Raw genomic sequence first — 60948 nt, forward strand, 5'->3', positions numbered from 1 at the left:
CGAAGGGGAGTTCCATCTCCTCACTTTGCCAGTCTGTCCTTCCTAATGACCCTGTTTCCATCCACCACAGCACTCCAGCCATGTGAGCTACTCCAGTTCATCACTGTGAGTACAGTGAGACTGTAACCCTGCAAATGCATAGGGATCTCTAATTCCTCCTGTTTGTGCTCCATTCTGCAAGAGATAATTAAATGATAATTGGTGCTTGCAACTTAAATTATGAATTCCAAAAGAGAGGGTGAAAAAAATAATCTCATTTTAACCTCTATTTCATCCTCTTGTTTACAGTTCCTTAGGAATAAAAATACCATAACAAAGAAACAAGGAGTTGTGATTTTTCTTCCAGCTTAATCCAAAAGCCTGTGGAAGCACAAGGCATTAGACGGAAACAACAAAGAATACAAGGGAATAATTGAGCACTACAGTCAATTATTTCCTTAATTTTGCCTAATAATTCCTTTTGTGGAAATCATTTCATTTCAGTTTTAAGTTACCTTAAAAGAATACATTATGTCTGACTTCTATTTTGGTGCCAGTCAGAAAAAGCAAGTAGAAAGGAAACTCCACGCTTGTTTATGAGACTGCTGTAAGCCCAGGGAGAACTGCAGGACCTGAAGAACTTATCCAAATACAGCAAGCTGAGGTGCCCCAAAGGGATGGTGAGATACAGACACTGACACTGGGTTGTGTCACAGACCCTTTCCCATGTGGAGTAGAGAGTTAGTCACTTAGGGTAAAGGGATATGGTGTGTTGCTCTTGGGAGGTCAAGGAAACTGCAAACATTTGTGTCCATCAGGCATTTTTATGAGGCGTTTTGAACACCTGTGTGGTTTAACCATATATGTTATGGTCAATGATGTCATAAGATTGCAAGGAACAGCCAGAGTGAAGGAAAACTTTTACAAAAATGGAGGAATATAAAGTAGGAGGATGGGCACAGAGGTCTAACCTGCCCAGGACAGCAAAGGGGCCAGAAGAAGAAGGTGAGAATGGTTGCAAGAGCAAAGAAATCTGAGCATGCACTGCGTTTAATTTTCATTAGGTAGAATCACAGGTAGCAGCCTCATTTTCCCTTTTTATACCAATGGGCTCATTGTGATGTTTGCAAGAAGAGACTGGCTTTTGAACAAATATGAAAATCAAGATATTTCTGCTGTGATGGAAAATTTGCAGCTTGCAAGAGAAATTTGTGCCACAACAGTAGGAACTGTGAATAAAAGCAGATGGATAATAATCCTGGATAGCATTTTCCCTTCATACAACCAACAAAAGTTAAACTTTCTTAAATGACGAGAGAGGCCATTTAACAGTGCCAAGTTTTAAAAATAACAGACCCTGGTTATTTTTGTAGTTCAATAACTTGATGTTTACAACTGCTTAATCCATGCAAGATTTGCAATCAACTCACCTGAAAATTCTTTTTATTTGCTACTGTGTTGCACTGTTTCCTTTTCTGCTACGCTGTTAATTTTAAATTTTGTACCTCTATGCTTTTCCCTTGAAAACATGTCTTATATATTTCATAATACCACATCAAATTTTTAAATGACAGTTAAAGATACATATGTAACATAAAATTCAATCTATAAAACAAAATGTGAGTGATTTGAGCTCTGTTTACTTGAAGACCCTCATCAGCCTAAATCATGGGTCATTTACCACCACCACCTGCGTCTCCTAGAACGCTTCCATCAACGCTGCCTCCGAACAATCCTAAACATCCACTGGTCAGATTATGTGACCAATACATCTGTTCTAGAGCAAGCAGCTATCACAAGTATAGAGGCCATGTTGCTGAGAACACAGCTGTGCTGGGCAGGGCACGTCTCCAGGATGAAGGACCACCGCCTCCCTAAGATCCTGCTTTATGGTGAACTTGCCACCGGCTGCTGCAAGAGAGGAGCCCCAAAGAGAAGATAAAAGGACTCCCTGAAACAACTCTGGTTCTCCTCCCTGGGGTACCAGTTCTGGTTCCATTTCCATCTGAGGGGCCATTTCCTATGGTTGAGGGTGGAGAGGGAGAGGGAAACTCCAGCACCAGGGGTTTCTTCAGGTCCTCAGCCTGGAGGGGAGAGGTGCTCTCCCCTCCCCCCACCCACGAGGTCTCATGGCAGCCACAGACACAGCACACAGGACGTGGAGAGGAGGCAAGAGAGAGAGTTTATTGATGGGTTGGTTACATATATAGGTTTAGGAGGATTCACAGGGTAACCAATTACAAGTCTCAAGGGGCTTACAGGAACACCAATTGCAGGAAGGGGTTAACAACCAATAGGAAGGGGTTAACAAGGTCCAATGAGAAGACTTCTTGATATCTTCTCAGGACACTTTTGCATGGGAGATAAGAATCCTTCACAGAGGGTGTCGGGAAGAAGGAGCAGTGACTTTGCAGAAATACAAAAAGCCATTTTGAAACATGTTTAAACCACGGTTTCTCATATAATGCAGATTTACTGCCACAAACAACATCTCAGCCTTGGCCATATTGATCATCATAACTGGTCTACTCTGGCCTCCAATAGGGAGGTCTGGATACACACCATCTATAAAGCTGCTGATGCCTTTGAGAACGCACACAGGATCACTCTTGAGGAGAAAAGACAACACAGAAAGAATTGTACCTTGCAGAATATACCACCTAAGGAGTCTTTCTGCTGTGCCTTTTGCAACCGGACATGCCTATCTCGTATTGGCCTCATTAGCCACCAAGGCGCTTGTAACAAATGTGGGCAGAGCCCTCCCCAAATCTTCGTTCACGAAGCCCAGCCATGAGATTACTTGAAGACCCTAGGAAAGAGGTATACACAGAATGAGAGTCATAGGACCAGTCATGGAGTCATGGAGCCAGTTACTCAGGACTTTTTAATATCTTCAGGGTTGGAGATTCCAGAGCCTCTCTGGGCAATCTGTGCTAATGCTCATTCACCTTCATAGTGAAAAAGTGTCTCCTGATGTTTCTAGGGAATTGCCTGTGTTTCAGTTTGTGCCCATCGCCTCTGGCCTTGTCACCGGGCACATCTGTAAAGAGTCTGGCTCCATCTGCTGTGTGCCTTCCCTTCGGGTATTTGTACACATTAATAAGCCTTTGCTTCTCCAGGGTGAACAGTCACAGCTCTCTCAGACTCTCCTCAGAGGAGAAATGCACTGGTTCCTTCATCACCTCTGCATCCCTTTCGTAGGCTCTCTCTGGTATGTCCACGTTTCCTGTGTACTGGGGAGCCCAGAACTGGACGCAGCACTCCAGTGTGGCCTCAGCAGTGCAGAGCAGGAGCAGGATCACATCACATGCTGGCAGTGCTCCTCCTAATGCAGCCCAGGATGCTGTTGGTGCTTTTTTTTTGCCACAAAGGCACACTGCTGGCTCATGGTGAACTTGGTGTCTACTGTGATCCTCAAGCCTTTTCTGTGAAGCTGCTTTCCAGCTGTGCAGCCTCCAGATTGTACAGGTGGTGTCTGGGTCTGTTCCTCCCCTGATGATGTTGAACTTCTGCTTGTTGAACTTCATGAGGCTAAACACCACAAAATACACCACGAGACAAAATATATTTTGTTAATTCCTGTTCAGAAGACCTCCCAAGGCAGTCAGAGTACTTTCACATACTGTTATCTCCCTGCTAAAGGTTACCCATTCAACCAGATGGGAATCATACAGTACACTCCTGCTGTGAATACAGGAATAGAAAATTTGACACATGGCCTGTTTTTGTATCAAGTTCTGAAGACACTGCATTTTCCTTTCCAAAAACGAGACATGTTCCATTCATGGCCTGACCGTGCATTCTGATTTCCTATTATGCTAATACAAGTAAGTCTACTAAAGGAGAGACAGTGGTGATTATTCACCACAGCAGTAGGCATTGTAAAAAGTTTTGGTCATAATATATGCAGAATCTGTAGAAATTGAGATAAAATCTCAGTATCCCAAAGTATGGAGCAAGTTAAAATAAAAAGGAACCATGGTTAAAGGTATAATGCCATGCAAAGATGCTGACAAGTCTGAGCTCAGCTGAAAAGATCACAGCCAACTTAGTACCTGGCATGGATGTGGCAGTAATAAAGTAAAATCATTATTAAAAGCTACAGTGCATATGCACAGTGAGTGTATTTCTACTGACACAATCTGTCTCATTTTGAAGAAGCCAGAAGTTTGATGGAAAAGACATGTGAATATCTATGCCAGAAAGGTACGCCATGATCAACAAAGTCTTCCTACTTGGAATCCCCTGATTCTGTCCTGCCAGGAGGTTTTCATAATTGCTGCAGGCAGCTTCACAGAAAACATGAGTGTGAAAGCAGAAGCTATTCCTTTCTGCAGACATGTAGGGAAACATGGTACCCATCAGAAAATAATAACGTTTTTGTATGAAAGACGTAATTCAGACAACATTGCAAAATTCTTCATTGAAATCATTTGTGCTTAAGAACTACCTGTGCTGGTTTTCCTTAAAAAGAGAAATTCCCAAATACCACAGAAGCAGATAATTCTGTAAGCAGAAGTACTGAAAGCATCTGGTTTTAAAGATTTACTCATACAGTAAATGAGTTTTCAAGTGTTTTTATAAATGTAAATCACATATAGATCCTAATTCTGATCTCCACTATATTCACGAAAACCAGGAGAAAGCCTTCCCAAGCCAGTGGAGCTACTTTCATGAGGAGGTCCAATTTAAGATGAAAATACAAGTTTGATGCTGTTAAACAGCTGGTGACCATCAGGCCTGTTGAAATCAGACCACAAACTCATTAAGGCAGGAATAGCTTCTTTGTTTGTGGCTAGTGTCTTATTTCTTAATTGCAAGTGTTATTACAAAATGAGAGCAGAAAGGAAAGCTCTGATTTTTGCTAATTCAAAGCAGAACTAGAACAACATCAGTTTGTTAGGGCTGGAAGCTGAATTTTGACATGTGTAAATAACAGAAACCCTATTACACTGTCAAGCACTAGAAAGTTAAATCACATTTGACTTTGCTACGGTCACACACTCTGTTCAGTACTAACATTTTACGCAACCTCTTGCTTTCAGACACAGAATTAGTAATTCATGTTCAACGAAGATTCAAAATGTCTTGATGAAAATAGAAAAGAAAAACATCAATGCTGGAAAAAAAAAGTACTTCTGAAAATGTTGGCACAGGCAAAGTTAAATATTCTGCTTACTTCAGCCTGCCTCATAGTGATGTGTTTCCCTGGTTTTTTTGTCATAGTCTCTAAATATTATCAACTAATTCTTCCCACTGATAGTTCCTGTGTGCCAAAAAACAAATTGAATTTCGAAAAGAGTGTAGTAAAAGGCTAGAGAATAATACAATATTAATACTCAATTAATTTCTATAATAGACATGGGGAGGAAAAAGTAAAAAGAGAAAAAAACTAGGATCAGACACTGCTTTCAAGAAATTGCATTTAATGACTCACCTTTAAAGACCCTTCTCACTAAAGGAAGAAAAAGGCTTTCTCTTTATATTAATAGCAATAAGTGAGGGTCTTCAGTCACCTACAGATGGTGCAACCTGAAAAGATATGTATCCTTGAAGACTATTTTGAATATAATGAGAACATTTATTTTATTTTATTTTCTCCACTGTTATTTGGTGCTAGAAATAGAAAGGTAGTCTCAATAGCAGCAAAGAGCTTTAGTCAGCCACTAGAACACCCAAACATGTAATAAAGATAACAATTTTTTTCTCTGGCATCCAGTGGAGGTAATATTAAGAACTTGGGTCATGACCCCATGCAGTGCTACAGGATGGGGAAAGAGTGGCTGGAAAGCTGCCCAGCACAAAAAGACCTGGGGGTGCCAGCTGAGAGCCAGATGGATATTGGCAGTGTGCCCAGGTGACTAAGAAGGCCAAGGGTATCCTGTCTCATACAGCAATAGTGTGGCCAACAGAACCAGGGCAGTGACCATCCTCCCGTACTTGGTACTGGTGAGGCCATATCTTGAGTCCTGTGTCCAGTTCTGGGCCCCTAACCACAAGAAAGACATTGAGTCACTGCGGTGTGTCCAGAGAAGGGCAACAGAGCTGCTAAAAGGTCTGGAGCATAAGTCTTATGAGGAGAGGCTGAGGGAGCTGGGGTTGTTTAGCCTGGAGAAAAGGAGGCTCAGGGAAACCTTATTACTCTCCAGAACTACCTCAAAAGTGCTGGAAGTAAAGTGGGTGTCAGTCTCTTCTCTGAGGTAATAAGCAATAGGAAGAGAGGAAATGGCCTCAAGTTGTACCAGGGAAGGTTTGGATTGGATATTACAAAAAAAATTCTTCAGCAATAGGGTCGCCAAGCACTGGAACAGGCTGCCCAGGGAAGTAGTGGAATCACCGTCCTTGGAGGTATTTAAAAGATGTGCAGACATAGCGGTTGGGGACACAGTTTAGTGGTAGAGTTGGCAGTGCTAGGTTTACAGTTGGACTTAAGGCCCAATCTAAAAGGTGTTTTCCAACCTAAATGATTTTATGATTTTATGATTTATGAGTCATATGATTCTAAAGAACAACATAGGTCCTAATATAGGAACATGTCATTTTAAGAATCCTCTGAGCAATATGGTTAGGAATTGTCTCCAAGAAAGATCCAAAGGACAATTAGGGAATAAATCCATGATGGTCATGAAAGGCATCTTGCCTCAGCTCATCTGGCACATCACAGCAGAGGATCAAGATTTCTGCTTTCAGAACAGAAACAAACCAGTACTTTTTAAACTTAATTACTGAATGAATATGTTATTTTCTTTGCCTTACTGTGCTTTTCTTCCTAAATATGAGATTCAAATTTTCAAATATATTTTAAAACCCTCCATAACACTAGATCAGAAATTCCCCTTTCTCTTGGAACAGAATGTAGATTCATGCTCAGAATATCACCTCATTTGTAGGGAAGACAGCTACTAGTTCCCTGGGATGCAAACTTAAACCCACTTCTTGTCCCTATACACACCATTTAAGTTTTCTCTGTGACTTAAAGGTGCACACAACAGGCAATGGGTCAATTCCTAGTCTCATCCAATCAGATATAAAAGTCAGCAAACTCACATGAAATCAAGGCAGGCAGAATAACACACAAGAGAAGCCTGGTCTTTTAGGCAGGAGCACTAATCTGCCTGCAAAACAGCCTTGCACACTTTTTCTTTTGCCTTTCAACTGGTTTGTATACAGCTGTGACATCTATTTACCATTTCTGCCACTGCTTATCTTCAGGGCAAAGTTTTGTTGGTACAAAGAATCTCTGCCCTCTTCCACCTTCACCATTTCCAACTGTGGACTTCCAGCCACTCCACCGTATTCAGCTGGTTCCTTGGCAAACTTCCCTTCCCCTTAGAAGTGATGTCCCAGAGACTAAGTTCTGATTTGCATTTGACAAGCATTCCTGTGTTAAAAGAAGTTGCAGGGTGTTCACAACTGTGGGCAATTTGCATTTGGAACCAATGACTACACAGCTTCAGACACAGATTTAACTTTTCGTGTGTTAAAAGCCCTTGAAGCTAACCCCAGAACAATTATCAGCATTTGTAATGGTGATTTCTGACATGCCATTGGGGATTGCTTCATAATCAGAAAGAACAGAACCACAAAAGTAAAAGTTCTGCCAGAAAAGGAGTAGACTAAACTAGACAGATGGTTAATACTAACTGAAAAGACACCCAGATTTGTGATTTTCTTTTTTCTTAACAGCAGTATCAACAAACAAATCGAGAAAGTTCATAATATTTCTTCAATTAACTGTTCAAACAGTCTCTTTGTATTCCTTAGGTGATCTGTCAGCACCACCAGGTTCATCTCCCAGACAGACGGGGCACGTGGAGATCTCATCCTGTTCCAGGGACTTTTTAGTGGAAAATTGTGCACAAAACCCAAAGGCGTAGTGTGCACCCTGGCATGCAGTATCACTGTAACATTGTGCTACTGATGCATTTTGCCTATCCTAGCACAGGGCATGAGGGCATGCACCAACCTCCTGGCACTGTGCATGGTGAGAGAAATCACACATGGTGCAACGTGTGTTTGTGCTGCCTCTTTGTTAACATTCATGTATTGAAACACTCAGCCAGATCTGCCCAAGTTTCCCTTTCCCCATCTCAGAGTACACCATGTATGAAGTACATACATGTGCGTCCTGAGTGATGAACCATAGGAAAAGGTCCTTCAGCAAGGCAGGCATTACAATAAACTGTCTACTTACTCCCACATACTCTCCAATGGTAAAGGAAATTATGTCAAACAAGTTCATCTATGTGTTTTTGTTTCTCCCATACTAGCCCACTCTGTAACTAGGTCCCCAAGTGGCTTTTTTTTTCTCGATGCTCAAGTTTCCATGCAAAACGTAAAATTTGTGGCCACTAGGCTGTCATCTTCAAGGCTGGGAGCCATGTGTCTTTCTTCTTGGGTGGCTTCCACAGTAGGATACTATAATCAGGATCAATTATGGATTTATTTCTTAAAAAGAACAGCCACTTCTTATGGTTTACTCTGCCTTTTTGGATAGTAATTGAGACAATTCAGATTCCCGTGTCCCAAACAGAAGAGAAATTCTCTTAATAAACAGGAGAAGATTTAGCAGACAGGATTTATTGGAAATAATTCTTCCTGCATATAGTAGGTCACAACATAGGCCAAATATATCATTATAAAGTTACTACTAGGCCACGAGAAACTAGGGCAATTTCTGCAAAAATATTCTGTAACATTTGAAGCTAACACTTAACATTAGGCAAAAGAAGTACATAGATGAACCAAAGAAGGAAAACAGAGCAAACCCTAGCTTTTTCATACACGAAGTTTTATCTGTGCAACAAATGGAAATGCAGGCTCCTACAGCCCATACCAGAAGATGCAGCTTCATCAAACACTGCTTTGCTGGAGCCACACAGCCTTCCCTGTGAAACAGCCCCATGTGACCATCAAGTGCTGAGAGAGTGGAGCTGGCAGTGGCCAGCATCAGCTGGGAAGGGGGGCATTCTGTGGGCCCATGGCCCAGGAGACAGAGGAGTTCCTCCTGCTGAGTTTCCTAAACAAAACCTGAATTATCAACATGCACAAAAAACCAGGTCCACGCTGAAGAGCCTTTGGCTGTAAGAACACCTCAACCGTGTAAAAGGCAGCCAGGCTACACTACTTCTTTTTTTTTCTACTTAGGTGCAGATCTCATTGGCTCTGCTCTGTTTTACATGCCACTAAGGGTACAATGCCAGTGTAACTGCAGTATGCCTTACTGCAGCCCATGCTGCTGCACTGCAGCCCAGCCTGTGCCCACACAAAAGCCTGCAAAGCTCTCCGTGCATGGAGCAGCAGAAAATGGTGTTGCCTAAGCCAGCATCTCGAGAGACCCATCAGGGTCCAGCTGAGCCAGCAGTCTTGGTACTCACTAGGAGAGAGATTCCAGCCCTACTACACTAATTGACACAGCTGTTTAGCATATCAGATATCCATATTTTGAAAGTTTTATTTGTCATTATTGCCAGATGTCAAAGGAATTATTAACCTAGATGCGAGCAGTATCTGAGATGCCTGCAGCAAGGTTATGGTGACCCATGTAAAAAGTTCTAAGTTCACATTCCTGTGCTCTAGGACTTCAGATTAGTCCTATTAGCAGATAATTCGTACATTTAGGAAGTGTTTATATGTTTCTAATTACTTGAAGCTCTATCTACAAGACCTTGAAAAGGTCACGCATGACCCAGTAAACCATCAAAACAATGAAAAGGCCTTTATAGACATATCACACTTCAGGCTGAAGAAATATGTTTAAGCCTTCCTGCTTTGTTCCAGTTTCCCCAGCAAGCTAAAAACTATTCTTCAGTTGTTTTAGAAAGAGGTCATTGAAGTAACAACCACTTTCCTCCAACTCCTCTTGAACTAGGGGGAATAGAAATGAGGAAACAAAAGATCTTTCACTACTGATATGATTTGGTCTGCACTTTTAGTACCGTGTAACAGAAATGTGACTTGATAACTCCAGTATATCCCTTTGAGAGAATGGGCTTCCTATTTTAAAGCACAATTCTTTCTCGAGTAAAAACTAAGAGGATAGGGATTTGCTATACCCAAGATTCCCATTGCAAAAACTCTCTTCACAAAGAAAACATGTTTTGCTATCTACTTAGCTCATACACCTTCATGGGTGCTCTGTTTTGTGTGCCATTGCCACAAGTATTGTATTTGCACTTATTGCTGAAACGTGAAACAGAAACAGTCCAGTGGAACAGAACAGAGTGGGGAGAATGGTCACAGAGATGGCTTTGAGGCCTTCTCTCTGTCTACATATTTTCTGGAAGAGCTGTTCCTGCATGGGCTGTCAGCGTAACCAGGGCTCAGGAATGTACAGGGATAAAAGTCCCTCTCTGCTGGTTGCAAAGAGTAAGGAACAGAGTACAAGACACAATAACAGTCTGAAACATGTTTCATGTTATCTTAGCTATATTTAGATTGGTTAAAATGCTATTACTATCTCCTAGTTTAATAGCAATTGTTCCATCTGCTCATGTTCATTAGCATAAGAGAGCAAAATAAATATCAAGACAGATTAGGAGTACTTGTTCCTACAGTTTAAATAAGTAACCTGTCATATTTTCGGGGGGGGGGGGGGGGTGTGTAGTGAGAACTACAGCTAGGATGTTGTGGAAAAGGCTCTCAGTCACATGGTGTGATTCTTGGGGCTGTCCTGTGCAGGGCCATGAGTTGGACTTCAATGATCCTAGTGGGTTCCTTCTAACTCAAGAATCTTCTATGATTAATTCTATGAGTATTTACTTGTAACATTTTTTTCCACTCTTCTAACTTGAAAAAAAAATAGTAAAATACGTAACATATAGGCCTAAAATGAGAATTTGACCCTGCTTCTTAAATCAAACTTTTCCTTCACATGAGAATAAATTGGATAAAATAGTCATTTCTCAACAGTTTTCATCACTTGTGTATAGGAAGAGAGAGTTAAATTTTAGTTAACGCTTCCAGTTTTAGCAATCCACTTCCTTTTTGCATTTACTTGGTCCCTTTTAAAAGTTCTCCTCCTCTGTTAAACACCTCCAACTTCAATAACTATGCTCTTTGGACTTTTTCTGAGCTGAAGCACAAAAATTCTTTGATTTCATTCTGGAGTCACTGAAAATTTACAGACAATGGTAAGCTCTCTCTCATGTTTTTGCTTTTAAATCTCTGCAAGTTTGGTGCAGGGGAAGAAGGAGGAAAGCAAAAACAGTGAGCAAGGTCAGCAGAAGTACTGAAAATTTGAAATAGTGACAGTAGTAAATTTTACGGTTTTGGTTTTGTTTTTTTTTCGAGTGTCCAAATGATAGTTGAAATTAATTTTCCTTTTGCAATTTCTCCATCATCAAAATAAAAAATCAAGTCACAATCATTATTTTTCTCACAGCAGTAGCCAAAATCAACACCATCACTCTATTCTGAGGTGCATGGGAAAGCAATATCTTGGAGAAAGAAACAAACATCATGAGAACAATGTGTACTGTAGTGGGTTGACCCTGGCCAGATGCCAGGTACCCACTAAAGTCACTCTCTCACTCTCCCTCTGCAACTGGACAGAGGAGAGAAAAAAAACACCTAAGGATTCATGAGTTGAGATAACAGCTGGGAGAGATCAGTTACTGATTACCTTCACAGGCAAAACAGGCTCAAAGTGGGGATAGTACTTAAATTTATTACTAACAGGATAAGAGTCAAAGAGTGAGAAATAAAACAATCTTAAAAACACCTTCCCCCCTCCCTCCTTCCACATTCTCCCTCCTCCCCCCAAGTAGTGCAAGGGGACGGGGAATGGGGGTTATGGTCAGTTGTTGTTTCTGCCACTGCTCAGAGAGAGGAGTCCTGCCCCTGCTCCCGTGGGGTCCCTCCCATGGGAGACAGTCCTTGATGGACCTCTCCAGTGTGAGTCCATCCCTCGGGCACCAGTTCTTCCCAAACTGCTGTTCCCTGGGTCAATCCTCCATGGGGTGCAGTCCTTCATGAATGAGCTGTACCAGCGTGGGTCCCCCACAGGGGCCACAAGTCCTACCCGGGAAAAACCTGCTCCAGCGTGGGCTTCCCTCTCCATGGGCTGCAGGTCCCGGGCAGGACCCTGCTCCATCCTGGGCCTCCCACGGGGTCACAGCCTCCTTCATGCATCCACCTGCTCCAGCATGGGCTCCTCCATGGGCTGCAGGGGCACAGCTGCTCCACCATGGTCTGCACCACGGGCTGCAGGGGCCTCAGCTCTGGCACCTGGAGCACCTCCTGCCCCTCCTTCTGCACTGACCTTGGTGTCTGCATTGTTGTTCCTGTGTTCTCTCACCACTCTTCCCTGGCTGGAATTCTTTCTGTGCCACAACCTTCTGTTCTTAAATATGTTATCACAGAGGTGTTACTGTTACCCCTAATTGACTTGGCCTTGGCCTTGGCCAGCGGCAGGAAGTCTGTCCTGGAGCTGGCTGGAATTGGCTCCACAGGACAGGGGAAGCTTCTAGCGGCTTCTAAAAGAAGCCATTCCTGTAGACCCCCACCACTACCAAAACCCAGCCACAGAAACCCACTACATGTACTTAGCATGAAATACCTCAATGTGTGTGAGGAGCACACTAGTGTAGATGTATATAGGAGACAACCCCTGCAAGCACTGATTTATTTGGTACAGCACACCTCCCCTATAAATATCACAATATGAAAGGGTTTTCAGGGTTTTTTTGGTTGGTTGGTTGGTTTTTTGGGTTTGTTTTTTTTTTTTTGGTTGGTTGGTTTGGTTTGGTTTTGGAGGTGTTTTTTATATTGTGGGACACTTAACATGGTTTTCAGCAGATGCTTGTGTTTTTTGTGTCCAAGGTAGAATAGAACAGCATGTATTGCAACACACTAAAAAAAAAAAAAAAATTTGAGTTGTACTGGCATGAACAACTGCAAAAAATTACACTGTCTGTTCCTATATGTTCTTAGGCTCCTCCAGTGAAGCAGGAGGCCTAATGTAAGAATGTCCTGCTGTGTCCTTGGTTTTAGCCATCAAATTCACGTGGCATCTGCTGCCCGACACAGAAGTCTAGTAATTCTGATTCTTCTAATTTTGCTCCATAGACTTTGACTTCTAGACAGGCAGAGTAGAATAGAAGACATGGATCTGAACATGCATATGTGGGTCTCTCTCACACTCATAACTATCCTGTTACCAGCTTTGCATTCTCCATTCATCACCAACAGTCTTCTTTGCCACCCTATTCTGTCCCCCCTCAACTAAAAAATAAGGTTTTCTCACACAAGAGTAGGGACAAAGATAGGTATAGGATCAGGCAGGGCCTAATGCAGACACTCCTTGGTGCAGGATTTGGCATTTTAATTCGTTAAATTTCATCCTGTTAATCACAGCTCAATGCTCCAATCTATCCAGATGCCTCTTGGCCTTCAAAAGAGTCAACAGCACTTCCCAGTTTGGTATCATCAGCAAATTTGCTAATGCCTTCCACTCCTACATTCAGATTGTTGATAAATACATTGAACAGAACTGGCCCTAGAGCTGAACCCTGAGGAACAGCACTGGTGACCTGGCACCACCCACATGTAGCCCTGTTCACTCAACCCTTTGACCTCTGCTCTTCAGCCCCTCTTCAGCTCTACCCCTTTTAGGCTAGGATGCTGTAGGTAGACAGCAAACACTAAAGAAACTGTAAGACATGGGTTTTCTAGGTTCTTTGGTATCACAATAATGTACTGTTTCCACCAGATTAAACTATGAAATATTTCAGGAAATTCAATGACAATCAACCTCTTTAACTAATAGTTACTATAATTAATCAGCTTTAACATAGCTTAATTTTCATACCTATTATATGCTAAGTTATTATACTAGTTTTTACCATAAGTTATTTATTGCCGTTAATAAAACTGAAAGATCAATAAACTAATATTCTGGTAAGAATACACAGAAGTGATTTAGCTCTAAACACATGAAACAGCAATTAAACCTACGATGTAACAATGGCAGGAAATCTGCAACTACAGTACCTTTAGCAACTGGCTCTTTACTGACAATCTAGAGGAAGACTAAAATAATTATATCCTAATCCTATGCAATATTCCCTCAAAAGTTGCACTCTATTTTTACCTCTCCATCTGATTTTCAATGAAGACATACAAAAAAGATGAGCCTGTTAAACAAAATTCACACTTCTGCTGAAACTAAACATACCAAATCAATGAAGACACATTTACTTTATGATCTTTTACAGTCTTTCCCAAACTTCTGCTGATTTTCCTGTTTCACAGATGCTGAGTTTCTTTTGCTCCTAGAGGAATAACAGTCTTCGGTTTTCTCCCTTATGACACTCCATGTTTCAGAAATTTTCTTTGTGTTTAATCTTTTTCACTGAAATCTGTCTAGCTGATGAATACAATTAGCAACCTAGTTTCACCATCTAAACCTACAGTCACATAAAGAAGGAATGCCTATCCCAGAAGTAGCACAATCATCAACAGGCCTAAACAGATGCTGAAAGCACATCCCAAGTACCATTTTAAATTATTTTAGTCAGGAATTTGTTACTTCTTTATTAGATTTCATGTGTCTGAAAACTTTTTTTTGACACCCTAATATATTAAGTAATCCTCTACAAGTTAACTTCTACTCTTCTAAATCTCCTATCAGTAAAATTATCTCAAGAAAGTACTCACATGTTGAAAAGTTTGTGTATTTTTTCTGCTAAATTACCTGGTCTAACTAGTATACCTTTTCTCCTATCTGTCCCTACATCACCACAGCTAAAAACAATATTATCATTAAAAGAGCAATCCGTCTCTTAAATATACTATTTTTGCAGTTATGACACTCTTCAGCTACGAGTTCCTGAAATTAATATAAAAGTTTTTTAAAAGCACTTTTCATGACTTAAAACTGATCCTGTTGAAGACTTAGGGTTTAGTCTGGGACAGGGCAACTCTGGTTCTGTGTTTACACTGGGAAATGAGAGGCTGGAGAGAAGTGCTGTGGAAAGGGACTTGGGATTCCCAGTCAATGGCAAATTCTGTATGAGTCAGCAGTGCCCTGGCAGCCAGGAAGGCCAATCATGACCTGGGGGGGCATCAGGCAAAGCATTATCAGCCAGTCAAGGGAGGGAATTGTCCCGCTCTGCTCTGCACTGGGGCAGTCTCACCTTGAATATTGTGTGCAATTTTGGGCCCTGGAATATACGAGAGATATAAAGCTATCATAGAGTGTCCAAAGGAGGGCAATGAAGATGGTGAAGGGCCTTGAGAAGAAGCCGTATGAGGAACAGCTGAAGTCACTTGGTGTGTTCAGCCTGGAGAAGAGGAGACTGAGGGGAGACCTCATTGCAGTCTACAACTTCCTCATGAGGGGAAGAGGAGGGGCAGGAACTGATCTTTCTCTTTGGTGACCAGTGACAGGACCTGAGGGAATGGCCTGAAGTTGTGTCAGGGGAGGTTTAAGTTGGATATCAGGAAAGGGTTTTTCATCCAGAGAGTGGTTGAGCACTGGAACAGGTTCCCCAGAGAAGTGGTCACAGCATGAAGCCTGACAGAGTTCAAGAAGCATTTGGACAATGATCTCAGGCACATGGTGTGATTCTTGGGGTGTCCTATGCAGGGCTGGGAGTTGGATGCTATGATCCTGAGGGGTTCCTTCCAACTCAGCATCTTCTATAATTCTATGATTTATTGGAAAGCTGTTGATTTTAAGGGAAGAAATACAACGCCAGAACTAAAACCCTCCAGATACCTTGGTCTTTTGACCTAACTCCTATTGAAATTGAATGCCTAGGCAAGAGTTAGGCAGGTAGTAACTTTCAGGTCTACCTGGTTAGTTACATTCTTTTTCTCCTGCTGCTCTACATTGCTGCTGAGCAAAAAATATGTAAGATCTGTCTCTCATTAATCTTTCTATAAGAGAATATTTTGCAAGAACAGAACCATCAGTTGTCTCTCCTGGTGCGTTTGTTTTGTCACAATGAATGGTAGTTCTGGTACTAGGATGCTCCAATAGGATTAGGAGTATCTTAAGTGCCTGTCATGAACTTGACATACACAATAGGCATGATGTAGACTCACTTCTACACCTAAAACACTTTATCTTTTTTTATACTGTTTGCAAAGCAGACTGAGACCAGCTTAAAACCTGACAAAATTATTGGAGAAACAGGATAAAGCCCTGAAAATACAGTCTTTACCAAGTGAGTCCAATGCAAATGCAACACAAGAAGAGCCATTTATGAAAATAAGAAAGGCTTATTACATCAGCCTCCAAAACAGCCTCTGCAAAATCTAAAATCTGAGTCCAGATGTAGCTTTGCTTCCATGCCCAACACAACTCTTGTTTTCTGTTTTCTCCAATTTCTGGATCCACCTTCAAATAAAAAGGAAAAAAGGAACATATAATTCTTACCTGTAGGCAAGAGTTTATTTTCCAGGTATGCCCATAGCAAATACACGACAGTTAACACTCTGGTTTCCTGAGATGGTGATTTCTTCTTAAGAAGCACCTAGAGGTATACGACAGTTCAATATCTCTCCATGTTAACTTACCAAGACTTAGTTTCTTCTACAACTAGAGGGAACTATTATTCTGCAACTACTATAGAGCAATAGTTGCAAACTTGTTGTAAATGCTTTATTTAGACTCCAGGTATTTGTCAACAGAAGCTATTTACACACCTCTTGTTGATATATGAAAATTACTGGATAGTTCAAACACTATCAGTTTTGCTCATTTACAGAAACAGCAAAAGAAGTATGCAAGTAAGTAAGGATGCAGTGAAGGGTGTTCCATCTATTATTATGTGGGTTGTTGGTTCTTTTTCCTCAGTAACAAACTGTTTTAGTAACAGAGCTAGCTCTAAGACACAGTAAATACCATGTGAAAGATATATGCCATGCACAGATTTACTAAATATGACTACTGCTGTGACTAATTCAACTATAAGAAATACCAAACAAATTAATACAAATAAGGTGTTTAAAATTAAATGTTACTCTGGGTTTTTCTAGGTTCATAAGCAATGGAAGAAAATAAGTAATACATGGAGTATTACATGGATGTAGTACATGGATGGTAACTGTAGAGACAAAATACAGGAGGAGGAAAGACTAAAAGTCTTTCACTTGAAGTGTTATGCTGATTTTGTGGAAACTTAATCCAATTAAGGTTTCATGTTTGGAACAGCTCCAGTGGTTTGGCACAATCATATTTAAAGTTCTCACTTAAGTGCATTGTTGCATGGTGGCTTCATATACAAAGTACTGCAAAGTACTGAAAGAAAAAGAAGAAAAGAACACTCAGATTGCTTTTACATCTTCAGATATAAAAATAATAAGGTTAGGTTCTACCTTATTCAATGGCAGAATCATTTACCTTCCTTCAGGTTTCAAATACAGGGAAAGAAATCAAATAAGGTTTATATGAAAAAAACATATATAAAAATATTTATACGAAAATCCCCCAATAAAACCTACAATTTGTAACTCAAGAGTGGTCACTTTTAGGAATGGGGGCTTTAGTTACTTTAGTTCCATAGAATTGAGCTTAAGCCATCTGCATATTAAAAACTAAAAGCACTGAGAAAATACCCTCCTAAAATGTCCTGAAAAGATTCTATTTGCTGGTTGCAAGACAAAAAAGATTTTACTGTTTATCGCCTTGACTCAACACTTAGGAATCTCCATTTAGTTCTGAGATGAGACAATGGAAAAAAAAAAAAAAAAGGCAAAATTATCTGGCTTTGGTAACACAGCTGGTTCCACAATGTTATACTGACTACAGCTCTAAAGCAAAAAAAAAAAAAAAAAAAAAAAGAAAGAAAGAAGTAAAAAACCAAAGCAAAAGCAAACACTGAGAGATTAAAAGAAGCAAGAAGACTACGTAATTTCCAAAAAAATGCATTTTGAAAATTCTTTCCTAATAAGCCAAGAATTGTGGCTGTCTGGAGCTGGAAAAACATAACAAGACATGTTCTTGCCAGCTTTTACAGCTGGATGGGGTAATGTATACTCCAGACTCAGGGGTATGCATTTAGGTAATGGTCCATTTAGGTAACAGTGACAAGTTTTGTATTTTTTACAGTTTTCTGAAGTTTTTTAATGATCATGACAAGTTTGACCACCTTCTCATCAAAAAGAACCTGAAACTTTGACAGCAGTCAAATAAGAACAAATTTTATGTTTGCAGATCATTATATAAATATAAATCATTATATCTCTGTTGGCCTCAATGAAATTACTTGCAAGGCATTTGAAGACACTCTACCATATCAATAAGTCCTAATAGTTTTAAGACATAGTTGTCAATACTGTCATCAGATATATATTCCTCAGATTTAACTTGATGGTCTAAATATCATAGAATCATAGAATCATAGAATCGATTGGGTTGGAAAAGACCTCCGAGATCATCGAGTCCAACTCTTGGTCCAAATCCAGTCCATTTACTAGATCATGGCACTCAGTGCCACGTCCAATCTGCGTTTAAAAATCTCCAGGGATGGTGAATCCACCACCTCTCTCGGCAGCCCATTCCAATGCCTGATTACTCTCTCTGTAAAGAATTTTCTCCTGATATCCAACTTAAATTTCCCCTGGCGGAGCTTAAGCCCGTGCCCCCTTGTCCTATTGCTGAGTGCCCGAGAGAAGAGACCAACCCCCACCTGGCTAGAACTTCCCTTCAGGTAGTTCTAGACGGTGATGAGGTCACCTCTGAGCCTCCTCTTCTCCAGGCTAAACAACCCCAGCTCCCTCAGCCTCTCCCCATAGGACTTATGCTCCAGTCCCTTCACCAGCCTTGTTGCTCTTCTCTGGACCCGCTCCAGCACCTCAATAGCCTTTCTGAACTGAGGGGCCCAGAACTGAACACAATACTCAAGGTGTGGCCTCACCAACGCAGAGTACAGGGGAAGGATCACTTCCCTGCTCCTGCTGGCCACGTTATTTTTGATACAGGACAAGATCCCATTGGCCTTCTTGGCCACCTGGGCACACTGTTGGCTCATGTTGAGCTTCCTGTCAATTAGTACCCCCAGGTCCCTTTCTGCCTGGCTGCTTTCCAGCCACTCTGTGCCCAGCCTGTAGCGCTGCAGGGGGTTGTTGTGGCCAAAGTGCAGGACCCGGCACTTGGCTTTATTGAACTTCATCCCATTGGAATCAGCCCATCTCTCAAGTCTATCCAGATCCCTCTGCAGAGCCCTCCTGCCTTCCAGCAGGTCGACACTCCCTCCCAGGTTGGTGTCATCAGCAAATTTGCTGATGATGGACTCAATCCCCTCATCTAAATCATCAATAAAGATGTTAAACAGGACTGGACCCAACACAGACCCCTGGGGAACACCACTGGTGACCGGCTGCCAGCTGGATGCAGCTCCATTCACCAGCACTCTCTGGGCCCGACCCTCCAGCCAGCTCCTAATCCAGGAGAGGGTACACTTGTCCAAGCCATGGGCTACCAGCTTTTCCAGGAGTATATTATGGGAGACAGTGTCAAAGGCCTTGCTGAAGTCTAGATAGACCACATCCACAGCCTTCCCCTCATCCACCAGGTTGTCAAAGGAATCTTAAACATGCCTTTGTTAATCTCTTTACTTCTAACACATATTTACCACTCTCCATTTAATCAGAACAAACTGCTTTATCCAATAGTACGCAACAGCCTGCATGTTTTCAGCCCTATTAGCCCTTTTTTAAGTCCTGTATTTTAAGTGTATTTCCAAAAGGTGCCCGAAAACTGTTCTCCAACGTTCGTCTTCTGAAAAATGCTCAAACCAGAGGACAAACGGGACACAGTTCTTAATTCACTCAAGGTTTCAGCTGCCCAGGGATCCACTGGTCACTCATGTCTTCATTCGCACAGGAACAATGTAATCACACTCATTACAGCATGTGCTTCCCTATATAAAGTATCTCTGAACAATACTTGTACATACTAGGCCTGATTTTAACTTCTGTTTCCCAGTCAAAAAGACAACGTAGTTGATGAGCTGTGTGGAAACAGGCTGTCCATGCAAAATTTACCACAAACACTCAGTTAAAGTCCTAAGGGACTGTGGGTCCTATGCTGCTCTTTTTCTATAGCTCAATGTCAGATTTATTATCCACTTCTACTTACTTGGAAATCAATCACTCATGGCTAGGCTTCGCGAACGAAGATTTGGGAAGGCTCTATCCACATTTGCTGCAGGCACGCTGGTGGCTTATGAGGCCAATACGTGACAGACAAATCCGATTGCAAAAGGCACAGCAGAAAGACTCCTTAGATGGTGTATTCTGCAATACACGGTTCTTTCTGCGTTGCCTTTTTTCCTCGAGGGTGATCCTGTGTGCGTTCTCAAAGGAGACAGCTGCGTTATAGATGGTGTGTCTCCAGGCCTCCCGATTGGAGGCCAGAGTAGACCAGTTATGGTGATCAATATGGCCAAGGCTGAGATGTTGTTACTTACTTGGAAATCAATCACTACACATAATTGATTCAACAGAATTAAGCTAAGATTTCTATGCTTGTGGGAAAGAAGGTGGTGATGAGTCTGTTTCACTGCCTATAGACTTTTGGGATGTACACTTTGTACTACAACAAAATCTCCCCTCTAACTCATATTAGGATGGTGATAAACTATGAATTTATTTTTTAGAGTAGTCTATCCTAATTTATTAGAGGCAAATTAGCAGGACAATCTCTTGGAAGGTGGTGTGCATTTTTAGAAACCAAATACAGTGTTCTTTGGAAGAGAAATCATATTTGGATGCAATGTCAAGATAAATTCAAGCAATTATACTAACTAGATATTTTTGTCTAGATTTCTTTAAGTATGTATTACTCAGGGGTGACACAGGGGTGGGAAGGACAGAAAAGTAAGAACAAAGTAAAATGTGACAGGTAAGACACCAATATGGCATCAGGCATAACTGTTCAGTGTAGGTACCTGATCTATGCAAAAACGGAGTTCAACACAAAATCCTACCAAAATTGAGTAAGTTGACATATGTGTTTTAGAGTGAGAACCATCTAAATGACTCATTTGGCAAGAGATGTATACATATTAAATAAAAGGCCAGTACCTTACAGTGGTACCTTAAACCATACATTACCTACATCAGTGATACCACAAAGCTACAGATCTGCATAAAATCAGCCTTGTGGGTGAATAGCACTGATACAAACAGTGCCTCTGCACTGCAGAGCAGGCTATACCCCATTATGGTACAATGCTTAAAATGGTATTTCTGGATTTGGGGAGTAGAACAAAACACCAAAAATAATCCTAAAGTATAACTAATTACTTCTCAGGAGTTTAGATACATGCATATTTTCCATCAAAAGTTAAAAGGATCCAGCATGTAAAATGTCCCAAAATAGGTCAGAAATCCTGGGTTTCCTACCAGGAGTTAAACAGTCTTCATCATTTAGTGTTCTTTATTTCAAAGTCATTATAGTGCTAGCAGGCTTACAGACAGTAACATTTATTTTTCTTATGGCTATATTTTATTTTTATTATAGATATATTTTTATACTGTCACAGTAGTATATATTACATGTTCTTTTACATCTAGACTAGCAGAAGATTTTGCCACTATGTGTATATAGTCATACTTAAGTATTATACTGTGCAATCAATATATTTGTAAATAGCATGCTGACAGGTCTTCATTTAAATGACAATGGTTTCAAGGCAAAGAAAAAAAATAAATCACACCTCTATTTCTAAAATGCAATAGAGAGTACTACTAAGCCGTCTCTGCCCAGAGTTGCACCAGAACATCTGATTGCTGACATCCAGTTGTGAAGTTTGGGTAAGGTCAGCTATATCTGCACCAAAAGATCAAAGAAGGACAGAAAAAAGGAGTAAAATACATACAAAGGCTCTCCCTCTGCAAGCTACATTACGTCCTCTAGCATATGACTTTTCATTTAAACAGCCTTTCTTCATTTTATCTGTGCTTTTTGAGCATAAGTATCTAAGTTTGGAAGTCAACATCTTTTTACTGCTTTTTTCCCAGTCCTGGAAGGGAAACTTAACCTACTAACAACCAAGCACAGAATAAAAAGCAGTTCTGACCTACACTGGCTGAAGTTTGTTACAATCTTCCCAAACTTTTTCTTCTGCTATGGGTATCTTACACCATACAGATGTGTAGTGTTCTTTAACTGACATAATAAAAATTAAAATAATGAATATTTTAAAGTGATCTGGATGACAGCCTGAGAAAATGGCTCGGAGTCTAAAACACATTCTGTCAGTTTACTGAAAATCAATCACTATTGTCTGAGATTCTAGATTTACTGCATTCCATCTGGTATGAACAAATGTTTAAATAGTACACAGTTAGTGACAGAAAACTGATATGAATTAAACCGTTTTACAGGAATTTGTTAGAGGTTGACATTATTTCCTACATTCAGGGAAGGTTGTTGCTGAAGTCTTAATAATATGTATCTGTCACAAAATATTGCTTCTCCTGCCTTCCACAGCCAAAAAGGGTACAAAAATCAGCAAAATAAATTAAGAAGCGCCATCTTCAGCATGCATTATCTCACTTATTATTTAAATATTTATTTGTTTTTCAGCAATCCCTCTTCCCAACTGATATATACAGAAAACTTTTAGCTTAAAATAGATTAAATTTTAATCGTATTTGTATCATATAGTGTCATACATATTTTCAGGCCGTATACCATTCTCATCCACATCAGGTCCCCTCCATAAGTATGTCTTTATGTCATTGGTTAAAGGCCTGGGTTGATCATGGGAAAATTCTAAATATGAAGTCCTTCAAACATTTTATTGAAGCAGCTCTTTGAGTTCATCACGCATTCATAATTTCTGCAAGAAATTATAATTTCAGAAGTCCAGTTCAGAGTTCTGTGACACACATAGAGATAAATGCTCATTATGCTACCAGTGTGCCCTTGTGGTAAAACAAAAGGTGCCAGCACATCCTGGGCTGCATTAGGAGGAAAGTTGCCAGCATGTGATGTGATCCTGCTCCTGCTCTGCACTGCTGAGGCCACACTGGAGTGCTGCGTCCAGTTCTGGGCTCCCCAGTACACAGGAAACGTGGACATACCAGAGAGAGCCTACGAAAGGGATGCAGAGGTGATGAAGGAACCAGTGCATTTCTCCTCTGAGGAGAGTCTGAGAGAGCTGTGACTGTTCACCCTGGAGAAGCAAAGGCTTATTAATGTGTACAAATACCCGAAGGGAAGGCACACAGCAGATGGAGCCAGACTCTTTACAGATGTGCCCGGTGACAAGGCCAGAGGCGATGGGCACAAACTGAAACACAGGCAATTCCCTAGAAACATCAGGAGACACTTTTTCACTATGAAGGTGAATGAGCACTTGCAGGGATTTTTTTCCCACTGGATGGTTCTACAATGTGCAGCAGTACCACAACAGCCCCTAAAATGCATACCACAGCCCATTCCTTTGTCATTCCTTGCACCTTTCTCACCTTCTCACATTAGTGTGGCTGCTGTGAGCTCACTGTTTCTGGGCCAACCCTCCACAACCACGTGTGGCTTTTTTACACAGGGTCCTTTTCCTTCCTAATGACTCAGCTCAATAATATGCACCAAATTCAATTGCTACCTCAAGTAAAGACCACCAGGGAACAGGGGTGGACTCAGGCCCACTCAGTATGGGATCCATCACCGCTAACTAATTATTCCCAAACAAACATACAGTTCACATCAGTGGCAGTCCACAGGGCACGTGTGGTTGGGGGGTGAGCCAGGACCCCTCCCAACCTTCTGGGAGTCTCAACAAAGCAATCACCAAGTGCCGAAGGCAATGGAACCAGCAGAGGATGGAAATGGTGGAAAACTGTGGTCTCCCTTCACCCCACCAAAGAAGTAGGGCAGAAGTGGAATAAATTCCACCCCACCCCCCACCACTCCAGTCTAAAAGGCTCATTGCCTAATGCTCCCCACCCCACCCCCCACCTGGGCCGACCTCTCCATCGTGGCTACAGGGAGATGGGGTTTCCCTTAATCATTCCAGCGGGTGTGTGTTTCAATAGGACAGTCATCAAGGCCCGAGCTAGACAAACAATCAAACCTGAAGCTTATCTTATCCTAGCAAAGTCTGTTGGTGTGGAAAATTCACCAAAAAAAAAATAGTAGTATGAAGCTATAACAATCCATTAGTAAACAAGCCTACAATCAAAGCTAGTTGGTGCAAAAAAATATGCAATAAGTGATTTTAATATTAGGAAAGGCCCTGAGCAGTATGCTTTTATGTCTCCGTGGTTTTTTTAGGAGTAGAATTCAAACGTCAATCCGTATTGTAAATTCACAGGCAGTATTCTAGACAGCATTCTCATCAAGAGGAGTCAGCCATGGCATTTTCTTGGCACAGCCACAGAGAGGGAATCCATCTATCCATCTGCAGCCGGAGTTGCAATCCAAGGTGGGTCACGTCCCTAAAAGCACGAGGGATAAGGTGCTATTTCGCCCCCTACTGTCCTGGGGCAGGCTCTGGAATCCGTACCAGTGGCGATCCTGTAATCGTCCCTGTCTTCACGTCCAAGCATTTCCCAGCAGCTACAGTTTCATTATTAAAAAGGTGTCTAATAGAACTGTACCAGCGTTTGACCCTTAATTTACTCATCTTAGGAGATCCACAAGGTAACTCAGAAGAAAAAAACCCAGAGAGAGTCTCAGGATGCTATTCTCTTCAAATCTGCAGCCCAGTCAACTACAGTTTCTTGGAGAAAGATCCCTATGTGAATCTCTTCTTTGCCATAACTGCATTTTCTTTCTCTCCATACTATATTCTATGAGTAAAGAGCTCTGCTTGGCCAGCATAGTTCAGAATTCTGCAATTACATGGTTTGACATGTGGGAGCACCAAGAGATCCTCAGATTATCTACAGAAATTAGTGTTGTAACAAAATCTCCAGTCCAGAATAATGAAAAAAAAAAAAGAAAATCACGGGAATTGGGAAAACAGGAAATCCTGGCTCCTAGTTCCAGGGTATGTGCTCTACCTAACTTTCAACCAGAGGAATATGAGCCTAAACAGAACAAAAACAAAGCACTTTGTGAAAACAAGAATATGGTATGTATGTAGAAAAATATAGCAATTTATAGGTTAAAAGGTTATAAACACCTAAAATTATTTTCTCAGGGAACATGCATGCAGAAAACAACCTAAGAAAGCACTGTAACCTTTCAGCAGTCACTGAAATATAACAAAATTTAACTAACAGAAATGCAAGAGGCAACATGAAACACATCTCAGCTTTAAGGCTGGTTTACTTACAAATCCAGCAAAAAACTGCAAACTTCAGCAGGTAAGAACACATTCAGTGTTTCTCTAAGGGACATCCACCTTTCTGGTTTTTTATACATATGATGACATATGACTGAGCACTTTTCTTCAGTCTTTCTTTTTTTTTTTTCCTGAAGGAGAACATGCAGAAGGGTCCACCAGGCCTTCTCGGGGGAGGGGGGTTGGAGGTAACAAGGAAGCAGATGATGATGATGATGATGACACTTCAAGCCTTCAAATAAGAGACAATTCAGTCATGCACAGTTAATGCCTTGTGAAACAACTTGTTTCGGAATAACGTATTAATTTCTAAACGACAATCAAACGCAAGAGTTAGGATGCAGAACTACAATCGCCTCTCCGCATTCAGCCTTGAAGATAAGCGCTCCCATCTCTCTTCGGAGTCAAGGAAGGCTATACACACCTGCTCATCGTTTAAAGATACGTGGTTTAGCGCCTAGCGCGACTGTTAAAATAAGAGAAGCCCAAGCCGACAAAGTGACGCGCACATCGCCGGCCCCCGCCCCTGCCCGCGTCCCGCCCGGCGCTCCCCGCAGTTCGCGCTGCCCCGGAAGCGTTCGCCGGCCGCCGGGGCCTGCGGGAACATGGCCGAGTCGCCGGAGGAGGTGGCGGTGCTGGTGCAGCGGGTCGTGAAGGACATTCGCAACGCATTCCAGCGCAACCCGCACATGTGAGTGCGGCCGGGGCCGGGCCGGGCGGGAGGAAGGGAGGGAGCGCTGCCCGCCCTCCGCCCCGTGCTCGCCCCGCGGCCGCGGGCAGGCGGGCGGGGTGCGGGTCCCGCCGGGGCCGGGTGCTGGGGCCAGGGCCGGTTGCCGGGCCCAAGGTCACACCGTGAGTGGCCAGCTGGATTTTCTCCGAGCTGCCGTGGCACCTGTGCCTGTCGGGGCAGGGCGCGGTGCCCCCGCGTGTCCGGTGCGCTGCAGCCGCCTCAGCTTCCCCCGGTAGCGCCGCGGACCTGCCCCGGGAGCCCGGGCCCCTGAGCGGCCGCTGGGGATCCACAGCCTGGCGGCGAGAACCGATGTCGAGTCACCAGCGGGGCCTCCGGAATCTGGAAGCGATGAGTATATTTTCAAAGAAAAGTTCTGAAGTGAACTTTCCTCGCGCTTGACTTTTGTTGGTGTTAAATTCATCGCAGCGTCGGGGTGGGGCTGAGCTTTGCGGGCGGGTGGGTCAGCCCTGCCGAGCCCCGCGGGACGCACCGAGGTCTGTGTGTGCCTGGTAGAGCATCGGCGCCGGTGGGAACAAAGCTCGGGGTTGAAGCCCACTGAATTGCACCCTTACACAAACAGTGCAGTGTGTGAATACCAACCTCAAATCTGTGTCTGTTGATAGAGATGCCAGTGTGTTGTTTTGAAGGAGATAGAATGACCGTGAAAATACAAACTGCAGTTATGGCTGCCTTGTGAGAATCAGATTTATCCAACAATCTGTGGGGCAGATGGTCTGTGTTTTATTTTCGGTTTCACTGTTGACCAGCTTAGACACCCTGTTTGAAGTACCTCCCTTATTTCTTTTTCCTTCACAGCCATTGTTTTAAGATACCAGTGGTTTAGGGAAGCATCTTTCTATCTATTTATGCAAGCTCCATGTTGGTTATGGCAAATGAGGTACCGCATAACGAATAACACCTTCATAACTTAAGTGAGGTGTATTTGTGTCGGTTGGGAACACTGCAGTCTCTGAGGTGGTGGCCTATTAATCTGTTCCAGAAAATGGTAGGCTAAGCAATTATGTAGGAAATTTTATGGCACTTAATTTATCCCTTTGCTTAAAAGAGAGAATTAGAATAAATACCCTCATGTTTCTGTAAATGTAGTAAGCAACTTGGGTGGGTGTTCAGGTTTTAAAATGCAGCATATGGATGCTGTTTAAAAAAAGACTGTGTTTTGCCTTCAGCTTCATTTTTAGCATGTGAGGCATAATGTGCTGTAAACAGTCGATATTTATGAATGAATGTTCTGATTCTTCTTAGTTCCCACTCCTTCACCAGAATTGTTTATTGGTAGCAAACTGAGTTTTTGAAGGATATGCTGCTGTTGCAGTTTTCTGTCATAAATATAATCTCAGAGATGAAAGCACACTGCAAGAGTTGTGTGCAGTGAGACTGATGCACTGTGTCATGCTTCAGGTGAGAAAGCACAAGCTACTGCAAGTTTATCCCCCAAAGCAGAAAAAGTGGCAATTCTGTCTGCTAGATTTCTTGACTGGTTAACACTACTTGAAGTGGGACCATGCAGGCCAGTGTAGGCTGTGGGCCCTTTGCTGTGCTGCCTCTCTGCCTCTGGAGCACCAAGGTTCACATAGTTCACAGAATAGTCAGAGTTGAAAGGGACCCAGAGGGATCATCGAGTCCAGCTCTGAAGTGAATGGCCCATACAGGGATCAAACGCACAACCTTGGTGTTATTAGCGCCATGCTCTAACCACCTGAGCTAATCTAAGTTGCAGCTCTGCTATCTGGATGTTTTCACGTATCTGCACCTTGTCCTCCTGCTGGTGGCCAATGCAGTTGTAATCAGCTGCAGACCCTAAAAGAAGGTATCCTCTTGAATTCAGCATCAGATGAATTCTGATGCTGATCAAAATTGAATCCAGGCTTGGATTCAGGCTTGAATTCGTTTTTGTGGGATCTACCTGGCTTCACTGAAAATAAGGAATCTGCCACAGGCATAATGTTCCTATTCACTTGTCATACTTTTGTCCCCTACTCACCTCTTTTCCTGTATTTATTGACCCTTGTTTTTGACTGTTTGTGCACCTTCCCACTTCACGTCTCTCAGAATGGATGTGTTGTTTTGGCAGGTTCGTAGTTTTGTAAGCTTTAAAATAGGATCAGCACTGAAAAGTTCTGAAAATACAGTTTTAGACTAAGTAGAATTTAGGATTTATGTTTCTCTCTTTTTTTTTTTTTTTTTTTGCTTTAAATGAAATTTGCAACAAGACTGTATATCTTTTTAAGATGAGCTTACTTCTAAGTAAATATACAGCGCAAAATTCTTTTTGCCTTTTCTTTCTGATAACTCCATTTTCCTTAGTTAGATAACTGTGTCAGCATGCTAGTTTTCAATATTCTAAGGCGTCTTTTGAATTTACTGCGAGGTATTTTTACCCAGTCTTCCAACCACAGGTCTTGGCAAAGTCTTGTATGTGAGCTATTCCACTGGATCTGAACAGATCACCAACAGTGAACAGATCAATACATACTTTTTCTTTGAACTTTGCTGTTCTTTTAGATGTAAAGTGAAGCAGAAATAGATGTGCTTGTCAAAAAAGTTCATGGATTTGTTGGACATAACTGGAAAGATGAACTGTTAGATGGTAGCCCAGCATTTGTGTACAAAATCTGAGGGTACTATTTATGCTTTGCCAAGAATTGTTTATGTCACTGTAGATCAAATATTTTTTTCTGTCTCAATTCTTGTCGTTCTTAATGTTCTAAAAATACCACACTTCATTCTGTTAAGTTTGAAGGCTCTGAGTCAAGAATCCTCTTGATGGGATTACAAATTTCTCTGCAGGGGATTCAGAAAATAACATACTCTGTGAAGTCTGTATGTGGTGGAGTATGACATTTGTCTAGCCAATGTAATTTTCATTATTTGATACTTTTGTGCAGCACTGATACTTCCAAATATACCATAATAAGTAAAAATAATTTGCTTATAGTACTTGGTGAGAGGGGTTATCAGTGCAGAACTTTGTTACTGCCGCAGAAGTTTCCAATCAAGTGGAGATTAATGTGAGAGCAAACAAAAGGAAATTCCTAAACAGTAAAAGTGTCATATTTATAGCTTGTTAGAAGTAAATATGGGCTAGAAGTAGTTTGGATTTCAGTAATGTATTACTGTTCTTTTCTTTATGAAAGATTTTGGTAGTGCCATGAAAATAATCACTAATCATAACGTGCAAGTTAGTCTATTATTTGAAATTGTAAAAGAGAATCAAGTGTATATGATACACTGCACAATAAAGAGAAGAAATTTCAACTCTTGGATTTAGGTCCCCTCTTCCCTACCTCTGAGATGCTGTAAACTCATTATCCACATAGCAATTTCATGAGTCTTATTTTAATGTGAAAATATACATCTGTGCCCATACTCTGGATTGTCTTCCAGTATTAAAGTTCTTATAATTGCAGAAATATTCAACTACTTGAGTCTGGTCTTTATTGCCAGTAGAACCGCAGTTGCGTCATGTCCGCTGATTGTACCTCGTTTAGATCTCCTGGCCATTATTTAACACCCTTTTGTCTAACTCTGTGGTGAGAGGTTGTGTTATTTTAAAGATGATCTTCCAGAAAAGAAATGAAAGTCCCTTCACGTGGGGTCTCTAAAGCTGAACACCCATCATGGTATCATCACACGAAATACCTCCTTCCCTAGTGGTACTGTGGTATTATAGTTTTGTGAAAGGGGGAAGTTTTTTGTATCATCATGGCTTTAAAAGTTGAAAGTAGGTTGGCTAGGGTTTCTTTTGGGGAGGGCCACTGAATGACTGAGTCAACAGACAGGGACTACTGAAACAGGTCCTGCAATGGTTTGTCAGTACTGTTGTACCATGTCTAAGGTCTGGATTGTGCCACTACAGATGTCATTTTGCACATCTCTGATCTTAGCTAAGGTTTAAGAAGCACTGTAGTGGCTGCAGACTTCGTGACAGCTCACCTAAAATCTTCCACTAAGTTCTGACTGCTTCCACAGTGTATTTTAGGAATGTGCTCTTATGTGTATCTTGAGATAATGCATGAAATTTTTGGAATGAGACTGTGGTCCTTGCTTTGAGGAAAGTAAATGTGAAAGCACCGAGTAACTCCTAAACTTCAAGAAATAATATCAGAAAACTGGGAAATCTAGGGAGAGAAATTGAACCTTGCTTTAGATGATGTGTCTGACAGTACAAATACCAATGAACAGCAGCCCTCAACTGGTGTCATCTTCAGTATTGTGAGCAGATTGCACCTGTCACTTCATCTAAATGCATGCATCCTCCATCCTGCAAAGAGTTTGGGCGGTCCTGTCATAGGAACAGGCACAACTTCTGTCATGTGGCCAGGGGCAGTTTACGTGGTCAGTGGCTTCATTTTGCAAGCACTAATTCAGCAATGTCTGCATGTGAGTCCTATTACAGAATCTTTCCTCGGGTACATGATTGGAGCAGAGGCTGCAGGTATTTATTTTTGAATAGGGTCTCCTGGGCTGGCAGACCTGCCCTGTGTGACTTAGTCCTTCCACACACCTGAGGGACCTTCAGGAGCATAAATAGATGGTGGCTTGAATGAATTGTTTTGTGTGTGAGATAGGCACTCCACCTTATATAAATACATTTTACTGGTATTTTGCCTTGTTAATTCTTTTGCTTCTCAGGAACTAAATGCAATGTGAGGAAAGATATTAAGCTATTAATGAGCATCCAGAGCAGGCCAGCGAAGGTGGTGAAAGGCCTTGAGGGGAAGCCTTACGAGGAGCGCCTGAGGTCACTTGGTGTGTTCAGCCTGGAGAAGTGGAGACTGAGGGGAGACCTCATTGCAGTCTACAACTTCCTCGTGAGGGGAGGAGGAGGGGCGGGCCCTGATCTCTTCTGTATGATGACCAGTGACAGGACCTGAGGGAATGGCCTGGAGTTGTGTCAGGGAAGGTTTAGGTTGGATATTAGGAAAAGGTTCTTCACCCAGAGGATGGTTGGGTAGTGGAACAGACTCCCTGGAGAAGTGGTCACAGCACCAAGCCTGACAGAGCTCAAGAGGTGTTTGGACAACACTCTCAGGCACATGGTGTGGCTCTTGGGAATGGTCCTGTGCAGGGCTAAGGGTTGGACTCAATGATCCTTGTGGGTTCCTTCCAATTTGACATATTCTGTGATTCTGAACCACATGATCATCAGAAACAATAACACAGTGTTGGAGACAAGATTCCTACCAAATGAGAGATCCTGGTTTGCATCCTAGCAAAAACTGAGTAGTTACCAGATAAACCGTTGTTTGTATTGCACTGTGTCTTAGTGAATTTCGCTATGCAGTGGACAAGTCCTCTTGTGGTTTTGACTGCCTGAGTGCACTCTGGAGTTGGGGTGTTCCCAGCTGACTTGTCAGCTTTGTGCAGACTGTACCTGTCAGACATTTTGGCATGTTCAAAGCAGTGTTGTGAAACAGCTCACCTGAGTCAGACTTTTTGTATTTGGTAGAAAGTGAAGGTGTGAATGTATGCTTTGGCGTTTTTTCTCTCCTTGCTGTTTACTGTTTTTCTCTCCTGCTTTGGTGTTCTGTTTGTAAGTTACAGCTGGTAAATTCTTAAGGTAATTCACCGAGTTAATGAACAAAGCTATGGGTGACTGTATCTTCATTTTATTTGGGTACTTTTGGGTCCTTATATGCAAGGCCAGGTAGTTTGGCTGGCTGGGTTTAACATTCGTAAAAGAAAAGACCCAGTAGTAAGTACAAATTTCAGGTTATTGAGATACCGTGTTGAAATAAGTAGATTGGAATGTCATTTTAGGTTTAATCTGACTAGCTTCATGAAGAGCTTAACTTGTGTTAAATGGAGTAGCACAGATTAGGATATTGGTTTGATACCCATTGCTTGTTGGTGATGGGGTAGGAGAATGGTTTTTTTTCTTCCCTCTGTCCTCAGATGGCCAGGGAAGGTTAAGGGAGCTGAGTGTGTGTTTGGAAACAGAACCACATGATTTGCAAGTGTCTTGCCTCAAGTTCACCTTACTTGTGTTCTTTACGGCTTCTGATGTTGTGATGTATGGAAGATTAAATCTGTTTTCCGAATAAGCAAATACATTCTTAAACGAGCACATTGTGTCACTGTGATTACTTTATTAGTAATCCAGTAAGGACACAGAACTAAATCTGTACACTCAAAGTACCCAGTGACAAAATTCATTTAAGATAATTGAGTTGAGGTTGAGGGGTTGACACTCCAAGTGTATCTATAGATCTTTTATTGAGAAGACTTGAGGTGGGGAATTCACTTTTTATCTGAGATCACAAGAAATCTTCTTTGTCCTGCCTGAGATCTGAGGATTTCCCTCTCTAGCAACAAATTTTTCCACTGAACAGGAGTTGGTGGAGAAATTATGCATAATGCAAAATATAAAATAATGTTGCTTTCTGTCCAAACAAGTGTGAATGCTTGACAACCTGTGGGTTTTTTTAAGAAGCTGTTAAAACTGCTATTCCAATATCGTTACGTGCTAGAGAAACCTGAGGAAAAAGTAAAATATGGTATGGCGCATTGAAACTAAACAACTGAGTCTCTTCTGCTCTGTTTGCTGGCACAAGTTCTGTGTTTGTCACTGTTTTTTTAAAGGCTAAAGTCCCTCATGCAGAGTTGCCGTTTTACTCAGACTAGCCTCTGTGTCTCAAATCTTCCCCCTGTTGATCATGCTACCTCGCATAGGACAATGAAAAATGGGACGTGAGGAAGCGAGCATGTGACTGTCTATGTGATTTTCTTCTGTGTGATCTTTTCGTTTAGAGCACCTGATTATGCTGCTGCGGGGCACACGTGGGTAGCTTTGGATCAGTGAAGTGCCTGTACAAGTTAGCATGTTTTGTTTCCCTTGCAGTAGCATTGTTACAGCTCCATTGCCTGTTTATTAAAGAAAATAAACATTATTGTGTTAATTCAGCTGAGTTAAACTGCATAGGTGATAATCTAAAAATATAGAAAAAAAAGGGGCCTTCCTTATTTAGGATCTTTGGGAAAATGGAATAAAACTTTTCACATTACAGATTTCAGCAAAAACAAGGAAAAAAGATGACGGACTGATTGGGTGGGAAGCATTGCCAGCATGCTCCATTGAGAAAAAGAATTGTTATCTACTGGAAATAAGTTTAATTATGTTTCTTTCTGTTTTTTAAGAGATGAAATTGGATTAATACCCTGCCCTGAAGCCAGGTATAACCGGAGCCCTATTGTCCTGGTAGAAAACAAGCTTGGTGTGGAGAGCTGGTGTGTCAAGTTTCTTTTGCCATATGTCCACAATAAACTTCTCCTCTACAAACAAAGAAAACAGTGGCTGAACAAAGATGGTAAGTTACCCAGTTGGAGAATAGTATATTATGTGGTTCTTAGTGCGCGTTTTTTATGTATCGTAGAATCATGTAATTTGGAAAAGACCCTTACGGTTATCAAGTCCGGCCATAAACCTAACACTGCTAAGTGCACCACTAAACCATGTTCCTGAGTGTTTACATATCTTCTAAAATACCTCCTGGGATGATGACTCCACCACTTCCTTAGCCAGCCTGTTCCAGTGTTTGACAACACTTTCAGTGAAGAAATTTTTCGTCATATCCAACCTAAACCTCTCCTGGTGCAGCCTGAGACCATTTTCTCTTGTCTTGTCTCTAGTTGCCTGGGAGAAGAGGCTGACCCCTACCTGGCTACCTTTTATGTAGTTTTATAGAAGTGATAAGGTTCCCCCGAGCCTCCTTTTCTTCAGGCTAAACAACTCCAGCTCCCTCCGCTCTTCTTTGTGAGACTTGGGCTACAGACCCTTCACGAGCTCCAGTTGCCTTCTCTGGACTCGCTCCAGCACCTCGGTGTGTCAGTGAGTACAAGGAGACGGTCACTGCCGTAGTCCTGTTGGACACGCTGTTGTGATCCAAGCCAGGATGCCATTGTTCGTCTTGGCCACTCGGCCATGCTGCTGGCTCGTGTTCAGCCAGTTCTGAGCGAACCCCCCCATGTCCTTTTCCACCAAGCAGCTTTCCAGCCACTGTTCCCCAAGCCTATAGCATTGCATGGGGTTACAGTGACCCTGGGACAGGACCCCTTAGAACCTCATACAGTTTCCCTCAGCCCATGTCCAGCCTGTCCAGATCCCTCTGCAGAGCCTCCTTACCCTCCAGCAGATCAACAGTCCCACTCAACTTGGTGTAATCTGCGGACAGACTGAGAGTGCACTCAATTCCCTTTTCCAGGTCACTTACGCTTCATAATTCCAGTTCAACCTGTTATGGAAGAAATTATTATTTCTGAGGAGAAGAGCAGGCTTTGGGTAGTGCATTTTGCCAACTTGAACAAGTTGAGTTGAAAATATAAATCCTTTCTCTCTTACCCAAGCTGGAAAGGTTAGAGAGAGACAACTTACTTCAGTAAGTTATTTATGGAAGTGATGTTAATTGATACAGAAGGAATTTTCTCCTGCTTTCCTGGCTTAGAAGGAAGACTGGTGATACATGTATCTGAAATAAGAAACAAGTGCAATGTGTTTCAGATATTGGAGTACCAGAAATCATTAGTCCATATGTCTTGATAATTGTAAAGTTTTATTTCCTTTCTCATCTCTTTGTTTTGGTTTGGTTTTTAGTTTATTATGACTTGCATGAAAGATTCTTTAGTATATGTTTTTTAAAAAATTCAAAATAAAGATTTATAAATAGCTGTGACACAGGAAATATTTGACTGCTTAGTAAGTGTCCAGTTTGGAGTAAGAATGAAAACGAGTAACTAGTTTATGAAATGAAATTTTTGTTTGTTGTTGCAGTCTCTTCTAAATAGCAATTGGAATAAAGAATGTTCTTATGCTAGGCTTATCTCAGTGTCTTATTTCTGATGTTTATTCTTTTTAAGACTTCTTTCTGATATCTTCTACCTGCTATGGTATTTTTCACATTTTTGTTTCTCAGAGGGGTATCTGTTCTGTTGAAGGGCACCCTGTGACCTCTTAAAAAGTTCAGATCTTTAACATGCAGCTGGGTTTCAGTTTGGGGCTGTTATCGTATTTTATTTTTTTTCTGTTTGCATGTAATTAATCTATCCATAAGGCACTGGCTGTGTCCATTGTGTGCTAAAATGTGTGGGATTGTCTTCCCCTGTTGAAGCATACGAAACAGCCCCTATTCACCGGCTTGTATTGATTGCAGCTATAGCAAAGGCAATCTCCCAGGTTGCTTTATGAAGTAGTGAGTTAAAGAATTATGTTTAAGTAGAGGGATAGTAGCAAATATTTGATGCAAACTGGCATTTAGTCATCATGTAGGTAATGTGTTGTACTGTCTCAAACAGATAGGCTTTGAGAGTAGGCCTGTGCAGATCAGAAAAAATGTGTGGTCACTAACATCCCTCTCTTGATATAACTGGCATTTGCTTTTCTCTAGTATTTTGTTACTGTACTCTGTTTCACTTTAAGTGGATGAAGCCAGCTGTGCACTTATCCTCATTAAACTGTAGTGTAAGGGGCAGTCAGATAGTGTAGTTGAGTTTACATAAATGTGCACCTGAGTTTCTTTTGCATTTGGGGATGATACAGAGAGAGAAGATTGAGGTCTTTAGTGAACCTTTGAATGAATGAATGAATGAATGAAAGGCAGTGAATATTGCCTACTCTTTTTTTACCTGAAGGTGGGGGTCTAGATTTATGAAACACTTTAGTTCCTTCTTGCAAACTGGATATATAATGCAAGCATTTTGAAGAGTAACATTAAATGGCAGAGAAGGTTAATAATGTAAGTATTGTAAATTTAATAAAAAGGGCTTTAATATAGGGAATATAATTAATGTTGAGTCTGGGACATAGCGAGATACAAACTTGAGCATTTAAAGAGTTGAACCTACTAGCACAGCCAGTTTTAGCGACACCGGTGGTTGTCATTACAGTGTTTTTTACAGGTCTGAGACAGGAGTTTGTGATGTGTATTGTGATCATGCTGCAGATCTCCTGCGGGGATACTTCATTTTTGGTCTCAATTAATTGTTATGGTAAAGTCTACCCTTTGAAGTTTTCACACAGACAGAAACTTGTTGTTTCAAGCCAAACTACACATGCTGAGATTTGTGTCACGTTTTTGGGTGTCCGATGACCCCTGATAGCTGTTATCTAAAGGGCAGCTGGATGCTGGTGTGTTGCCACCCTGCTGCAGTCACACCAGTGCAGGCACTGTGTTATCGTGACACTGTTGCACCTGCTGGTTCTGCCAGGATGGTGGGTGCACCGACTGCTTGAGGAGTGTCTCTGCTTCCCTCTCTGATGAAACCTTGCAGAACCCTTCCTCTCAAAATGCAGATCATAAAACTGTGTGGATGAATACTGCAGTAGCATGAATTTTAGATTACTGCCTGTATTTTGCAACTTTTGGGTTTGTTTTGAAAATGAAACACCATTCTCCTTTGTCTCTTCTGTTACCAAAGTCAGTTTCAAATGTGTGATCCACAGCATTTTTATGTCTGCTGAGGTTTTGTGTCACCAATGTAAAACATGATCAAGGCCCTCATGTTAATAACATGTTTGTAAAGAAGTTTAATATGTTTTACCATAACTGAGTTTCACGTTTGGTAGGAAGTTTTAGCAGAAACTGAACTGCAGTGGTGAAGGGAAAAAGGTGGAAGTCTTTCCCAGGTGGCCTTGGAGAATTACCTCTGAAGTGTCATAAGCAGGTATACTCTATCAAGAGATGTTACTTTTTTTCTCTGTTTGAAGTATCAGGAATTTTGCTCCAGTTTCCTTTTTTTAGACAAAAGTGCGTGCTTGGAATTTGGCAGGTAGTTGTTTTCTTTTGAATCTAGTGAAGGGATAGATTTATTTGTTACTGCTTTAAAACTCAGTTGTGTATTCTGTTGATGCTTGTAATAAACAGTGATTGTGAATGTAGTCTCTTGTTACCTCTTCTGTTTTGTTCAAATCACTGTAAGCCATTTAAAATAGAACAGAGGATAAAAACAGGGTGCTGATTCAAGTGTCTGCTTTCAGGTGTGGTGTCTGATATTTTCTCTGGCCGGATCCTGGAAAAAGGAAGTGCTTCATAGTCGTTCACTGATAGGTTACTGTCAGAGATGTGTAATTTAGTTACAGTTTCTTTTGGATGCTTGCAATCCACAACCATGACTGCTCTCTTAATACTGTTTCAGTGTAGAGAACCTAATTTTACAATATGTTTTTATCCTTTCTCTGATATTTTTAAAATTTATGCAGGCATAGTATTTGTATTATCTCAAGATAGTCTTCTGAAATTACTGCAAACTACTTCCAGAATATCTAAAAACCTGGATACAGCCATATTTTAAAAAGCCGTATTTTTTTATTTCTCCTTTTTCAGCTGGGGAGACTTTAATATACAAAAGGACATGTTCATTGTGAGCACCTGCAATGCTGTACTTTGCCTAAAATATATCCAGTGGAAAGTACTTTTAAATTGTAAATAAAAGATGATGGGTTTTTTACCAACACAGAGGGAAATAGCTGGCAACTACTGACGTTGTGTGCCGGGTTTGTCATAAGACTTTTCAATGAAAAGTGGCTCAGAAGTTACTAAATTGTGTCATTTGACATCTCTGGCTCAGAATTCACACTTCATGAATCTTTATTTGTTACTGTTTACAGAAAGCATCAAAGAACATTGGCATGAAAGTACTGAGTATTACTTTGAGATTTTCCTTTTGTCTGCATCTTTTCTTTGATAATGTTCAGCGAACCTCTGTAATGGAACAATGAATAAAATAGTAGACAGCTTCTGCTTAAGTTGAAGGTAAAACTGAAATAGTAGTCAGCAAACCACATGGTAGATGTTTAATTTTACATATGTGAGGAATCCTGGTTATTTGACTTGGGATATTCAGCTGCATGAAATTAAATAAGTGTTGAAATACTTTGCTGGTTCAGGGATTGGGTAAATCAAAGGAAAATATTTGTACTTCAGGCAGCAAATGAGGAAGAAGCTTTGTGCGTATAAGAAATTCACTCCTTGCCAACAAAGAGGGGTATAAAAGGAAATCTTTCATTAAAGGAAAAAATAATCTTAACTAAAACCCGTGAAGATAGAAAGTTAAGTTAGTTCCTTGAGACAATTTTCAAAATACCGCAGCTTAGTGCAAAATCAACAATATGCTAAAGAATTCTACACCACACCCCACATCAACCCCCTTCATTATATGATGGTTTAGCATGTTCCTTGTAAGGAAGAACACCATGGGAAACACAAAATTACTTTGTCAGACATAAATGATCAATCAGTCATACAGTTATATACAAAGTTATTCCACTTTTTGACTCTCTTCAGTATTAACTTTTGTTTCAAAGATACATGAAGCCATGTCCCTCTTCGTTTTGCATTAATGTATGTTCCATTACTGTTGCATTTCATCACTGACTTTTTCACATTTCATTTTACAGTCACATTAACTGCGTTAACCAGAGACCTGGTTCCATGAGATACCATTTTTTTTTCCTTCAAGTAATGAAGTGCCTCTTATTTGCTGGAAGTCACCTGAAGTACAGTGAATTTAGTATGTTAAATGCAGGTTGATTAGGAGAGAATGTAGCCAAACGTTATGGACAGTAAAAGCTTGGATAGTCACATTCAGTTTAGAACTTCTTGGTCAGTTGCAGAATTACTGTGTAAATGTAAGACTTGTGATTTCAGGACAGGTTGACTGATGTGATGCTGTGCCTTCAGAGAGTAGAGGTTAATGACAGTCCTTGGTATCTCAAGCTTAAGTGGAGATGCCTCATGAATCCCCACTGATTCCCTGATGGGACCCAAAACTGCTGGAATGGTGCAGTGGAGTACAAAGGGAAAGGAAGGACTAGGTTACAATGAAATTATTTTTCCATCCTAAACAACTGTATACCTCAGTCTTTTTTTTATGACATTGTTAAAAATAAGTGTAATATATAAATCTACAGTAGCCAGTGCTTAAATGCAGGATGGAAAACATGGTTTATTTTTTTGTTTGGATTTTTTTAGTGGATTAGTCTTAAAACCTCAGTCTGAAGCACTTCATAATGTATTTAAAGTTTTTCTTTGAAGTTTCAAACTTTTTCTGTGCAATTTAATAGTAGAGTAATTTTGTAATCCTGATTCATGGTTATGGTGTTTAATTTTTCTAGCTGCAGATTTTTTATAGTGTGTATATTTTTTGTAACAGTGTGGTATATGGCAGTCATCTGCAGCTCAGACTTGTACTGAAATAGTAAGGTATATTTTTAGTTGTACTATCATATTTAAATTCTTTGGATTTTCTGTGAAGAATTCTCTTTTTCTGATATATACAGTTTGTGTGCAATTTAAATTGCTGAATACACAAGGATTCTGTATAATGTTTTTTTCCCTTGCTGAGGGCATACTCAGTTCATTATTTTAAATAATAAAAAGGGAGGATATGGCAGGTTTTGCTCCCTCTTAAATTAAGCAATCATTTCTTCTGGAATGAGACAGCAATATTTTACAGAGATGGTCATACATAGGTACAGCAGCCCGTGACAGAGAGTCTTAGAGGAATGACAGGGATTAAAGGAAGTGCAGAGGGAACACTGCTGTGTGTGAATCATTGCTAATCGTGGTGCCTCTTGTTCTATCGTTTTAGAGCTGATAGATATCACGTGTACCTTGCTGCTGCTGAACCCCGACTTCACCACTGCCTGGAATGTGAGGTATGTTGCACTCAGGGAATGACATCAGAAAGACCTGGGCCTTACGTGAGTGAGTCATCTGTAAGCTTTGTTTTAAGTGGTAATTAGTGACACAGCAAGAGCTTGTCCGCTAAAGTGTTCTGAAGGAATGTTAAGAGTTTCTTCTATCCTGTATGTTGCAGATAGTTTGGGACTGCTTTTTTTTTTTTTTTTGGTAGTGCAGACCAGAGATTACACTACTGCATGTGAAGACACATGTCACGTGTTTGCCCCACATTTTCAGAGTGTGTAAGTCCCCTTGAACTTCCGCTCTTCCTTCGTTCTATCAGTTAATGAGGGACATTTCTAACCTTTAGATGGGCATATCCTTTTTGCTGAATCACACGGTGCCCAACTGATGTCTGTTGTGTGTCGTCACTGTTTTTATTTTACTCCTGTCCTGAGTCCTTTTGAGATTCTGGTTCAGTTTGGTGCCATTACCAGTGCAGTCTGTCAGAGCTGAATAGAGCTCAGTAGATACGCTGCAAGAGGAGGGGAGCGGGTATCTGCCCTCTATTTCAGACACATTTCCCCTGCTTCCCACTCCTTTCTTGTACCTGCTGGGCTTAGTATAGCTTCACCCTAGGTCATGCTGCAGAACTTATCCAGAAGTCATTATAGAGAAGAAGCAGGAATTTACCTCCTTGCTCTTCAGGAAGTGCAGAAACAGCAGTTCTTTACAACCCTGTAATTTTATGATTTTTCTGTAAATCTCAGAGTTGGAGGAATTTTCTCTTTCTGCTGCCTAGGTAAGACTGGAGACAGTCTTAAAGGTATAGTTTCAGAACTATAGAAGGACTGACAGAAAATTATGATAGTCTCTAGGAGGGCTCTCAGAAATATAGGACTTCTGTACTTAAGGTGCATTACTGTAGTAGGTGCATTAACAAAATGACCTAGAAGGATAATGGCTGCATTTAGCTGTCAGCCCCAGCTATGGTGAATTGAACTTTTTCTTTTTTCTTTCTTCTTTCTTCTTTCACTGTTGATGTAGTTCTGAAGGATTCTGCTGTGATCTATATCTTTCTAGCCTCTCAGGTCTAAGAAAGAGGGGTGAATGTGATAGCAAAGGGCTTTCTGTCATGACGATGTATAGCTTGAGTAGCTTTCAAGTGATAAAATGGTATTAGGAGCATGTATAAGTACTAGAGCTACTACAGTAATGTAATCTATGGTACTTATAACTGAGTTCAAGTTTTTGGTTTAGGTTTTGTGGAAATTTTTTTTTATTGCATGTGCGTTCATCCTTATCAGTCTGGCTTTTGTTCTGCCTGACAGCTGAAAGAATTAGCTTTTAGGTGCATGAGAGGAGTAGTTCAAAGTTGTGTATGTAATTAAAAGTAGTAAATGGAATTAAAAATGTTAATGGGTTGTTTTCTCCTTTATGATGTTTACAGTTTACTAAAATAAATTACTACAGAAGGTGACATTGCTCCCCAAACTCTGGACCACTGACCTAGCTGACACTCTGTGTTTCAAGGTCTGTTTAGCATCCAGGGAGAGGCTATTATATAAACCAGGCAGTATCTGTGGAGTTATCAGTGAGCCTGCTCTAGCCAAGGAACTGCTTTGCTGAATCTGGCCCTGCATTGTTTCAGACTGGTGCTGGGAGTTTGCTCTTTTGAAGGGTAGGCACTTTTGTTATGTGGACATACCATTTCAGCTTCTCTGTGAAATTCCTGCTTCAGCAAATTACAAGTCAAGCTAGCCAGATGTGTTACATATGCAGTCACAGAGTGGACAGACTGTTCTGCACGGATGCTGGAGATAAATCCTTATCCTGATCTAGTATGAGCTGAGAACTGATTGTGTCAAATTTGCACTCTGCTTGCAGAACATGATGGATCTGTTGTGGGATGATTGGTTTCGTCTTGCTCAGGGGATGTTTGTCCTACCAAATTCATTCAGCCAAGTCAGAAGACTGAAGTGGCATTGTAGAGGGCAAATGAGCATTGCAGCTCAGCTGGCAATCACAGAAAGTTGTATCTGGTTAATGAAGCACAGGAGAACGTAGAACTTTAAACATGCTACCTGCTAGGAAGGAATAGATTGTCTACTTTGACTTTAAAGCTATTCTAAACAATTGTGTCTACTACGTACAACATAGCCTTGTGTTTTATTTATTTATTTTAATTAGAAGTAACTGGGAAGCTGCAGAAAGGCAAGTAGAGACTTAACCTAAACTACGAGAACTGAGCAAGGCTAGTTGTATGGTGTAGGAAAACATGATAAAGAATAGGAGCATGTCACTTCTTAGAGCTGAGAGGAAAACCCCTTTTATACTGGATGGGCTACAAGATATCTCCAGTTTTTAATCATAGTTTCAGTTATTTTGTGTTTTTAGAAGTTGAAAAATCTTGCAAGTTAAAATGACCAAAATTTTTATGTGAGTGATTGTAAAGGAATTGTCATAAGTGCTTTTGTTCTTGCTGTTATACTTCCTGGCGTGTACAATTGTTCAAAGTAAAAAGATATTAGGTAACAAGATGCTCTGAGAAGTCAGTGTTTTTACTATTAGATATCAATAGCTTCAAAGGTGTCACATAAGGCAAGTTAAAATTTCAGAATATCTTTTATGGAAGCTACAGTCCGTAACACTGAAAAATTATCTGTGATGCATGTGGCAAGAAAATGAGCTAGAAATTACATACCCCAAGTTGGATGTTAGCTGAAAAAGCCCTGAAGAGGGGATATGTAGGAGTGTATGATGCTTGTGATTGCAGTCCTTGTGAATGGGAGAATCTCTCATATGAAAATCTTTGAAGCTAAAACCAGCTTTTCTACCACAGCAGTGAAAGTGAATCTTGTCTGTACTGTTCCTCAACTTTGCAAAAGAGGAAATTTACCTTAAAAGTACGTAAGTGTGAGCCTATTTATTTACAGTTAATGCTTTAAAATAGGAAGAGCAATTTCTTCACTGAGAGTTTTGGTTTGGGAAGGTAGGTGGCCTGGTAATCTAAATCTGTGTTAAATATGCACATGCATTTAAGTGTCAGACCGATCTAAGCTGCATTTTCATTGTCTGTGTGGTGATTTTTACCGAAATGTCACCTTTTGCAATGCAATAGTGGGGCAATTGTTCCACCTGCTCCAGTGTTGACATTCCCTGAATCTTTCTCTTGCCTGCTTTCCAAAAGTCAGTGGCACTGGCATGGAACAGTGTGGTCAGTCTGCCACTTCTGGCTGGTATACCTGGAAAACCAGCTAAGAGCACCCAATCTAAAGCATGCTGGAACTTGGTTTAGATAAAAATGAATGTCCCATTAGCTATGTTTCTGATCTCTGCAGGCAGTTCTCTACTGACTTCACTAGCCATCAGAAGCAAAACTTAATTAAGGATTTATACATTTCACCACTTTTCTTCAATTGTAAATAATATTTGCTCACTGCTAGAGTTGCAACCATTAGCTTCTGATCCTGGGTATACGGTTCAATTAAAGCAACACAAAGCCAAAGTACCAGATGGAGTCAGTTTCTTACTGAAAACTACCAAAACAGATAGAAAAGGACATAAGTACTCACAGGAAAGAAATATGTCAACTTGTTTGTGAGACTCAGGCCATAACTTTAGGACCACATTATATATTCTGTGTCAGACTGCAGAGCAGTTTTACCTTCTTACTTGTTAGCAGATATTTTCTGTTCCCCTGGTTTTTTTTGGTCAGAAAGTTGATCATCTGCTCCTTACTTACTAATGCTCCTCTTGCTGAACCTGGTGTTGTGCCTAATGTTATGATGAATCATAAATTTTAAAATAAAACCAAACCACAACCCAAGCCCATGCCAAAATTACTTCTGCTTCTTTCACTCTCAGAGTTATAATTCTGACTTCTGTAGGTTTGGGGAAATGTATGCTTTCTTTCTGCAGATGATAACTTTGTAACTTACTGTATCTTTACTTCAAAGCTGCTGCCCACTAGGTTGGAGAATAGGATATGAAGACTATTGTCCTTGGAGGAACCAGTGATGGGGTGATGCCTACAAACGTGGTCAGGACAGGCAGTAAGAGTTGTAAAGCTAGAAGGAAGAGGGTGAGGGGCAGGGAATTCTGTGCAAAGAAGGATTCTGTGAGAAGGCCAAGTCTGGACTTTCATTTTGCTCTGTCTGCGATGGAGGTGCTCTGGGAAGGGTTGTGTTGCATCAACATTAAGTTTTGTCAGGGCAAATTATTTTCTTTTTTTTTTTCCCCTTAAACCAAAAGTTGTTTTACGCTAAAGTAAACGTAGTAATTTCAGCCTTTTTTTTAAGTTTGAAAAACATTCTACACACAAAGAATAGTTTCCCCTTCTTTTTAAATTTAGGGAACCTTGATACTGCATCTTGGGCAGTATTTATAAACTGAAAGTAAGTATTGGAGAGTGCTGTGTGTAATGGTATTTTTAGATGTACATAATGATCTTAGGGCTTAATTTCAAGAGGGAATGTTTATTTATATATGTAACCCTATTGGCTGTTGACTCAGTGATTTCTGGGTAGATTTGAGAACCAATGCGTTGTGTATATTCAGATTAAGATAAGGTTCTTTGATCTGGATTTATTTTATTGGGCCTGATGAATAGTGTGCATGTATGTATAGCACAGTGGAATGGGTGAATCCACCAAAGGGTTTTTAAACTCTTGTAGTTTGACAGTGAAGTTCAGTTCTGATACAAAGGGAATGCCTTGCAATTTGTTACTGGAATTTGTGTTATGTTTCCAGGTTACTACTTTTATTCATACAGATTTATTTTATCTTTTGTAGGAAAGAATTAATACTGTCTGGCACTTTAAATCCACTTAAAGATTTGCATCTTGGAAAACTGGCGTTAACCAAGTTTCCAAAGAGTCCAGAAACATGGATTCATAGGTTTGTTTCCCCTGCCTTTTATTGACTCCTTAAAACGATTTTTCCTAGGGTTTTTTCGTTTCCTGTTCTTGGGTTAAGAAGAGCCATAGGTGAAGGAAGACAACAATATAGCTGAATCTTTGATACAGTCATTGTGGAATACTATGCTTTGGCTTTTGAAGCTGCCTACCTATATTTTACTCTTAGAACAGGGATCATATACACCTTTTTGCTGCATACTTTTTTAATAAACTTGGGGGGTGGGATAGGTTTTCCTAAAGGTTTGTCACGTCTTGCAGCACCTAAAATTCTCAACCTGAAAATTCCGATGCCATCAATAGTAAGTATCTGAGCACTGTAGGTTTCTTCCTCTTTCCCTCCACCTTACTACTATATCATGGTCTACAGGCATTCCAGAAAGAGAAGAATCTGTAAAAGCTAATCTTTATAACCAAAGCTGACTTCTTTCCCATTTCAGTCTTTTTGGTTTGTTGAATTTATTTTTATCATTTCTAATGTAAGCAAGGTCATTAAGTCACCACTACTAAATATTATAATAATAGATCACGTTTGGAAAACATAGCACCAGAATTACACAAATGCACAAAGCTAATTATCTCAGTTCATGACTTAGCATTCATAAAATGCCTGTAGCATAGCCAAGTGAAGTACAGATCCACCGCTCAACTTTGTTTAAAAACAAAATAAATCTTCATATATGTGTGATCTTTATTCATTCTGCCAATAAAAGGATAACTCATCCTTTTATAGACATCTTAAAGAGAACTGAAGGTAGCATGTTAGGAAGCAGTTTGCAATGTGGGTGTTTAACATGTCCAGCATTAGGACAACTGTAAAGTTGATACCACATTAGGGGACTCATACTCTATAAAAAACCTAAATAAAACTTCCGTCTTACTGACTACATGAGAATTTTTGGAAGGGGAATTTGTTGGTTAGCTCTTCTTTGTGAGTGCATGAGCTTAAAACTCTTGAAGTTAATTAGAATGTAACACATGGAATGTTCCTGGGTGTTTTTTTCTTAGTAATATTGATATAGCAGCAACAACAATCAATTTCTGTGGCACTGATTTTTAATTTTGTCGTTCAGCTACTCTTCATCATCTTCATGCTACTGACTCATGCTGCTTGATGGCTGTGAAGCAAAAATATGTAGTTATAATGGGAAAAAAACTTGCAGTTTGTCATAGTTTAACCTTTTATACATGGTAGCTAACACTGGAAAAATATGCTTTTTTTGCATTTAAATAGTTCTGAACCTGGTGTCATTCATAATTTTATGAAGAACAATAAGTTTTTATGAAATTAGTCAGAATGTATTAGGTTCTTTATATTTATTTACCTCTTAGAAATAGTAAAAAATTCTGTCTATAACTTCCATGCAATCTTGAATTATGAGTATTTTAATATTGTCATAATTTGTTGCTCTTTCTCTTATGTACCTACCTCAGAAAAGTATATTTGAGTATGATTGTACAAATATTTAGCTTGGATTTGGATATGCTGGCCATGATTGATACATGTTGGAAAATAAGATGTGCAAAAATTTTTTTTTCTGCATCGGCATAATGATTATTCTTGGGTTTTCTGTTCCCCCATGGTACCAAATCTCAAGACAGAAGTGCAAAAAAATAGAATGAGGCTATTAATAAAATTCAGTAACACATATTGAAATTGTTTTTTCTTATACACTGCAAGTACACTCACTAAACACATAAAAATACCATTTGTTCATTTTGCCAGATGACCTTCTGCTATACGTTTTCAGGTGTTCAGATAGATCTTGTACGTATACAGTCAGTATATCTATTGATTGTGCATCAGTCACTTAACAATCCTTCATTCATTTGTGATAATTCCAGGAACCATAATAGTAATAGGAACATGCAAAAGTGACAGTGACTCCAAATTAATTAGTGGCAATTTCTCTTAAAAACTTTAAAAATAATACCGTGATATTCAGCAGTTTGCAAAAATGCATTTTAAATCTTCTGAAGTTGTGATTGCCTTGTCTAGCAAGTAGCTCAAATTTCATTATATATTTTTTTAAGGTTGCAGCCACAGAGACCATAAAGTCTGTATTTTTTCACTCTCTCCTGTATATATAATTTATCAGAATACCTTATCTTATAAAGCATCCGCATTTTAAGAAACTGAAATAATTATAGGCTTGAAATAATTTGTCTTTTTATTGTTTTACTCAGAAGTCAATGTTAATGAAATGATACACATTTTTTGTTAAAGGAATGATTCTGCTCATTTAGTTTTTATGCCAAGGAATGACGCTCTGCTCATTTAGGTTTTTATGCCTAGTCAATATTCCAGTTTCCATTTCTTGCAAATCTGTGGATTGAAGTGAAAAAATCCTAAAGGTGATGTTTGGATCAAAGATGCTTTTAAAAATCAAAAGTTAAGTCTTCAAAATTACTACATTTCATAAAATACAGTTATACAACAGTCAAAGAGGATGGGTTTGTTTGGCTGTACATCTTTAGTTAAAACAAATGTTATATAGGAAGAAAGTGTTCATACACTGCTTTTGATTTCTGCTGACAAACAGTTTAAAAATGTATTCTTATAAATTATGTTTAATATTGTCTTCCAGTATTTTAAGTCTTTTTTTTTTTTAATAATCAGGAGAAAAAGATACAGTGTAAATAAAAAAAAACCAGCAAACAAGTATTTTATAAATGTTTTCAAATGAGAAAGAAAACATATGGATTACTAGTTTTATTTTTTAAATAAAAAATTGACTTGTCTACTTTTTTTAAATATATATATATATATATACACAAACACAATTTTGTGTATGACTGGCAAAATAGAATTCTGTGTTTAAAAAAATGAATTTATTATTTTTATTTTAGTTATTGATTTCTTTTAACCAGGAGTGACAATTTTCTGAAAGTTGCTATTAATTGATCTTGGAACTGCTGTTAGCCAGTACAAAACAGAAATACCTCTGTGTAGCAGACAACAGGATGTCTGGCTTTCCAGAGCATTCCACTTGGGGCCATTGGAATTCTGTTGGCATGTGCTGTTCTGTGGAAATTTACACGTCTGTGATCTGGTTTTGTAGGACCATTTTGTGTAGGGGCTGCAGAGTCATGGCTTATGCAGCATTGAGGTTGCCTGTAAAAATACTACTAAAATACTACTAAAAGTCAGTCTAGAGTAAATTAAAAAAAAATAAATCTAGACTTCTGTGCTTATCTCAGTCACATGAAATCAAATATGTGTAATTCATCAATAAAAAAAATTTGTTTTGCTTATACCTATAGCCCTTCAAACTGTAAGCATTTTGCACTTTGTTAGTTCTGGTGGTGTACAGAAACTAATTTGACTTGCTGTGTGCAGTACTGTCAGATGTAAAAAATATTGACAAAGCAGAGTTAATTTTTTGTTGAGTGACTTTTTTCTATCTCTTGATGGATACTTCATGTTAGTGCTATGCAAGACTTTGAAAGAGGAGCTCATGAGAAATCCCATGTGCACAGTGTGCATTTTTTTGAAAATTTGCTGTTTCCTTCTGATTTTTTTCTGTATGCTGTAAGTAGCCATGACAACTTAAGAGTGAACAAACTGATACAGCTGGAGTTAAATTATGTTGGGGTGTGATCATAATGTCATAGGTTTCAGTATGGGAAGCATTCAGATGGTTATGTTTACTGCTTTTTCTTATCTGGCTAGAGTGTAGTTCAGATAATTGAGGTATTGGAAGATTTGATTTATATAAATGAAAAACCTTTTTTTTCCTCTTAAAATTGCTCTCTCACCTTTAACACTTTACATCATTTAACCAGACGATGGGTGCTGCAACAACTAATTCAGGAAAACTCCTTGCCAAGTCTCGCGACTAAAGGAAACCTGGGAGCAGCACCTGTGGAGAGAATTCACCGACTAGTGCAGGAGGAAATGAATGTCTGCTCTGAAGCTGCTGGGAGATATCCAAGCAACTACAATGCCTGGTCCCATCGCATCTGGGTTCTACAGCATTTGGCAAAGCTGACTGTCAAGGTATAACACAATAGTGAATAAAGTCTTGAATTTTCTTGTCAAAAAAACCCCCAACAAACTGTTTTGCTAAGCAGAAGATAGAAATATGTTAATAAGACACAAAGTAATTTTTCTTGTAGACATCCCCAGTAAGGCCTTGGCTGTTTTTTAGATGACTGGGCCTCCAAAGGTACTTGTCTTTTGTGCAAGTGGACACTGCCATATTTATCTGGTTATCCTTAAAATCTTTCTTCTCCAGATGCAGTTCCTTTTCATTTCCCCAGTGCCCCAGACCAGGGAGGAAGTTTGGAGCTGCAGGTTATGGTTGGATAAGCACTTTAAAACAAGCAAGCATAGGGTCAGGGAGGGTGTAGGAGGGAGTGCAGACCCAGAGGTTACGACAGAGGTCACTGAGCACATATGTCCTATTCTGGAGGAGGATGCCAGTTCCACGGTACTCAGCTCACCTCTGAAGGTAGAAGACAGCCCTTTGCGAGAGGCTATCGAGAGTGTAGAGGGAGGTGTTTTCATACAGTTTGCTTCTCAGAACAAGGACAAACGGCTTGTGCTATTCAGTGTGGAAATGGAGAAAACTGGCTTGGTACGAAAGAACCTCTGTTGGAATTCAGATGTTAGCCTGCTTTTTTGTTTACTTCCAGTGTTTGAAGCATCTTCCACTGTTACTCTGAGGTTCCTACATGAGAGGCTTTGGTTTTCTGTAGATCTAAAGAGGTTTTAATGGCAATCTTCTGTATTGCTTTTTTTAAAGAGGTTTTCTAGTTCAGGTAAGGAGTGATCCTTGAATCATTTTGTTCCCTTTGTACAGGGAGTTAAAATGCAATTTAGTAATTAAGATGTTCCCCTGTAACTTTGCAGCTTATATATGTCAGATAATTGAATTGGATTATTCCAAGATCTAGGTTGGACATGATGTGCATAGTATCAATTCCTGCTGAATAAAGACTGGTCTGATTTTTCTGAGCCTCATGTTATTCTTCGACGATTTCAAAGTTCAGAAGTTTAAAACAGTAAGCTTAATTCTGCTGAAAATGGAGAAGCTGATCTTATGGTTTAAAGTGCAGAACTGGAGATGGAGAGGTTTAGTCCCCTTAAGAATTGCATGTATGGGCTGTTATTTAATACTGCACTTTAGTTTGCTGATCTGTCAAAGGAAGGCAATGCTGATATCTCCTGTCAAGATATAAAAAAACACCTTGAGTATCTCAGGTAGAAGGCACTGTTTACACTGTTTGTATTTGCTCTGATTTCTTTCAGAACAAATGCACCACAAAAAGGTGTATAACTAACCTTGTGTGTTTCCGTGGTTTTCTTTGTGGGAGGCTCTGTCTTTTGTGCTGCAGGAGAAAAAAGAAAGACTTCTCCCTATGAAAGTTGCTTTGCATCAGCTGGTCGTGTTAAGTGATATAGGTAGCTTAGGAGAAAAGATGAAAAGCAAGAGTATACCAGTAGATTCTATTCAAAGTCTTTAAAAGTAAATGAAAAGGGTAATTTTGATGTCTTTGGAGAGTTTAAACTTTGTAGGAGGAGCAATGTGAGGAAAGAAGTTAAGCCCTGTAACGAAATGAAACCACCAGCTCTAATAGAGAAAATAAAGTAAAAGAAGCTTTGTCTGGTAGCCAACTTGCCTGTCTCTCCAGAAATTAATTTTGAAGGTTTAAAAGCATTCAGACTTAAGGGAAAATTCTTTATTCCAGAAGTGTTACAAACAGAGCTACAATCAGCAGTATTGTTTACCAGAGTTATTGTGAAACCCTTTTTAGGGATTCATCAATTACCAAGTCAAGCAACCTGATTATGGACAAATAGTTTTGTATTCCACAGGCTCTAGGATTTTAAACATAATGTTATTGATTGACATTCTTTCCTGGAAAATGGAGGCGTAAATTAATTTAAGGTTTTTTTTTTCTTTTTAAGTAACTCACCCACCCTCTGACATCCACAATGCCCTAGGCAAAAAGTAAAATTTTTTTAACTAATCAGTTATTTATTACTAGTATCAGTAGTTTGGTGTACCACCTCTGCCTTCTCTATTTATTCCTAACCATTCTGAAATTGTTAAACCACTGCTTATTTCTTATTTTAAGTAGTTTGGGGTTTTTTCCACATCAGCTTGTGGTTAGGTTTCTGAGAAACCTATTTTTTCAGACTTTGAAAGAAGTATCGATTTCTTTTCTGCAGGGATGCAGAAGCATTGGTGGCAAGTTCCTTCTTTATACTGGTTGTAAATGTCCCTGCTTTTTGTTTCAGGTTCTCCTTGATGAACTTTCATCCACTAAATATTGGGTATCCATGCATGTCTCGGACCATAGTGGATTTCATTATCGCCAGTTCTTACTCAATTCCTTGATAGGCAGAACTGTGACTGACAGTAACGTACTGGTAAATGAACAAAACCCTAACCTTCAGAAGGAGAAGGAGAGTGCAGGGACAGAAGCTGCTTGTGCAGAGGAGCAAAGCGTGGATCTCCCCCGCCGTTTAGAGGAAGAGATGGAGCTCTGCACTGAACTGATTGATAATTACCCAGGGCATGAAACCTTGTGGTGTCATAGGTAAGAGGACTTGGTCAAAAGAGTTTCCTTCTGATTTGCGGATTGTTCTTTGCTTGATATTTCCAAACAAATTGTTGTTCTGGTTTTTAAAAGTACCACTCAACAAAAATTTTTAAGCTACCATGTCTTAAGCCTTTGGAAAATATTCAAGAGCATAATCAGAACTATTGCATGGAAAAATTGATTAGGCTTAAGTATCTTGCTGATTTAAGTTCTGCTTGTCCCTGTATTTTGTCCAAGAGACACAAGATATTGTTAGGAGCATCCTCACACTTTAAATGTTTAAAGGACAAAAGATGAGCAAAAGGTAGACAGAAGATAGAGTGGCTGCAGAAAACCTATGCTTTACTAGGTGGGTGCAGGTTCCTGACTAGGTAAGAGCAGATTTGCCTAAGTGACATTGAGCCCTTTTCATGAGCAGTGACAGCAGATTTTGTCTGTGGGGGAATCTGGTGGGATGGCAAATGAATTGAATCAGTTCAGCAGAAACAGCAGGTTATTTTCAGTGCATGACTTTTTTCCTTTCTTCTTTCTTCTTTCCTTTTCCTTTGAAGAAGGTGTGTGTTCTACCTTCAACAGCACCTAAGCAACAAATTTCCTCTTCTGAGTGCAGTGGTATCATCTGCGGACAGCAGTGATGAGACTCTGAATAATTCCCACCACAGTCCTGCAACAAGTCACATGGCTCAAGCTATGGATGTTGATGGTTTGAGTGAATCCAGCAGCAAACAAGGTTATACACAAGAAACAAAACGCCTGAAGCGTGCTCCTATGCAGGACTCTCTTGGTCCAGAAATGGAATACCAGTTCATTGATAAAGTATTATCAACTTGTAGGGATGTGGACCAAGCCAGGTTTGCTACTGCTTATAGGAAATGGTTAGTTAAATTTTTAAGTCAGTGAAGGAAGTGTTTAAAGCTTTCAGGGTTCTTTTCTTAGTGCAATATTCTCTTTTCAGACACAAATGCATGTCTTGGTTACAAGTGTTAGCCAACCCTGTGTTTCTCTCTCTTGATGGTCAGTCCTAAAGTTCAAATTCAAGAGTAGAAGTCTGTCACTTTATTAGAAACTGGCTTACCTTTTTATTTACCAAATGCAGTTTGTTCCTTAATCTTTTTAAGAAATCACTCTGTCAGCTTCCTACCATGACATTTTCTTCCTTTTTACTTCTGTGTTAACTCTGAATCATTAGACTTTTTTAAAAAACAAAAGAGGTAGAAGAAGAAAAGTCTGAAATGCTTGTGAAACAGTGTTTGAAAAAAGGATGGGAGAATCTGTCAGTAACAGCTAAACCTGTTTCCAGGGTGTTCGTCTTTACTATGTGGTGTCATGCTAACACCTTATTGGATCCAAACGGTATTTGGTGAGTGCTATTATTTTTGTATTAGCAACCTTTGGTAGAACACCAGACTGAAGTGTTTCTTTTTCAAGGTTCCAGTAACAATATTGGAGCCATCATGCCTTTTACTGTTTTAACTGGGGTTTTGTTTGCTTGTTAGTTGTCACATTAGCTTGATAGGGAAGTCTATGAAGTTGAAATCCTGACACAAGAAAACGTGACAGAAAATAGTTCAAACACATCTTCACACACTTAGAGCTGTATTTGGAAATACTTTTCTTAAAATAGACTACCTTCTTTCCTTACTTGGTGTTTATTTATTTTATCTCAACAATCCAGAATTAATCCAACTCGATAACATTTCTGAATGTATTATGTTCACTACAGAATCTCAGCCTCCTCAATCACACTTTGCTGATTGTACTTAACCAAGACTGTACAAGGCCAATATTTGATGGAGTAAAAACTAAATCTTCTGACTGGTTGTTGAGACTATACAGTTAAAAAAAAAAGAAAGTGACGGCAGGAGGGAGCTATCTCTTCCCTTTTGTTCTTTGAGCTTCAGTCTTTGGGGTTTTTTTTATCTTCTTTACTCTTCCTTAAGAGCTCTTCTCCAACCATACATCTCTGTTAACATAACTGTAAATTTGAAGGGAATTTGAAATTAAATATGGTTGTGTATTCTGTCATTTCCTTTGAACTTGTCTGCATAAGGGATTTTTTACACTAGTAGAATTGTACTGATCTAGAGACCAGGTGTAGAAGTCTGTTCGATGACAACATGGCCTCTTTTAAAATCAGTCTATTCACTGAGGGGATTCAATTTTCAAGTTAGTGTCCTCATCAGAATTGCTGTATATATCTCCTGGCCAAAATGCCTCTTGACCATGATGAAGTTTCAAGATGCCGTTTCTGTTGCACAGAGAGAGAAACAATGAGGGAGGAAAAACACAGGTAGCCTGCTCAAAAGGTATCATTTCAAATGAAAAAAAAGGCACTTGAAATACGGAATTTCAGCGCTTCTAAATAGTTTGATGAATGGGGTTTACTCTTGCATTTCAGAATGAAAACAGACCATCTGTAGTCTTTGAGAGTATGTTTGTGACGCATTTCAGGCACAGAATAGCTAACAAAGACATTTCTATATGTATACACTGTTACTGTTCTGTTTACAGTACCTAGATAAGATTGATCTAGGCTTGAGCATCTCCATGTTGAAGTTTTGTCTCAGAGGGCATCCACACCTGCCTCTCTGTAGGGATGTTTGGTCATTTGTTTTGAAGTGCTCTGGGATGCTGTCTTGGTTGATGGTTGTAGTTGCAGAAGAACATAGTTGTTGTCTGAAGGAGGTGTGGGAATGGCTTGAGAGGATAGTTTTGTCATAAGATGTTGCCTCTGTGATCACTAATAAATGGGTAGGTTCAGGTACAAATGGAGTCTGAACTTAAAGAACTTAACTTGAGCAAGAACTTTTACCTATCTCAGAGGACCTGATATTCCTTGAGTATGGATGATATATTATGTATGGTAGCATATGTCAGCTTGATTAACAATATCCCATTAATTAACAGCATCCATTAATGACTAGTGCGAACCCGGAAAGTGTGAAATCAAGTATTAAGGATCACATTCTTGGTCCTGGGCTACTTAGTAACGTAGTTGTGTGTTGTTTGCCTTGGCAAAAATTTGTGAGAAAAATATTAGTGATAGGAGCAGCCTCGGAAGTGGGAACATGATAAGAAATATTTCTTGAACTATGGAAAGGAAGAGATGCTCTCTTCTTGCACTGGAATGATTGAGATTGAGGCTTTTAGAGGAAAATAATATTAGAATCTGACTTGAAACCTATTATATACTTCTTCCATACTGTAATCTGCAGTCTTAGTTAGCTTTATTAGAGCTGTACTGTGGAAGTTCTATGCTACTGAATTTGACAATCTTTCCACCATAAACATTTAAACAGATGCTCTCATAATACATGTGTAAGTGATGCATGCTCACAGGAAGACAAGACTTGGTCCTATGTAACTGAACAGAGTTGCATTGAATTTTAATACTTGGAAAATGTTCTGAATACTCTGATTAGAGATGGTGCTGATATTTTTATTACTTTTGCAAAACACTGATGGCTGTAGTATAGCTCTTAAGAGTGGATTTTCAAAGTCTGCACCTGATGGAAATACTCCCCCACACTTTCTTTTTTTTAAATCCGGTAAGAATAGTTACGTTTAGAAATGTTTGCAGACCAGGCTCTGCCACACAGAAAACTGAACAGTAACAGTGAAATTGAAACAAATCATGTTTTTTTGCTTTGAAAGAAATTCAAACAATAAGCTGTTAAATTCAAGCTTTAATTTTTTTATGGTAGCAATATAAATTATATGAAAGAAGAAAATAATATCTAAATTCTTCAAACTGTCAGTGTCCTGAAGCCTCATACATTAAATGATTGAAGAGGTACTTGTAACAAGTTGCATTAAGCTCAGAACTGATCTTTGCCACATACCTATCTGGCCATTTGGCAGTATTGCAGAGTCCCATTGGGCGCTGCTTGAAAAAAAAGAGAAGTAGCTTCAGTCCATTGGTAGTTAACACATATAAAGGTTACTGAATACGCTTTCTTTAAGTAAGGTGTATCAGCTGTTTTGTGTTTTGGAGATCAGAAACTAAAAATGTAGTCAGTGAACATTCTTGGGGAGAAAATGTCCAACAGAAGCTGCAGAATACAAGGCTTTTACTCTCTGAAGTTCCCTCAAATATAAAACCAAACTTTGCACATCTGTAAACATCTTCATGTAATGTTCAGCATCTTTCCTGATTTTGTCATATGCTGTAGTATGTGTCATTTGAATTGATGCGGGCTGTTTTTGCTCACTGGATTAGTCTTTGTAGAAATTTGTGCTAGAAACAAAGGGGTTTGAGGAACAAATGTAATTTAAAACTACAGAGATTGGAATAGGAGTTGCATTTTTAAGGGATCGAATTCTGAGCTGCTAAATACATTGACTGTTATTTCAATGACATTTGGTTTGTCTTGTGTGTTACAGTCACTGGAGAAACATGTGCAGCATTAAAGATAGCTACAATAACAAACCTGTATGACTTTATTGGAACGTATTGCTATAGCTGCACTGATTAATATTTGTTAATCTATTCATGTCTGCATATTTGTGTTTTATTGACTTCTTATATATTTATACAACAAAGTTCATGTGTCATTTAAATAGGGGATAAGCTAAATTGTCGGTTTATACTATTTGATTAATTACCTTATGTGTACTTTGCTTTAGGACAAATTAGCAAAGTGTAATATAGATAGAAAGCTTAGATTTTTGTCTTACAATCAAAATTTCTGGCATTTCCAATTTTGTGTTAGTGCTGCTTAATTAGAATGTATAGCTAGACTTTATGGATGGGGGTGAGGTTTTTTTCCTAAATAGATAATTAATGAATTTTTAAAACAGTACTGTATAATACTGATAGATAGAAACAAAGAGTTTTGGAAGGGTTTGTCTGCATAGCCAGACTCAACAAGCATACTCTTTCAGAATAACATATAATACAATGAACAAAATGTGACTACCAGAGAATAATTTAAGTTGTGAGTCTTCAGAGATTTAATTTTTGGACAAGGTTTTTTGCTTAGCTGTATTTTACCTTCTGTGAGGAAAGGTTTGTTTTTTTTCAATCTAGTAGGACATGAACCATTGCACTTACAGTGTGGGGGAAAACGCCCACAACTGCTGAATTGTATCTTGTAGGGCAATTTTGGGAAAAGCAGTGAAGTGAAACATAGATGTGACTTTTAAATGCATCTTTCTCTTATACTCATTTGGTGGCGTATTTACAATTAGATCTTACTGTTTTATCAGTGTCAGATACAGAGGAAAGGGTGTAACTCACCTATTCTCAAATGCACTTAGCATTCAAAGTAGTTTCAAAAGTGTCCCTGTCTAAGATAATTTTCCTTCTATTTTTCCCCATATGCTCAGAGGTATGTTTTCTTCTCAACTTCTTCTCTGTTCTTCCAAGCAGCAAAGAAGAATGTAGCAAAGCATTGGTGAGGTGGCCTAATTTTGTGTTTATATAACTCTGACTACCTCCCAAGAAGTACTTTGACTGATGTCCTTAAGTGGAGTTCATCAGGCTCAGTTTTTTCAGAACCTCATGCTAGGCCTATATTCTCTTTCAGATGTGAAAAGCAAGAGCTTTTTGAAGCCATCTAGTTTCCCAGGGTGAGTTTGAAGGAGAAAAGATAAAAAGATCATATACTTAAAGTTGGAAAACCTAGAATTAGCATAACTTTTCATTAGTCTTTTCCTCTGAAGAAGCAAAATATTGCTAAAAAATGGAGGAAATATGTGCTTCCAGGGAATTCATTGTATTACTCTTTCAAATTACAGACCTGACACTTCCTAGTGGCTTTTACTTAGTGTGTAATGTTACTTCTCAGGGCATAGTCTATTGTAGTGAATTAGAGTACATTTTTACTATTTATAATTATTGATTTAAAAAAAAAAAAGACAACTAAACATGTAATAACTGCCTTTTATTTTTATTTTTTTTTTGTCTAGCATAGTATTTTATATCTACCCAGTGATTTGCAGTAGAGCTTACCATTTTGTTATTCTCTATCTTAAATTGCTGTTGCAGGCTTGCAGGAAGCTCCTGACAGCTGCAGGATGTCCTCTCTGAGTTCCCTAGTACTATTCAGTAGAATAGTCAGTATCTCAAAGGGGTACGTCGTAATGGTGGAGAAGTGTTTAACAGTATCTGTGTTGATTCACCATACATCTTAGATTTAATATTTTTAAATCTTTTGTTAGGACTATGAATGCTAGAACTGCAAAAGCTTTTTTAATAGCTGCCAGACTCTTATGTACAGCAGAGTTATTCTGATAAGCAGAACTCTTAACTGAAGTCTAGTTTATTAAACATCTTTATCTGCACCATCTGGAACGTGCTGTAAATCCTATTGTATAAACAGAGGTGGGAAGACCCCACAGTGAGGTGCCTGTTTTGTTCACAGGACATTTTCTGAACAGAATATAATTATGATGAAACAAAAAGCTTTTCTTGGATGAGGTACACCTGTATGTTCATTGTGAATAAAGTTATGAAATTGGTACATCATTAATACATTAAGATTTTCTGAATGCTGTGTATAATGGGTAGATAAAGGGACTGGGCTTTTTTCTTAACAGAGTATTTATTACCTGTTATTTAAAAAAGTAATGTAAACGATACAAGGTACCAGATTTTGGTTTTAGAAGGCAAAATATATTTATACCTACTGTGTTTATTCCCTTTTGTAGCAGTTTTTCTTTTTTGAAATGGATGCATTTAAAACTGGGTAGTCATCTTGAAAAGTGCGCTTGGGAATGTCCTCTTTACTTTCATATAATCGAAATAATAGATGTCTTAAGTAGTTGTAAGTAGTATTAAGATCCAAGGTAGTGACAGCACTACAGTGTTCAAGTGAGCCATTAAACACTAATTTTGTAATACTGTCATGTTCATCAAATTACTATTCTATTTAGGGAAATGCTTATTTTATCAAGATACGTGCAAAAAATATTTAATTCTCACAGCTTTCTTATTAAGGGGATATACAGCTAGTTTTAAACATAATATTTTGCAATATATTTTCTATGAAAAATTCTCAGATGCACAGTTGTGACCATTGTAAATCTTATGTAGGTTTCCAAGATAAATTAGAGAATTGGTAAATTTTGTAGCAGAAAGAATAAAATTGTGACAGGACTGTCAGACACTGGAAAGTAATCTGCTAAATGACCAGTGTTCTACAGGATAGTGAATGTAAAGCATTAAGTTTGTTTTTCACTGGTCTTACTTTGTCATAGGATGAATTCCTATCAGATGGGGATTGTTTTCTTTCTTTTGTAATCAGTAAAGAGCTTATTTGTGAATAAATTATCTATATTTAGTCTCCCACAGTAAGTGTGCATGTATGTGTGAATGAATGGATGGCGGAACTGTATTTATGTCCTGTGAAAACTGCAAAAATCTCCCACATTTGACTATTTTCATATAGCACTGGTGATCTGCAACCAGACTCTTCCGTGAAGGATCTAAGTCTGAATCTAGCAGGATCAGTGCCAGTGCCAGGCTGTTTGCTGAAAGCAACGAGATCTCTTTCTTCCCCTCTCTGTCTTACTCCACCTAATTTTCATGATACTTGGGCAAATGTGTGCACACACCAAACAAATCATTATTGGTGGTGTAGGAAGCATTTGAGACTGTGAAAGAGTTTGTAAGGTCTTGCAAGCTAGGACGACTGGGCAGCGCTCAACCAATGACCTGCGGGGATACCTTCCAGGAGTCCTCCAGAAAGGAAATGAATAGGCATGTTTTGGATGAAGTGCTTTAGCATCACAGGAGGCTGAGAAAAGTATGTCAGACACAAACTAGCAACTTGAATTGGTATTTGAATACAAACAACAACTAGTCTTTTTGGTACTTAATTTTCAATATTTTCGCATGTTCTTTTTAATAAATCACATTGAAAATATTTCTGGAATTACTCTTCATTTTGAATGCCTTCTGATTTCGAATTACTGGATTTGAGAGCTTTCCTTAAAGGGATCGATTTTATTGGAAAATGCTAGCACCTTTCCTCTCTCCTCCTAGACAATGTGATTCATTCTAAAATGAGCACCTAAAATCATAGAGCACTGCTGAAGGCATTACTTGTCATCCTAAATGCAAAGTTTAAAAATGCAAGGACATGTTTTACTTATACACTTTTTTTTTTCCTCTTACTAGCTGCTAGGTAGAGGGAGTATGTAAGGAAGCCCTGAATCGATAAGGACAATCTTTTACTTAATTTGGATGTTCATTAAATCAGAAAGCTTAAAGGAAGTAATAAACCCTCCAGTTTATTTTACAGGATCTGGTTATAAGTTTGTTTTCAATCTGGATGCTTTATTTTTATGTCTGTTAGTGTGAGTGATGAGACTCTCACTGACTTCATTGACATAGGATCAGGCCATGCTGTGGAGGGGGTATTAGCCACTATCTGATAGCCAGGACATATTTAATGTGATCAATTTTAAGCGACTTCTTTGTCTTTAACGAATTGTCATACTAATGGCTTCAGTGAAGAAAAGAACAGTTAGGGTAGTGTATGCTCATCAGCACTGTGAAAAAGAAGCTGTTAAGGCTGTGGAATGTTTTAGTTTTAAAAGGGCAGCTAGAGAAAAATGAAGGGTACTACAGGGTATCAGTAGCTGAGAAAGCTTCCTTGTCCTCTCTCTTTCTTTTTTCCCCCCTCTATTTTTATCTCCCTTCTCTCCCACCTCTGCCCCCCCAGCCATTCCTCCTCTTCTCTCCCCTGCCCCTTGTGCTTTTTTAAATCTTTTCTAGTGATAGAAGGTTTCATACAATATGCCTGTGTGCAAACCAAGGTAACACTTTAGTTTTGGAAATATTGCATATCAATAGCATACAGGTAGATGCCCGAGGTTTATGCAAGATATTTAGGGATGACTGGTAATCTTTTAAGTGGCATGTGATAATTGATGCAATATTGAAGGGGGAAAGTCTTAATAAATAGTGATGGCCTAAGCATTGCTGTTCTCCAGGCATGCTGTCTACATTTATGATCAACAGTAAACTGCACATTTGTCACCCTTTCATCTCACAAATGCTTATAACTAGGTAACAGCAAATTTACCTTTTAAAATATATCTACATAATGTTGATTTGAGATGTTCTACAATTATTCGTTGTTATCTAGTACTAGATAATTCTCACCACACCTTTAGTCCATCTTCAGTGGAACCTAGCCAAGTATAAATGGTTATAAATCTAGTTTTGCTGTGAAGGGAAGTTGAAATTCCACCATATAAAACATGCATTTTCCTGATGTTTATTTAGAAACATAGAAGGGCATCCTAGCACTACTTTCCTGTTGTGCACACTGAGTTTTACATTGTTTATCTCAAATATTTTGTATTGCATGTTAATTAAGTTTTTTCATATCCTAGTAGTACAAAATTAATTACAAAATAATAAAAGGCACCCTTACAGTTCTAACTATTCTATGCAGATGTCTTCCAAAATTTACAGGTACAATTTTAGTGGTGGTGGTTAGTAAATAGATTTTTTTCACTTATTTATTGGCAGACTTGTTTTTATATGTATTAGTGACAAAATGGACTAAGCACCGCTGTAAGTTATTGTATTTCTGTAGAAAATGGAAAATAGTGTAAGATTGTTTTTGTTAAATGTTGGCAGTTTATAAATAAACTTGTCATCTCCTAAAAACCCTGTTTTCTGACAACATATTTGACTCCAGTTTCTTTGTTTTACAACTGATATCCTTCGTAATTATTGTTAATCACTTTTCAGTGATAAGCTGCCTTTAGCTTGAACTGCACCTTCTTTTGTGAATTAGATGATGACAACAGACTTACTATGGTTCTTTTGAACATCGACAGTTAAGCCTTTTTAAAATGTTTTTTAGCTCTTCGTTCAAGCTTAGCTTCTAAAAGGATTGAGGTGAACAGCAGCTCTTCTGGATAAGAAG

The 60948-nt window shown here is 39.5% G+C and overlaps 1 protein-coding gene across 2 annotated transcripts; it reads left to right on the forward strand.

Moving 5' to 3' along the window:
• Window positions 1-25800: 25800 nt before the first annotated feature.
• On the forward strand, window positions 25801-60704 carry PTAR1 (protein prenyltransferase alpha subunit repeat containing 1). Of its 2 annotated transcripts, none has more exons than XM_027752139.2 (7): window positions 25801-25920; window positions 33118-33287; window positions 39562-39628; window positions 44388-44492; window positions 48296-48509; window positions 50757-51058; window positions 51613-60704. In XM_027752139.2, exons 1-7 carry the CDS (start codon window positions 25835-25837, stop codon window positions 51959-51961), a joined length of 1293 nt encoding a protein of 430 aa, XP_027607940.1. In that variant the 5' UTR covers window positions 25801-25834; the 3' UTR covers window positions 51962-60704. The 2 variants fall into 2 exon arrangements, with proteins under 2 accessions (XP_027607940.1, XP_039240755.1); XM_039384821.1 differs by having other exon boundaries at window positions 51616-60704.
• Window positions 60705-60948: the final 244 nt, after the last annotated feature.

Source organism: Pipra filicauda, unplaced genomic scaffold (assembly GCF_003945595.2).
Source record: "Pipra filicauda isolate LSUMZ 115617 unplaced genomic scaffold, ASM394559v2 scaffold37_size4185640_pilon, whole genome shotgun sequence".
Classification (NCBI taxonomy): Eukaryota; Metazoa; Chordata; class Aves; order Passeriformes; family Pipridae; genus Pipra; species Pipra filicauda.

What these genes read in the sequence shown, in the direction of transcription:
- PTAR1 (XM_027752139.2), top strand. Translation starts at nt 25,835, where the DNA reads ATGGCCGAGTCGCCGGAGGAGGTGGCGGTGCTGGTGCAGCGGGTCGTG. An exon ending in ACCACTGCCTGGAATGTGAG is followed by an intron (nt 39,629 to 44,387) that starts GTATGTTGCACT and finishes TATCTTTTGTAG; the next exon opens with GAAAGAATTAATACTGTCTG. An exon ending in TGGCAAAGCTGACTGTCAAG is followed by an intron (nt 48,510 to 50,756) that starts GTATAACACAAT and finishes TTTTTGTTTCAG; the next exon opens with GTTCTCCTTGATGAACTTTC.